The sequence below is a fragment of the Ascidiella aspersa genome, chromosome 2 (genome assembly GCF_963924565.1).
Source record: "Ascidiella aspersa chromosome 2, kaAscAspe10.2, whole genome shotgun sequence".
In the NCBI taxonomy this organism is placed as follows: domain Eukaryota; kingdom Metazoa; phylum Chordata; class Ascidiacea; order Phlebobranchia; family Ascidiidae; genus Ascidiella; species Ascidiella aspersa.
The window spans coordinates 25,809,069-25,861,266 of NC_139448.1; the positions used below are offsets into that span (position 1 = coordinate 25,809,069).

Below are 52,198 nucleotides of genomic sequence, written 5' to 3' on the forward strand. Positions count from 1 at the left end.
AGAGCCTAAAGATCATTACACAGACTATAGTTATACAAAATTACGAATGTCGAATGTAACATTACGTTTTCAGTGCCGCCTATATAGAAATGTAATTCTGCACGAAATAAATATACCATAAGCACGCTAATTTATACTTTTTCTATTGGTATAAAAGTGAATAATTTATTGTTTAAAATGTAGTAATTTTTTACTATAATAAAACATGACAAAACGCGCCTTCTGATATTTGCTTGCCTATTTTAAGCAACAACTAATCGCGAAAGTGAATCAACTGCGCCGCAGGGCTCTCGGTTTACCAACGTTAAGTGTACCTAAGGACCATAGGCGCATAATCAAATTTTTTGTATAGCAGCGCATTGGTGAATAACTCGTAATGCATCTTCAAGTAATTTCTCTTGTGTTTGTGTTGTTGATTGAAGCTAGTCACTCTACAAGTCAAAGTAATTCTGTTGAGAAGTTAAATAGCTAATACAAAACAATTGTGTTGACGTCCGTTTGATATTTAAAGGAAAGTGTCTGCCACGAAGCAAAAGTAAAGCTGACGCTGTGGGAAGACCTTGTCGCAAGTTGTGCTACGGACAAGGAGACAAAAGGTGTAAAGGGTCAAAGATTTGCATTTGTGATCATGAATGTGGGCTTTCGTGCATTAATGAAGGTAATGCTTGTTTTGTAAAGATAAATAGTGAATACATCAAGCTTTCGAATGTTGCCATAGTTCTTAGTTTTAATACACCTTGATAAGTCTTGTTTTGTTCTAACTTTATAATTGTATCTTCGATGCTTTCTCAAAATATCAGTTAAGTTATATTAAAATAAAGTATGCGTCTACAGTAAATAGGTTACATAGCCTATAATTCTCAGCAAAGTACAACTTTTCTGTAGACGAGGTGCAAATTACCTTTATATTCTTACATAGAAAATTGTTGTTCGTTGCCCCCGGCAATTCCGCATATGAGTCAAATTCGAATTCACCGCGAAACAAATCAAGGTCTGTTATCTATTATCAAAAATCCTCCGTATCGCTACAACGATTTAGCAGTCTACGAATGTCTGCCGGGTTATCATCTTTACAACCCTGTGAAGCATATGTGTCATGGAAAGAGAAACTGGACTAACCTTCGACAATCCCGATGCGTCGGTAAGTATAAATATTGCAGTTTTGAACAAGTAATTAGGTTTGAAACAAAACACGAAATACAAGACTAATTCCTGCTATACAGAGTTGTTATAGTGGTAGTACATGTACTTGACATTACAGGTTCTTGCAAGTCTCGTAACATTTGGAAAGTAATTTCATTCGGCATAGCTTGTGGTGTGGAGTGTTTGGTAGATCAAGACTGCTCACAAAGCGAGCATTGCTTGTGCGATGGGCACTGTGGGAGATCCTGCACTAATCCAAGTAAATATATTTTTAGAACCTATACAATAGGTTAAAACAATTCGAAATTAGGAATAAAATTTTGTTTTTGGTGCCATTTAATTATTACTAATCATTATGATTGTTCTGAACTGCAAAACAATTCTATAAAAGTAATAATATTTCGACTGATCATTTTCACTTTCTTTCCGTCGCACTAATTTTTTTATGTTTTTGTTTACTTTTATTCTTGTAGACGTGGATTGCGGATCGGCGGACATCGTTGCAAATGCCACCATCCGATACACAGGTTCGGGATTGAAAAAAATGGCCCACTACTTCTGTGACAGAGGATTCTACTTGTACTATGGTTCGCCCTCGCGAAAGTGCGCCGGGTCAGGTATCTACGACGGAAATCTACCGGTTTGTCGAGGTTAGTGTAATTCGCTAATACGGATGCAAGGGCAAAAGAGCGGCTTTCGTGCACATGTAGTTTCGCTAGATCTATGACTTTCAAGTCAACAATCGTTTACAAAATGCATAAAAATTGTTTATTTATGAAATTAACTGAAACTGTAATGAGCTTTGCTAAGTTTTCATTCAGTTAAAAAGATTTTTATAATTGAGGTTCGAATTGCATCAAACGACACTTTTAACTGTATTATATCTTCAATAGAGCAGCATACGTCATACGCGTGCCGGCAGATATTGATATTATTTTATTTGCTATTTGATAATAATATACTGCTTGTTTTTTTTGGCAATTATTTCTTGTTACAACATTACGCTGTTTAAATTACTGTATTCCTTATAATACTTTAAAATTACTCATATTTTAAGTCAAACAATATTCGCCGTAGGCTACTTATTTGTGAATAATGTGTAGAATTCCTTTGTCTTGTTTATCATTTCGTCCCAATGCGCTATGTTGTGTTCTCTGTTAGTTACTTCCACAACTCATATTGATTGTATTGAAACATTAACCGGCAAAGAAATAACTATTAAAAAAGGTCATTTGGTAATTGTTACTAAAGTTTACTAAAGAGCCAGAGGAGCCAGAGGAGCCAGAGGAGCCAGAGGAGCCAGAGGAGCCAGAGGAGCCAGAGGAGCCAGAGGAGCCAGAGGAGCCAGAGGAGTAATTACAAGAGGATATGCTTTTGATTATTATTCAGCAAATTTGATTAAAAAACTTGGGACTAATGACCAGCTTAAAAGCTTTTTTCAACTTCTTGGCCTTGGTTTAAACTTGAATTTTTGCTATACACCAAATTTAAAAAATAATCCCCAGCAAAATATATTTAAATATTTGCACGTGGGCTATGGGTGGCTAATGATCACATGTTTTTTTTATTTCTTTGTACCTTATTAAAGTGTATTTATGCAGAACTATTAATAAGAAAGCATTGGTAAACATCTCGTTTAATTGCATTTTCTATAATATTCCTTGCAGATATTGAATGCAGTGACCCTCTGCCATCTATGGTAAGAATGGGTGGAGGAATCAAAGACTATTTTCCCGGTCCTTTTTACGTCGGACAAACCTTTACCTTCACCTGTCCTCCAACCCACAACCTGTTGGGTGATCCGAATAGAACTTGCGAAGAGGATGGAACCTGGAGCGGAAAACCCACTGTTTGCTCGTTAAAAGGTGTCGTTTAACAGCTTAACAAAAATAAAATATTAAATTACAATTCCTTACAAAAATAAAGATGTAACTTGAACAAAGCTAAATCTCAAACGTTTACCAAAAGCTAGCTACTTTTATGGGCTTTGTAATTTGTTCTACGTTTGATTACAAACTTCAGAGTTTCTTCGCCAATGTGAAATCAATCAAATTAATTAAAGAGAAAATTTAGGTTTAACCAACTTTTTCTCTAACATAAATACAAAATTTAAACACAATTTTTTTTTTTTCTAAAAATTTAAACACAATTTTTAAAAATATTGTCCTTTTGTTCTTTGAGTGTGTCTTTTAGCACAGGGCTTCGCAATATCGCCAAAATTTTCTCATCTAGCGTCATTTTTTTGGCTTGTCTTATACTTATATTAACACTTAGATTCAAGCAACGTGAACAACGCGGCTAAATGTCCACATCCGGGAGTCCCTATAAACGGCCGTATAAAGTCGCAGGCCAACTTCAGTGTAAAAAGCCTTGTTCAGTTTGAGTGCGATGACAGTTACTTGATGGTGGGAGATCAAACGCAGGAGTGCTTGTATTTTCTTCAGTGGAGTGGAGGCGCCGCTCCCAAGTGCATCAGTGAGTTCAGTTTAATGGACGAGAAGCTTTTTCTTTTAAAGTTACGCAAAACGTCCGATAGCGCTTGCTTTTAAATAATTTTGTTATTTATAGTTCTGGGTAGCAAAAATTACGAAGCATTCACGTGTTAACTCTTTGAATACGATTTGGTATATCCCTTATTCGTTATAAAACCTCAATTGAAAATAGATATGATTTTTCACTCTAAATAAAGTAACTACTAAAAACAAATATATAAATTATACCTAGCGGTGATATTTAGACAGTTTATAAAAATAGATATAAAACGTAAATTCCTTAAGTTTTCAGAAATATATTTTCACCATATGAATAGGCATCATTAGTTGTTGTACATATTGTTCTCCTCACCCCAGATCCAGATTACAGATCGCAGTCACGCAACGGAATTGAAAGGATCCAATCCGACGTTGAAACATTTTTTCGAAAATCTTACGACCAAAGTCCTGGTCGTTCATCGGGAGGCTCAGGCTCATCAGAGCTGTACTTTGTTATTGACGCTTCGTCGGGAGATGAAAACGATTACCTGATGGACAATCTTCCAATTATTGTAAAAAGCTTTCTACAAAAGGTGATATCAAACTCCGTTGAAATAGATTTAAATATATTTAACCTTTGGAGACTTTCAAGTTTCGCAGGACTCGACATTATTATATCCTTACTAATACTGTTAATTGTGCCTTCAAGTCACCAGACAGTTTGTTTATCATAAGGTGGTCCTTGCGGGCAACCTGGTGTCCTCACCGGGAACTTTAGGGACCCCGGAAACCCCGCTCTAAAAAGGAACATTACAATTACCGAACCAGATAAACACAATCGATATGAAAAATAGAGCAAACCTCCTGTTGAATAACTGTATATATGTCCTTCATTACATTTACTGTATCATCGGAATATCATGCATGGTTTTGTTTAACAGGTATTAAACGAGTCGATCAGTGAGCACCGTGTAGGAATTATTATGTTTGCTGCAAAAAGCGTAGTGCTGCAACAAATCAAAGAGAGAGTCTATTCAACAACACAAATTGTCAATACGATGTCTCAAATCTCTGAAGATAAAGGTACCAAAAAATGATTTAAGTGTTTCCCTTTCCGTATATAAGGCTCTACCTATACTAGGGTTGCCATACGTCCGGATTTTCCCGGACATGTCCGGAATTTTAGTGTTCAAACTGCGTCCGGGGGGAAATGCCAAAATATGCTTAAATGTCCGGAATTTTTTTAAATTGTTTGTTGCGTTACGGGTAATAATTTCATTGTTACGTCATAAAAGACAATACAGCGCTTTATTTCGGATACATGGATGTGTGGAGCTGGGCTAATAGCTGAAGGCCTTATATCTTGGTCGATATTGCAATATTTAGAACATGTCTGAATCGATAAGAGTGTATATTCGCTGAAGAAAATTATAAAGCAGTAAAATCAGTAGAAAAATAGCGCAACAAGAAGTATGTTGCAGACCAAATGAGAACTTGCATTCGTGTATTGCAATACAACATTTCTTTTCTGTTTGTGTATAGTTTCGTGTTTATCCTTCTTTCACAAAAAAAAAACAATGGCGGTAAAGTACTTTGGTAATATTCTAAAGTTGGTCAATGCAACTGAGGTAAATTTGTTATGGATTTGCGCATTATCAAATATAGTAACCCTAGCCTAGAGATCACCAGAGGTCAAATCAGAGAATGCCCAATACTAGCCTAGTGTGGTCATGTTCAAATGGCGGATCGCGATCCGGTTCCGGATCTTTTCAGCGTTTTGTGCGGATCTTCCAATGTAGTCTTGAAAAAATGAACTTTCTACAGTGTTTTCATGTGAATACCAATTGCCAGTGTCGATGAATTTTGCAAAAAATCAAGCATAGAGGGAGACTCCCAAATGCTAATCTTTGTGAGCGTTTGATGATATCAGTAAGCGACAGAAAGCCCCAATTCGATGCTATTGTAAGACCCAAAGTCTAAAACAGGGGTCGGCAACCTACGGCCCGCTGGCCGGATACCCCCGCCAATGTAATTCATTCGGCCCGCCGCCTCTTTGACAAACTGGATACGAGTCCATTTTAAACACTTTTTGACTATTTTAACTACGTAAGTGCGAAAAATTTACCGTTAACGGAAAACGTATTATATTTTTAACATTTTTATTTTCGGCAATGTAATAAAAACTTGCCAGAAATTTAAAAGAAATGCTGGTATACCTAAAAATCGCGCTCGCTTCGCTCGCCATGAGCGCCGTTTTGGCTCCAATTTTAAACCAAACAACGCTTTTTTCGCGCTGTGCGCCAACACTTGCTGCCTTCTTAAATGTAATTAAACAAGTTTTTTTTTAAGTGAAAAACACAATTTTTCTCAGTTAACATTTTGTGCGGCGCACAAAGACCTTTCTGAGTTTGGTGTTGGCCCGCGACTAGAAAAAGGTTGCCGACCCTGGTCTAAACCAACCTATCGATGTTCTCACTAAAATCTTGGTGCTGTATAGCACACTTCACTTTTGGGTTTTTACAAAGTTATCAATATTTTGTAGGGTACATTTACATAAATAAAGCACCATAATAATTAAAGCGTGTCCAATATGTTTACTATTCGTATTTGGTGGATCATCATGTTGTCAGGTTTGGCTGTGGTGGATCATGGCAGAAATCATTTGAACACCCCTGGCCTAGTGAATTCACGACACTATGTTCAAAAATCCACTTCGGTATACAATGGATAGGCAAAGCATTGCTAGTGTGACGTCATATTGCCAGACAATGTGTTCATACCTCATTTTAAAAACCGCTAGTGGGGACTAAAGAGTGTCCGGATTTCAGGCCTCGAAAATATGGTAAACCTAACCTATACGAAGCATAGTAAAAGCCAACAAACCGATATTTATTAACCACTAGAAGTTATATCGCGCTTTATCATAGGTCTAAAAAATACAACAGCGCCAAAAGCCACAAAACAATTGTAAAATATAAAACGAACATTCCAGAAAGGCAATAGACTTCTTTCGTGGAGTGTTAGTTGTTAAAACAAAAACAAACGCTTATTGTTTTAATTTCCCGGTCATCCTTGCCACACGTAATACAACAAATTTGTTTAATATTGTAACTATGGTTTCTGCAGAGAATATTCGAGATCGAGTGGGAAGAGTAAGTTTAATTCGTCAAGGAGTAGCAAAATTGTCAGAAACTATTGAAAAGTCGTTCAACCAGACCGATAGTCGAATGAAACCGAGGCTTGTTTTTTTTCTATTAAACGGTTTGTATATTCTCTATATGGATTGTGGTTGTACATTGTTTGTTATATATTACTCTCGTAGATTTTACCAGTCTTGTATATTTTTTATATTATACCAGAGCAAACCAGAGTTGACGAAACTACATTGGGCTATATGACAAAAATGCATTCTATTTTCCGTGCAAACATTCCTACGGTAAATATTACATATTCGTCAAGTATTTTAAGAAAACTTGTAAAACAATTTTCTGTTCGTGTTAGTTTTTTGTCCACTTTACATGCGAGGGGTGCAAGCTTCTTCTGAGGAGGCTTAAACGTGGTTTCCTTAAACTACTTTCCTCTGAAAGCCACTTGAGTATCTCCCAACCTCCGTTTGGACTGGATGATGAAGAGACTTCTCTAATTCCAAAACGCAAGGGTAATAACACTGATTACCGTGCATTCCCATTACAGTGTACGAAGTAGTTAAATGCAAGTCACAAAATACCACTATTAACATTTTACAACACAATATATGATCTATTTTTATCTTTTGTATTGCCAAACACTCTCTAACCTAATACAAATAAACGCAGTGTATAATATTCTTGATCAATACTTCATGTATAGATGTATCTTTACGTCAGCGCTCCCCTAAATACCCCTAAAAATAAACTCGCCCCTGGTCATCATATCATTGTTTGACTGATATGTAACTAATTGCTGACAATTGCAGAACCTTCGTTAAACATATCTAGTTGTGGAAAGGCTGGCAACCTGCAAAAACTTAAAAAAAGTTTGTCATCAGTTGCAAGAATTTATTCGGGTTCGGAAGCAGAAAAAGGAGCTTGGCCCTGGCACGTTTTGATTTCCAAAAACAACTCTTCTCCGAATGTAAGTTTTCTGTTTGTTTAGTTTGTTTAAAAGCTGCAAAGGCGTGATTTCACACCAGACTCCACAGTGCAAGAATTATTGCGCAGACGAGAAAGTTTGGTATAGCTACTCTAATCATTTAGAATTGTGCATTGAGAATATAGCTAATGCGACGAAAATATAATGTGTACAATTGAGTAACAAAATTGACTCACTTGTCTATCTAAAATCAACGAAGTATAGTCCTATATTTCGAATAACAATATATTATATTTCACCACACATTTGTTATAATTAAGAAAACTGCTGTTTAATCTGTCCTGCAATATAATCCTTGCAGCGTAGCCAAAATTGTTTAATATAATGAAAAAATTTGCTGTAGCTTTTTAAAATGTTTATGATTTTAAAATTTGTTTGAATTCTATTTGTCGCGACTGAATTTTACACAATCATTAACACCAAATTGCCCGAACAACCCATTTAATTGATTTTCAAACCAAGGTTTAACATAATTCAAGATGCAGAAGTTTTACAATATTATTACCACGTTCGTCACCTGAACTATAGGAATTGTGGTGAACAAAGTTACCATTCTTTTCGTCATTTTTGGAGAGGTTATACAACCACCACTTAGTATAGGAAGCATATTGTAGCCAGTCCATAAACAATTTGTTAACATCTTCCGTTATGGCTTGTTTATCACGACAGTCGTTCGTGAAGTGAGTATTTGCAATAAAAGTCTAAATATATATTACCATATCAATAAATTTATTTTCGTAACTTATTATAATATTATATAACGGAACACTTTCAGATGTTTGGCAAGTCTCTGTATTTAGGATCCATACTAAAAATGTATCGTCCCATTCAATAATTTTGGACTTCTAACAAATCTCTTTGAAGTTTATGCGTAAATTTATTCAACAAAATCCAATAAATATTAAATACATTAAATGAGCTGTTATAGGATTGTGCTTCCTTGTTCTTTGTCAAATAGTGGACAAAACATAAAGTAGCCTATATGTAACTTAAATTTCTTCTTTCGCTGTTTTTTGCTTGTGCTAATCATGTAAATATCTTTCTTTGTGTGGTGTGATACTCTTACGTGGTGAAAAATTTACAGTAACATAGAATTCAGGTGATATCGAATACTGTGTATATACACTAAAAGTTAAACTTAAAAAAATGTTAATTTTTTGTTTAAATATGGAGATTCTAAATGGATATATCGGAGGAGGTTCGTTAGTCAATCATCAGTGGGTTCTCACAGCAGCGCACAACTTTAACGACTTCGTCGGTAGAAATAAAATTCCCAGTCACTGGTTGGTAATGGGTGAGTAAGAAGAAAACACAATAAAACTAAATTCTTGATAAGGTGTGTGATCAACCTAACGTACACTATGTATATTTTGTCCACACTATTTTGTAATAGTTTATTGGACAAAAGAAAAAGTAGCCTTGACTAATATTATTAAAAAAAATCGCAAGATAAAAATAATTAAGGTTACTCTTTTTTCTGAAATTCATTTTACAAATGTAAGCAAAACAAATCGATACAATTAAATGTTTCTTGAAAAACATTGCAAGATCTAATTAAATTTTCGTGGATTCATTAGGTTTTATCAACTAAATTACTTTTATTTGTTTAAATTTCAAACAGCAAGCGCACAGCTCTTTCTCCGTTAGTTTTACAGTAAAGCGACAAAAACCTAACAATTCCACACCAGGGCGCTTTTTTTGCAGAAAATTGTCTCAAGTGCACTGCCGAAATAAATATATAACGAAAAGTGTAGTTTAAAACTACAAACAATATCACTCACTTTTGAAATATTGGCCAATGTTTTTTTTACCAACGTAGCGTGAAACTCCATTTATAATCCCTATTTACCATGAAGTGATTTTGTTTTTCAGGGACCAATAAAAGAAACTTGAAGAATGAAAACCCAAAGGCGTTTTTAGCCGAAAGGATTGTTCTTCATCCTGAATACAAGCGATATAACAGTTCTTACATAATCTTAGACTTTGATGTTGCTCTGGTAAGTTTGATTCACTTCCAAGCAAACTTTTCATGTTTTTATTACGCCTTACACCTTTTTTATACACATATAGATAAGAATTGGAAGGGAATATATCAGGCACGGAGAGGTTTTTCAACCACTGCAAAATGTAGGTTGGGTGGATTACGCAGCGTTCGTTAAACCGGTTTGTCTTCCATGTTCGCCTAATAACTGCTTAAGCAAGCTTGTGTTGTCACCTAACACCCGGGTGGACGATAGTTGTCGGATGGAAGGTAAACTTTGTTTAGTGGCTCTTACAGAAACAATAGCAGTGTAAATAGAATAGAAAAAAAACAATAAATACTTTAGATAAAAATGAAGTTGCTTGTACTAACGGATTGAGCAAGCATTGGCGTATGGTTGTTTCTCGACTCGTTCCTTTCTGAGCTTGTATAGCTCAGTTGGTAGAGCGACGGTCCCGGCTTGACCGGGGTCGTGAGTTCGAACCTCACTGCAGGCTAGTTTTCTAGCCTGTCCTGCTTGCATCATAGATCAACAGATTCGGTGAGTCTGTAATGGCTTTCGCTGTACTAATTATTCGTTAGCCGTAATCGTTGGTCAAAAAGCAGCTTCAGAAGGGCTAGATCTCAATTATTAACACACTGTGTGGGCATGTTTCATGCTTTAGATAAATGAAAAGTCTCCTTATTTCCCGGCAACCTTCGCCAGTTCATTTCTCAAACAAAATAGATTTTATCCCGAGTTTTAATACTCACCCGATTCCATTTGTTTTCAACGCTTGTAGCGTTCGTATTAGGATAATTCGGGGCTTTGAAGCGTCTGTGTTAGAACATGTGTTAGAAATTGGACGCTTTAAGGTTTAAGCGGACCGTATAAGAACAGGATACAGGCGAACAGCGAATGCGCAGACTAATCATGCATAACGAAACGTTGCCAAGCGATGCAGACTACAGAATTTTTTATCTTGTAAAGTTTTGGATATTAGAAATGCAGAAATGTTTATAGCTGTACCAAGTTAATGCGATGTTTATAATTTTACCCAGTAAATAGAAGGTTAAAAGCTTTTATTGTTGCTAAAGCCTACCTTATTAGCGAACATCATTTGGGTTAGGGTGAGGTTTTGGGTATAGGTTAAGCAATACTATTAATAATAATACTTGAACCACCCTTACCCCAGCCTCGAAAGTATAACAGAACACGCGGGTACAATGCCGAAAAACATCGGGTGACTAGGTGCAACAAAGGTAAAAAAGGGCGCTGGTCTAGAATCCTACCACATTTTAAATCAACGCACAATATTAGGGTATTTTTATTTTTAACCCTAACCAAAATAATGTGCGTTGTGGTAGGACTTTAGACCAGCACGAAAAAAGTGCATCTCTGATCTGCTTTCAAATTTTCAGACTTCCACGTTATGATTTTCTCATGCACTCTGTATTGTATATATTGCACTGTAAACATAATAGGGTCCACGAACGTTTTACATGTTGAGGGTGCAGTTTAGATTTTTTTTTTGGGTGCACTTGCCATACTTTCCACAGTGGCCCCCACCCAAACAGTCCAGCGCCAATACTTTTATTGTTGCTAAAGCTAATAATGCTGTTTCTGGCTATTGACTTTCATTCCGAAGTTTTATTAGTTAAAAGACAATATTATTTACATTTACAATGCTAGAAAATATTAGTTGTAGCTAATTTACTTCATTATAATAAACTTAGTTAGCAAATAGAGGAATGAGGTGGCACTGTATAAAGACAAATTGTATTTGATTCTCGACAAGCTTTCGCCCAACCGTGCTTCAGGTTAAATTAATTCTCGACAAGCTTTTGCACAACCGTGCTTTATCAGGTCAAAATGATATACAATTTGTCTTTATACAGTGCCACCTGATTCCTCTATTTAGAATTAGACAAATACTGCCATATACAAAGATTAGTTAGCAAAATATATGCCAAGGAATATTAAATTAGATAAGAAGACCTTTGTTTTGCAACTTATTTTCTAAAATTTGGTCACCATTATAATGTAAAGTAAGTCCTAGGTAGTATACATGTTTCAAACATTATAAATTGAAGCCAATATTTTGGTGTTCAATTTAACTCTAACAATTGGCTATTGTTATGGTGCATATTGCATCTAGTTTGCATTCTGTGGCAGATGCATACCAAATATTTTTAAAGCAATTTGTGTGCACACCTCAATAACTAAATTGCACACTTCAGAAAAGGTTGTGTTGCAGTAGGATTTCAAACTTCAGTTCTGCCAAAATATGTCTGCACATCTGGAAAGTTGGTGATGTATGTCAGATATCTGTGCATCGCACATTCTTTGAATCACATTTTAGTGTAAATTTCAAATTTGTGGCATAAAAATCTTAAATATATATAATATGTTACTTCCTTCTGTTCATGGTGGTCTAAAGGTTAATATTACAGAATTTAATTAAATATTATCATGCCTGGCCAAATTAATTTATATTTTTGTTTTTCATTATTAAAAATGTTTTTAGCATTTTATATAATTCCTAGATGTAATATTTCAGTCAACCCCCAAAATTAAGGACTTTGTAAGGCGAAAGTGCAAGTAAAAAGATGTCTCTGAAAGTGTTAAGTAACCTTTAAATCATTGGAAAAGCTCCCTGCATCAAGTCTACACCCATTTGACAAAGAAACAGCTTCAGTTTCCATCCCCACTAACAAACCTTTGTGCACGGAAGTTAGAGAAAAGGTAATTTCCATTTTGTGTGTTGTGCATTCCAAAACATTGTTTACCAGCACTTCCCAACCCGTGGCCAATGGTTTCCAGGTACCAAACTTGAAAATGTTTTTTCAATAATCTTTAATAACGACTTGGCTAATTTAGTCCACAGTTATTAAAATATGTAACCAATATACAAGGCATATTTAATAAAAACATGCAAGTAGTTCAGGAGAAATATATGTATATCTAACATTTTTAGTATTGTCTAGTGTCGACAAGGGAGTCCAATCATCTAACAAGGAGAAACAACTAGCGATGAACTCGTGGTGCCTATGTGCAAAAAATCATACAGTGATGAAGAAAAGGACAAACATTTAAATGTGTAATTATTCTAGACCGGTGGTTACTGTATAGTTACCCCGCATCATTTTACACAATCGTTCGTGATCGCGCTTAAAACTGCACATGGTCAAATAAAAGATTTGGAAAATCATATCCAAAATGGCCCATTTATTGAGTTATAGTTCCTAACAGGCCGTTTAAAATACCCGGAATGCTGTAGTTTATTGAAAGATTTTATGGGCTACGTATGCTACATTTATTACGCACCACATTGTGCAATTTTGGAAAAACATATAAACAGTTTCCTGCTTTAGTACACTCTGATTATGTTTTTGTGCCTTGTTTTTAGCTATTAGTGCTTTAAATGTGAGTTTAATAAAATAAAAAACAACGGTTATGTGTTCCAGTGTTGGTTGACTACAAAAACTAAGTCCACTTACAAATAACAGTATTTTTGTTAGCTGATTTTTACGCATTTTGCGTTTCGTCCTTAGTATTAAAAAAGAGGCCGAACAGTGTATTAAAATAAATAATTTTATTAATTACTACATTCAAATTATGTCCGTGTTGGGTCGTTCCTTGTTCTACAATTGACGATTAAAAATCAAGCAATATATCCACAGCACAACGCAGTAAATCAAAACGTGAATTGAGCACACATTTTTGTAATGGTTTATCGTGATATTTATTGATTCGATCTATATTTGCCCCTATGATTTCGTTGTATCTGGTAGGACTCCAATGGTCCAGCCACAAGATCGAAATATATATTTCGGAATAAAACAAAAATTGCACTAGGACCTTATAATCGTAATAACGTATAAACGGGATATGTCCTAAATACGTCGGAATAAGACTTAACTTGCAAGAACCAAGCCTACACAAAATTTCACCTAAACCCGCCCGTAGGTACATCACAAACCCTTCTAATAATTTCAACTCTGAAAACAATTTTCTAACCCTAAACAGGGCCTAAAATTAATGCCAAACAGCGGAGCCTTAACGGCGCCGTTCCATCTAGGGTGCCCAAGCGTCGATACCAAAACAGTCGATGGCCCCTGATCGTCCCATACCCTCTCCCTACAGTTTCTGACGTTATTTTGGCCATCAAACGCCTGTTTTATTGAATTTATTTAAATCTTATTCTGTCGTGGGAATTAGGCCTACCGCGTATTTGGCTTTATTTTGTCGTTGGTCTTCTAACTATGGTATTATAAATTTTGTATTTTTGCTTTGTAGTTATTATTGTATGTTCCCATCTGATTCCCATAAAACTGTCTTAAATGGTGCCAAGGTGTAATGACTGCTAGCGATGGATACAATCGTGTTTATACTTTTAATAGCTTACGTTACAACATGTTGGTCACCTCGGACAAACTTCCGACGCGAACCTTGGTTTGAACTCTTTTCGTTTGGCAGTAATTTGACTGCGTGTTAAAGGTCGCAAAGCTAATTTTTCGCACAGGATTGTGCATTATAAATGCTTATGATGCGCGCTTAGTACAGAATAATTTTTCAAGTTGGAAAATTAAAACTTACACATTTGTAAAAGACGTATAAACTGAGATGTTTGGTAAAACAACTGATCATGTAACTCTTTTCGTTTGGCAGTAATTTGATTGCGCGTTAAAGTTCGCAAAGCTGACTTTTCGCACAGGGTCGTGCGTCATAAATGATTATGAAGCGCGCTTAGTACAGAAGCATTTTTCAAGTTGGAAAATTAAAACTTACACATTTGTAAAATACATATAAACTGAGATGTTTCGTAAAACAACTGTTCGTTTAACTCTTTTCGTTTGGCAGTAATTTGACTGCGCGTTAAAGTTCGCAAAGCTGTCTTTTCGCACAGGGTCGTGCGTCATAAATGATTATGAAGCGCGCTTAGTACAGAAGCATTTTTCAAGTTGGAAAATTGAAAATTACACATTTGTAAAAGACGTATAAACTGAGATGTTTTGTAAAACAACTGTTCGTTTAACTCTTTTCGTTTGGCAGTAATTTGATTGTGCGTTGAAGGTCGCAAAGCTGACTTTTCGCACATAGTAGTGCGTTATAAATGCTTATGAAGCGCGCTTAGTACAGCAGCATTTTTCAAGTTGGAAAATTAAAAATTACACATTTGTAAAAGACGTATAAACTGAGATGTTTTGTAAAACAACTGTTCGTTTAACTCTTTTCGTTTGGCAGTAATTTGATTGTGCGTTGAAGGTCGCAAAGCTGACTTTTCGCACATAGTAGTGCGTTATAAATGCTTATGAAGCGCGCTTAGTACAGCAGCATTTTTCAAGTTGGAAAATTAAAAATTACACATTTGTAAAAGACGTATAAACTGAGATGTTTCGTAAAACAACTGTTCGTTTAACTCTTTTCGTTTGGCAGTAATTTGACTGCGTGTTAAAGGTCGCAAAGCTAACTTTTCGCACAGGATTATGCATTATAAATGCTTATGATGCGCGCTTAGTACAGAATAACTTTTCAACTTGGAAAATTAAAACTTACACATTTTTAAAAGACGTATAAACTGAGATGTTTCGTAAAACAACTGATCATGTAACTCTTTGCGTTTAGCAGTAATTGTACTGTGCGTTAAAGTAATTGTACTGTGCGTTAAACCATAATTGTTTAGTTTGGTTTCGTCACACTTAGTTAAAACAATTCCTCAATACAGCAGTGCTAACAGTATTAAAACCTTAAGAGATGGATTTTTTTCAGAAATATGGCCACTTTAAAATCAGGTTGACGTCGAAAGTTTGTCCGAGGTGACCAACATGTTGTAACGTAAGCTATTAAGAGTATAAACACGATTGTATCCATCGCTAACAGTCATTACACCTTGGCACTATTTAAGACAGTTTTATGGGAATCAGATGGGAACATACAATAATAACTACAAAGCAAAACCAACGACATAATAAAGCCAAATACGCAGTAGGCCTAATACCCACGACAGAATAAGATCTAAACCGCCTGAATAAGACACATACCCGCCGGAAAGTCCTAAATTCATCGAAACAGGGCGTTTAATGGCCAAAATAACGTCTGAAACTGGAAGGAGAGTGTATGGAACGATCAGGGCCATCGGCTGTTTTGGTGTCGACGCTTGGGAACTCTAGATGGAACGGGGTCGTTAAGGTGCTGTTTTGGTATCGATTTTAGGCCCATGTTTAGGGTTAGAAAATTGTTTTTAGAGTTGAAATTATTAGAAGGGTTTGTGATGTACCTACGGGCGGGGTTAGGTGAAATTTTGTAAAGGCTTGGTTCTTTCATGCAAGTTAAGTCTTATTCCGGAAATATTCTGCTTATACGTAGGACATATTCCGCTTATACGTTATTATTACGAGTATTAGGTCCTAGTCCGATTTTTGTTTTATTCCGAAATATATATTTCGATCTTGTGGCTGGACCATTGGAGTCCTACCAGATACAACGAAGTCATAGGGGCAAATATAGGTCGAATCGATAAATATCACGATAAACCATTACAAAAATGTGTGCTCAATTCACGTTTTGATTTACTGCGTTGTGCGGTGGATATATTGCTTGATTTTTAATCGTCAATTGTAGAACAAGGAACGACCCAAAACGGACATAATTTGAATGTAGTAATTAATAAAATTATTTATTTTAATACACTGTTCGGCCTCTTTTTAATACTAAGGACGAAACGCAAAATGCGTAGAAATCAGGTAAAAAATATACTGTTATTTGTGAGTGGACTTAGTTTTTGTAGTCAACCCACACTGGAACATATAACCGTTATTTTTTTATTTTATTAAACTCACATTTAAAGCACTAATAGCTACAAACGAGGCACAAAAACATAATCAGAGTGTACTAAAGCAGGAAACTATTTATATGTTTTTCCAAAATTGCACAATGTGGTGCGTAATAAATGTAGCATACGTAGTCCATAAAATCGTTCAATAAACTATCGCATTCCGGGTATTTTAAACGGCCTGTTAGGAACTATAACTAAATCAATGGGCCATTTATGATTTTCCAAATCTGTTTATTTTACCTTGTGGGGTTTTAAGCGGCAAACACGAACGATTGTGTGAAATGATGGGGGGTAAATATACAGCAACCATCGGTATAGAATAATTACACATTTAATTGTTTGTCCTTTTCTTCCTCACTGTATGATTTTTTGCACATAGGCGCCACGAGTTCATCGCTAGTTGTTTCTTTTTGTTAGATGATTGGACTCCCTTGTCGACACTAGACAATACTAAATATGTTAGATATACATATATTTCTCCTGAACTACTTGCATGTTTTTATAAAATAGGCCTTGTATATTGGTTACATATTTCAATAACTGTGGACTAAATTAGCCAAGCCGTTATAAAAGATTATAGTAAAAACATTTTCGAGTTTGGTACCTGGAAACCATCGGTCACAGGTTGGGAAATGCTGGTAAACATTAATGCTTTGGAATGTACAACACACAAAATGGAAATTACCTTTTCTCTAACTTCCGCGCACAAAGGTTTAACCTTACGAAGTCCTTAATTTTGGGGGTTGACTGAAATATTACATCTAGGAATTATATGAAATGCTATTTCGGGAAATAAAAATATTTTTAATAATGAAAAACAAAAATATAAATTAATTTGGCCAGGCATGATAATATTTAATTAAATTCTGTAATATTTAACTTAAAGCAGCTTATAGATAATAAAATACTTAAATTCAAAATTTTATTAAAAATCATGACTTGTATATGACCTTAATGGAAAAAGTTAAGAATGCAAAAATGTTAAAAAGTAAGGTCAATTTAGGTAGTGACACATGAAATTTAAATTTATCGGGCACTATTTTCTACCACTTCGCAACCTTATGCAGCCGCTATTTTTTATCAACTTGAGATCACTACAACACTTTTACAACTAATAATATTCATGAGTTTTTATTAGTTTGGTTGTATGCCTTTAGACCACCATGAACAGAAGGAAGTAAACATATTTTCGGACCTTAAGATTTTTATGCCACAAATTTGAAATTTACACTAAAATGTGATTCAAAGAATGTGCGATGCACAGATATCTGACATACATCACAAACTTTCCAGATGTGCAGACATATTTTGGCATAACTAAAGTTTGAAATCCTACTGCAACACAACCTTTTCTGAAGTGTGCTATTTAGAGTTTGAGGTGTGCACACAAATTGCTTTAAAAATATTTGGTATGCATCTGCCACAGAATGCAAACTAGATGCAATATGCACCATAAAAATAGCCAATTGTTAAAGTTAAATTTAACACCAAAATATGGACTTTAGTGTCGATTTATAATATTTCAAACATGTATACTACCTAGGACTTACTTTACATTATAATGGTGACCAAATTTTAGAAAATAAGTTAGAAAACAAAGGTCATCTTATCTAATTTAATATTTCTTGGCATATATTTTGCTAACTAAGTTTATTATAATGAGGTAAATTAGCTACAACTAATATTTTCTAGCATTGTAAATGTAAATAATATTGTCTTTTAACTAATAAAACTTTGGAATGAAAGTCAATAGCCAGAAACAGCAGCTTTAGCAACAATAAAAGTATTGGCGCTGGTCTATAATCCTACCACAGCGTTGAAACAATTATTACAGCAAGCTACAATATTTGGGTTAGGGTGTCGGTTACTGTTCGGGTGGGGGCCACTGTGGAAAGTATGGCAAGTGCACCCAGAAAAAAAATCTGAACTGCACCCTAAACATGTCAAACGTTCGTGCACCCTATTTATATGTTTACAGTGCAATATATGCAATACGGAGTGCATGAGAAAATCATAACGTGGAAGTCTGAAAATTCGAAAGCAGACCAGAAATGCACTTTTTTCGTGCTGGTCTAAAGTCCTACCACAACGCACATTATTTTGGTTAGGGTTAAAAATGAATATAATAATACTTCACCAAGCCACACCCAAACACTAACTCTCGTCGCCCCTAATAATGTGGTAGGATTCTAGACCAGCGCCCTTTTTTAACTTTGTTGCACCTAGTCACCCGATTTTTTTCTGCACCCGCGTGTTCTGTTATACTTTCCAGGCTGGGGTAAGGGTGGTTCAAGTATTATTATTAATGGTATTGCTTAACCTATACCCAAACCCGCACCCTAACCCAAATAATGTTCGCTAAGGTAGGCTTCAGCACCAAAAAAAAGCTTTTAACCTGCTATTTACTGGCTATAATGATAAACATCGCATTAACTTGGTACAGTAATAAACAATAAACATTTCTGCATTTCTAATATCCAAAACTGTACAAGATAAAAAATTCTGTAGTCTGCATCGCTTGGCAACGTTTCGTTATGCATGATTAGTCTGCGCATTCGCTGTTCGCCTGTATCCTGTTCTTATACGGTCCGCTTAAAGCAGGGATGTCCAACCTTTTAGCAGAATGGGCCGCATTGCCACTTTAAAAATTTCGATGGGCCGCAAAATCTCTCAAATTAAAGGGGTGACGTCATAAGTTGCGTCATATCGTGACGTCATAAAACAACCTAACTTATAAACACCCGTTCTTCGAGAGTGAACTTATGCGCAAATATGCAAAAACTTAAGTTTTCACGTGTTTGGGCTGACATATTTCCTTAAAACGGTCCGGAAAAACACACATTCAGAAAAACAAACATCTTATTTAGCAATGATGGGTGCACAAAGTGCTCGATGGATGTTGAAATGCGACATTAGACTCGATTATAAAAAACACAAGATTATGCCTACATCAAATACTGCGCGATCTTCACGTTTGGATGATATTCGAAACAACTGTTTTTAATAAAGGTTACTGAAAGTGAGAATTAGTGGTGGGCCGCACGTAAATATCAGGCGGGCCGCAATGCGGCCCGCGGGCCGCAGGTTGGACATCCCTGGCTTAAAGCGTCTAATTTTTAACACATGTTCTAACACAGACGCTTCAAAGCCCCGAATTATCCTAATACGAACGCTACAAGCGTTGAAAACAAATCGAATCGAGTGTAATACTAATGATTTGGATTCCTAAATGTCGAACAACTAAACCTGTGTTTGTTTGAGGTGCCTACATGTCCAGCATTCGAAATCGCAGTTTGGACATTGTCACTGGGTTCGGAGTGACGAGCGCTGATACTTGGTTTAGTTCTGACGTTCTTCGTCAAGGAGCAATCCGGGTGAAATCGAAGGAGGAGTAAGCAATTTAAGGGATGCGTTTATTGTAACTAATTTCAAAAATTTGGAAATCAATCAAAACCATTGGACGATAATTAATCAACTTTCCAAAATGCGCTTGACGCAAAAGTTTATTTGAGTTATACCATTCATAATTAGTTGAAGTGTGATTCCAATCAATATAGCCTACTTCTTGGCATGTTTCTCGACAATTTCAACTTTATAACGATAATCCGGTAGGACACTATCAAACAACAATTCAAACTGTATTAAGAAAAAAAAAATATTTTAAGTGTTTGTCATCATTATAATACAATTTTTTTATTTAACGGTAGCACCTAATTTCCATATTTTGATTCGACTATTAAAACGATACTTTATAACTATTCAGTTATATTTTCCGTCGTTTACACCAAAACTAAATTGTTGTTTTCCTCTTCGTTTATACGGCAATTACGTAACGTTTGGTCGCAGGTGTAAACTGGCAGTTTCGTCAATGAGCAAGGAGCGCAATCAAACTTTTAAGTTCACAGAACGTATGTTGTGTGCACTTGGAGAGTCAAAGCACAACCCTGTCGACGCTTGCAAAGGGGATAGTGGAGGTCCATTAGTAAGAGAGGTAAAGTTCGGTAAATAACATGCTATTTGTTTTCTTCTTAAAATCCGGATAACCTATTTCCATAAGGTTACGAACTCATAAATCGAAGTTGAGTATTTCTAACGCACCTGGTAAAATGATTTATGATACTGCTTTCCTAACTTTTATGACGTACTTTTAATGTAATTTTTGACACACAATCAGATACTATTATATTATAAAAGAACAAAATAATGTATATACATGTAATTTACTATCAATGTAAATATTAGCTTGTATATTAGATAATATCACTCATGTCTCACATAATTATGTTTTTTTGAATATTTATTAAGTCACCGAATTGTTACTACGTCCCGATCTTAGAGAAAACTGGAGGTGGAGGTCTATCATTTTAAAACTCGCAGCCCACTTGAGATACACCCTATACAAGTGCTTCTTAAACTTTCTTAGTTTTGTTCACCCCTAGCATATATCTCCAGATTTCATTCACCCTTGTTCATGATATGATTAAACTATCTCGTCTATATATAACAGCACAAAATGACTTAGGTTGTTTTGATTTTTGTGAAGATCAACTCAAGCTAAGTTTTACCATTGAAAATCTACAATTCTTCGAGTCCAGAGATATAAAGCTACAAAAGCACAAAACACAGTCACCAATTTTTTTGTAATATACACTCAGTGCAAACCAACTTCACTAATACAAAAAGCCAAAAAAAAGCATTTCTGACGGTTCACCATTCACCAGTTTAAGAAACACTGCCCTATACCCCTGCTGGTTTGAAAGCATCGATTAACGCATTCGTTAAAAGAAGAAACATGCATTATTTTAATATATTTTTTGTTACAAACGTATCTTTTTTAATAACTATAAGGGCCAGTAGTGAATATTTAATCCTGGTCATGCAGTTCGCCACTTGATCCACTCGTGCAGGCTGCTTTTCATCGTTGGTTTTATGTCGTATATATTTTGTAAATGAAAGGTACTACAAAAAATACCAATGGTTTAAGTGCAATATGGCGGTGGGATCTGCTATTTGTTCTTAATAACATATAGCCGTTGTTTGAAAATATTGCAGATTGTTAATCGATTCACACATGAAAGCTGCTGGGTACAATATGGCATCGTCAGTTGGGGAGCACCTTGTGGAACTACAGATTATCCTGGTTTTTACACCAATATATTTACTGTTTTACCTTGGATTAAGAAAACCATGTTCAAGTCAAACGGAAATACTGTTGCAAGTACTAACGACGGTAATGTTCGTTAAAAAAATAAAATCAAGCATGAATTTATTTTGAAAGTTCGATATGTGGTTTACTTTATTGGTGTAAAACAATGAGAAAATATATCTTCTATCTCAGAAGCGTATTCTGTGAGGTATTCACATACCTTTGTCGTATGCTCAAAACAACTGTTGCGTAGAAAACAGTTTTTTAACTCAAATCAGTTGGTCAAGCATCACTAAACCATAAAACCTAGCTAGGTGACACAACGGGTGAGAAATGATTGTTAGGTTTAATTTACAACAAGAGTTTCCAATCATCTGTTAAGTCTGATGGAGAATTAATGACTTTCATTGTAGGATCGTTGACTTCTACTTAATTGCTTATGCAGTAAATCTTTTTCCAGAAATTTGTTTTTCAAATCCAGAAGCAATAGAACCGGGCCGCAGATGCCGCAAGCCTTGTCAAACTAATGCTGATTGCAAAGGTCACCTGAAACGGTGTTTGTGCGATGGCTTATGCGGAAAATCCTGCTACAATCCAGGTAGGAAACGACACCTTTTCGTTCCTTACTAGTTTATTCATATTTAATTTATACATCCATAACGAAGTGAACTATTTCACAGCATTGGAATATTATTTAATTGTAATTAAATATTTGTTATCGGTTTTGCACTGTAGTTGCGATCTGTTCTGACCTACCTCCGTTTCCAAACGGCCATATTAAGGGCGATCGCACTTACAACAAATCGGTAACGTACACTTGTTCTAATGGATACTTCCTCGTTGGAAATAGCACCAGGCAATGCAGATCAGATAAGCGATGGAGCGGAAAGCCACCTAAGTGTGAAAGTAAATTTGGTTTGTACTTATCACCAATGCTTGTAATTCTACTGTTCATAATCACGCATTCTGTATTGTATTATCTACGTTTCGTAACCCCAACGTATCTTGATTTATTTTAGCACTTAAATTGTTCAAACTTGACGTAGGCGAACAGAATAAAAAGGTATAGATTACTTTCCAATAGAAAACATTTACTGAAAAAATAACTTCAAGTGTGTTTTAATTTTCTGATAGAAAAATAACCAGCCAATGTGTGGCTCTGAATTTACAAAAAGAAGAAAATATTACACAAATTTTACCATAATTTTAGACTTGATACCCATAGTGTGTTTATTATATCCAACGTTAGGATTTTTTTGCAGAGTCTCGATGCAATAACATTCAAAGTTTACCGAACGGATTAGTTGAAACAGATAGAGATGTTGGCGGTATTACAATCTTCTTATGCAATTCAGGATACCAATTGGTTGGTTTACGGTATATTACCTGCCAAACAAACGCCAGTTGGAGCAATCAACCACCCACATGCCACCGTAAGCCTATAGATTTTGCGTAAATGTAATAGTGGAAAAATTACATATAGACTGATCTTTTTGATTTAAAGCAAATGTTATTTCATCAAAAGGGCACAATAACGAAGCTTATCACAGCAACTCTATAAATGTTTTTTTTTTAATTTAGATTAAAATGCCATAAAATGCTCAACTTGTGATTTTAGCGATTTCATGTTTTAACCTGCCACCAATCAAGCACGGTTACATAAAGGGAAACAATACTTTTAACGAAACGGTTACTTATCATTGCAACGATGGATATGAAATTATGGGACGCTTTCACAATAGAACTTGCAACTCGGACGGTACATGGAGCGACGAGGCTCCGCGTTGTCAAAGTAAGAGAAAACGGTGTTACTTTCATTTACTAAAAGATACTTAAAGTAAAGACCGACGTTTTTTGCCAAAATTATAACCAATTTTTTGTCAATCGTTTTTCGATCATTGTTTTCATACAATAGTGAGTTTTTCCGACTTGAAAACAAGTCTGACTTACAACCAATGTGTGCAGAACGTCTTTGCAGTGAGCTGCAATCAATTCAAAACGGCAAAATAGAGTACTCGACTAGTATTGGCAGCATAGCAATCTACGTTTGTAACATTGGTTATACACTCAACGGAGCACGATATCAAACCTGCGGCCTGAATGCATTGTGGAGTGGTTCTGTTCCGACTTGCAATCGTGAGTATGGTTAAAAAATTATTCTTAGTAGCCTTAAAATATCGTTCTTGGGCTGTGCTCCGCAATCTTTGTTACTTGAGGCACCCCAACAAAACTGAAACAATCCGGCGCAAACCTACGAAATATATTTCGATTGGCTTTGGACACCACATCAGCAAATGGAGCGATTTATGACTAAATATGCCGCAGGCGCTAAAAAGTTTTCTTGTTACATTCCTTTTTCTTCTGATTTTGCGGTTTTACGGTTATTCTAAAGCCTTTTAAGTGCTGAAAATTGCACCCCTTGCAATAGCGGATCAAAGAACATTGAAGACTGGTATTAACATATTCAAACAATTAAACCTGACACATGTGCTTTTTACATTTTTGCCTAATTTATTTTTCTCGGAACTGCAGCCAAGATTAATTTATACAACCACAAAATTCCACTTCCTTTGAAAATGATATTTCATTGGTTTGATTTTTTTATCGGATAGATACTATTTTCCTTTCAATAAGGTATAAAGTTTGAAAACCATTGTTGAATATTTTTACTCCTGATATAGTTGAGTTAGTTCAAAAATTATTTTGAAATTCACATCCTGGCGATTAAACGTGACATGGGTTTCAAAAAAAGTTATCAATAAGATGGAAAAGTTTATATAACAGGAAAAGTTCATACACCTATACTGGATTATTTCACAAAAAATGCAAATTTTTCGTGTTAATTCTACTGATTTTACCCTGAAAAACTTAAGTAAAAACCCTCAGGAACTGCGCGGTACACCTGCTGACATGGTGTCGACATACCGGTTGCGCAGCGCTGTTCGATACCCGATATCATATCACTAAAACGTTATTTCTAAAGTGAAACATATTCTATAGTTGTTTGGTGTTTTTGTCAACTCTACACGTTGTTTGGTGTCGGTTCAAATATGCAGTAATGCCTAATATTACGTGACTATAAGGATTTGCCTTCACAAACAAACTGCAAAATATGAATTAAAAGTAACGGTGTTTCAATATATGTTTTTAATCATGCAATATATGTTTTTAATCATGCATGTTTATAGCAATCACATGTGTGATTCCTTCGATTCGAAATGGAAAATTTACCGGGAAGCGAACGTATGGTCAAACTATTAAATATACTTGCAATGTTGGGTACACCCTTCAAGGTCGCAAAACAAGAACATGTAGATCAGATCGACGTTGGAGCGGGGTTTCTCCGATTTGCCAAGGCTAGTAAATGTATCTTTTGTATTTTTCATATAACTGAAGTACTTCAACCGTTTAATCGATGTAAACTTGGATTTGTAGTTGTGACATGTCAGTTTCCTTCTCCCATATTAAACGGACAAGTATATGGAGCGACAAACTACCGCGATACAGTACGCTATGTGTGCAATTCGGACTTTACTTTAAACGGAACAAGTAGTAGAACTTGCAGATCGGATGGAACCTGGAGTGGAGAGCAACCTTTTTGTCAAGGTGCGGGTTTTTATTACAGATGGCCAATGTTACAATTAAATTATGCTGAGGTGTTCCACTTTGTCGACTCTTCAGAACCGTCAAGCAAAGCAAGCTTTGTTCTTTCCGGTTTTATGGAAAACACTATTTATGTATAAGTTGCTAGACGAAATATTCGCATATATAAGTGCAAAATATTATTTGACCAATAAAATTGTTACTAATTTTATTCAGGTTAGTACTTACCGACGTTGTACATAAGCTTTTGCACCGAACGTTTAGAAATTATAGGGGGTAAATTTACCATAAAACTTTTCATCTTTAGCCTATCATTGAAATAATTTAAAACGGAAAACTTTTCATATTTTAGAATCTATAACTTTCTAAACGAGTGGTTCCTAATAGTTGTATATTGCGGTACATTAGGAAATATAAATCGGGGCACATTTTCTAAAACAACTAAACCGTGATCCTAACCCTTACAAGACGGATAGGCGTTAGGTAAATACTTTAATATTATAATTTTTTAATAGATAGTGGGCATTCATGTCTCGCATACGTCGATATGTTTATTTCTGATACGAATAGTTTATTTTTCCGACTTACAAAACGTTTCTGTACATTACATTTGCCTGGCATAATAGAGAAAAATATTTAAAGAAAGCGATCACATACAGATACTGTTATAAAAATAAATAGAGATGATTCAACGCATAACTTAAATATTAGCCATCCTCCTAACGACGCACCTGAAGTAGGCCTACTCTGAAAACTAAAATAAAAGTTAAAAAAAAGGATAAAAATGTCGCTTATAAAGGGTTAATAAATTCTATGAATTTATTTGGCTATGCCTTAGGGTGGATTGACTTTGAGATATTAGTCCTGTAATTAGGAATGATTTCGGCTTTTTAGTGCTGACAACGATGGTTATAACTAGGGCCATTTTTATTTGAACCTAAAAAAACAATTTTTTAACTTTATTTTTATCAAATTTTAACTTTATTTTAACCTAACGGAATTGCTCGTTTGTAGAGGCCACAGTTCTTCCTTGAATTGATGCCAGTTACCCAAACATAATATTTTGTCGATTTCAGACCCAAACGTGATATTTTGTCGCAAAGTCAAGGTGTTTTATGGATTATAAAAAGTGCATCGGGTTTTTTTGGCGATAGTTTTAGCATGCTTAGGAATTTTTGTATTACAGAAGTAGGCTATTTCTAAAATCCAAATTGTTGATCTTCGAAAAGACCACGTTTATGAAGATAAAGTGTTTTATAAAAAAATTTTAAATACGTAACAATAAAGAAGAAAATGGACAATTTGCGATAAAAGTTACTGCTAATCCAAGTGGGCATTGTGCCATATTTCCTGCTTTTATGGGTTAATATGGTTTAATTGTGTCCCAGTTCCTGATTTACAATGCTTCCACGACGATTTTTACAAAAACTACTCTCAAGAAACACAAAAACTTTGTCAAAGGCTATAATTTGACAAATTTTGACTTTATTAATAAATTTTAACTTTATTGTAAATTTTAACTTTATTTTAACCTATAAATTCTTAAAAACAGCCCCCTAGGTGCTAAAAACGACTTTATTATTTGATTCCTGGACAGACGAGCTCCTTAAAAAATTTTAACTTTATTGACTTTTGCGGGCCCTAGTTATAACTTAGAAATGCAAGATTTTTAATATAGCTTAATGTGCTTAGGCTTTAGGCTAAAATCTATAATACAGTTAATGCATTGTGCAAGGTTTGACATTGCACACATCAAAAATCTCAAAACATCTCGTGACCACTGATTTAGTGTCATATTTTAATTGAAAATGCACAACACAGAAACGGACTACAGTTTGTGCGGGCAATCCGTTTCCGATGAAAAGAAATATTTGGGTAGAATAATTAGCGGAAAACCATCAAAAGAACGCTCCTGGCCGTGGCATACTCTAATCTCTCTTGGGCGCGGCAACCAATATAGAGTGAGTAATGCCTTACAACTCTAATTCAGTTTTGTTTATAAATATAACATATAGTAAACGAACGATTCTTCAGCAGATAAAATACAACGCTAAGAACAAAACTTGGAATATACAGTGGAAATAGTTTGTCCTTTCCTATATTTTACAGACATATAACGGTTGGCTATTGGGTGCTGGATCTCTTATAAACAACAACTTTGTACTTACGACAGCTCATTTGGTTGAATTCAGCAAAAACGTAGAGGATCTACTTCTAACCTTTGGTAAGTAGTGTTATATTATACAATGCAAAATAGAAATATGTGCTGTGACAAACAGTCTATATTTGTAATGTGCCGATTTGTATTGTACGTCTATTTAGACCTAATTGTATGCGATAGGTTTAATTTAAACAACACGTGAATATGACTGTCAAACAATTTTTTAATCGACTATTACCAGCGATATTAACATATATTTTGTTACACCATTATTTTACCAAACTATTTGTGAACATTAGGAATGTTACGCCGCCCATTAAACAATTCGGACACTTTAGCCTCTTCGGTCAGGTTATTCGGAGGATCTAGAGTATTTATTCACCCATCATATGTTAGAAACAAATTTGACAACGATGTAGCTCTGGTAAGTTAATTTGTGTAGTTTGCTTAACTATAGCAATCTTGGTGTTGTCGATTGTTGAATCAGTGCGAAATCTTTGTTAATATGTCATACTAATCAAGTTATTGTACTTAAAAAATACAGTATTTTAGGCCTACATGTCTTAAAGTTATCTAATACCCGTTAGTCCATCGCTCAAATTTTGCTGGCTACATGCCCTCTTTTTTTTTGTTGAAAAGACGTAATAAAAATCACGACTATTTTTCTCATTTCTTTTTAAGGACAATGACTCAAGTGTGTTCTATAGGTAAGAATTGGTGAGGAATTTAGTTTCGTCAACGGAAGTTGGAAAGTTGTTTCTCCAGGTGGTCGGGTAGAGTATACAGCTTACATACGACCAGTATGTCTGCCTTGCATGGAAAACACTTGTGTTGGGAAACATCTGCGCAAGATATCAACTGGTGTAAGTTTGTTGAATGGTAGAGAATCAAATGAAGAAAAATGTAAGATTGAAGGTAAATATTAGTGTTATAAACAGTTACAATCTACTAAGACGAACAAATAAACAACCCGTAACTACTTAATGCAGCATTTTATGTCAGGCTTCTAGGGACATTCTGGGCTTGGAAGCAAAATTTTATCAAAAACCTTTTAATAGACCCAGTTAGGCTTAGTTCAAGATATTCAGTTGCTCTGAAGAAATGCTATGTTTACCTATTAACATAGCATTTCGATGCTATGTTTACCTATTATAAAAACACACAATGAAATCATGCAAAGTGCCCCCAAAATGGAAAAAGATTCTCTCAAAACGCAAACATGCTATACCAAATGTATAAATGAGATTCGGATTTGCGTTTTGTATCCAGTTTGTAAAAGAGGTGGTTGACCGGATGATTTACATTGGAATGTCAGATCCGTGCCGCGGGCCGAAGGTTTTGATTTTCAGTTTAAAACAATCCACACTGTTACGTGTAGAATACATTATTTTCATAACCTGGTCAACAAAGTCAGTACGAAGTTTTTAGCCTAATAGTCAAAATGTACAAAATGTTTAAAAAACATTTTTAGATCACTAAAAAATGAACACGTTTCTCAGAAAGAAGCATATTAAAATATTCTAAGACACTACTCATGATAAGCACAAATCTTAGGAATATGGACATTTCCAGGTTTTAAACATGAGTGAAGTCATGACCTACTGTAGTTTTAGCCCAAGACACTAGTCCCCAATGACTTACATCCAAGTCAATGCATTTATCCGAAAGACAGAATTCCCTACAACACTGCAAATACAAGTATGGTTGTTCTGGAAAACCAACATAATAACAGGAAATGCAACGATAAAATAGTTCTTAGATTTTTGCTTCCATTTGTTTTATTTTGGAATAGTTGCATGACGTAGTCAATTAACTTGTTTAGAAGTTCATAGTTTTTTAACGCCTAAATTGTAATGTTTCAGGGGATTGGTTATTAAAAGACGAACAATCTAACAACACTTCACCACTTTTTACAATCATTGGCTTTGGACATACCAGCATTAAGAAAATACCCAACCGGTTGCAAGAAGGATTGGTGGAGATTAGGAAAGAAAAATAGTAAATTGTTATAAGACAATAATTCTGTGTAGGCCTATTGGTTTCTAGACAAAAACAAGAATATAGAATATATAAGAAGAAATTCCCAAATGATAGGATGAAATATTTTTTTTACTTACTATTTTAAACATGTTTATGCCCACTTGAGCTTCCCTCTTAATATTGTAGATTCGTTAGGTCTTCACTGACAAAGTACACACAGGCCGCAAGAAGATAATAATTATCGTTTTGGGTATTACTAGTACTGAATATAATACGGTGTCTTATAGGCTACCTCAGTGGTCGGCAACCGCCGGTCCGCAGCAGGGTTTCCAGATTAAAATTTTGATTTAAACCCAAACCGTAGGCTACGTATAAGCCGTAAAAAGTCAAAAACAATTAAATGTATATTTACCTTCAAAACACATTGTCTTTCGTTTAAATATAATCCATGGTTAATTGTTATAATAAAAAATCACTATTAACCAGGCACTCGAGAAGTACAAAACAAACCAATGCGATGTGGCTATATTACATAGCACGTTCACAACATCCTAAAATGCATTTTTTTGTAAAATCTTACTACACGTATTTACAATATATCAAAAAGGCCAATAATAATGTTTTTTCTGGGAAAGTTTTCGACAACGTGTGCATTTTATTAGTTCATTGAAAAAGTTGCATTAAATTTCCTTTATTGAGCATTTGTTAAATTTCAGTTTTAAACCGGTCCGCAGTGCAAAAAAGGTTGCCGACCCCTGTTATACCCCACGGACCACGGCACATCTGGCATAGTCTCACGGTACACCAGTGTGCAGCGGCCCACTGGTTGTGCGGCATTGGTTTAAGAGAGTCGAGTAAGAGATATTGCCGAGTTAGTAAAAAAGAAATAATTACCTACCGATACATGATCAAGTCAGCGTTTTTATAAAACCAAGGTGATAACCGTTTGTTGTTGTACTGTGTAGCGTGTAGCCCTGTTGTATAGATGATAAACTGAACCAGTTTAGTATCAATAACAAGATTGTTACGAAAACATACAATCAGTTTTCTAAAATTCCAAAAAAACATAAATATTTACTTTGGTCCATTAGTCGGACTCTTGTGGGCTGCGAAAATAATGAGAATATTCGAACTCATCTTGATCGTGTCTACTAATGTCATAACAGGAACCTGAACAGTACACACATACTATTTTTTTATTTAATCCAGTTGCCGTGATGCTGCCAAACATGCAAGCTGGGTACTGGGTACTACTCTCTATTATTCAAAATCGATGTTGTGTGCCATTGGTAGGAATGTCAAACATCGTGTGAATGCCTGTAAAGGCGATAGCGGAGGAATGATGGCACGACAGGTAGCATTACAGCAGTCTCCAATACACAGTGTGCCAACTTTAAGAACAAATATAACTTTTTTGTTTTAAATATAGTTCAACCATTTTATTATTATTGAATTTGCTTAATTTTGTAGTGGCTATTGCCTACGTATATATTTTGAAAATTGGTTCAAATTCATCATCGTAATTTTACAATCAACTTAATTTCTTCCAGATCGTCGACACCGATACAAAACAGTCTTGTTGGGTACAAGTGGGCATTATAAGCTGGGGCATGCAGTGCAACAGCACCATGGTAGTAAACGGTATAAAACTTCCCATGCCAGGATTCTACACAAAAGTGTCCGTCGTCATGAGTTGGATAAAAAGCACGTTGAAGTCGAATGTCCCTTAAATCAGGGCTCGGCAACCTTTTTTGCACTGCGGGCCGGTTTTAAAACGGAAATTTTGTCGCGGACCGGTCTTAAAAATCAACAAATGTTCGGTAAAGGAAGTTATTACTACTTTTTTCAATCACTTATTAAAATGCATACGTTATTTTCGAAAACTTTCATTCCTGGACACCACAATAATAAATCATTTTACGCTTGAACATCAAAGAAACATGATATTTTAGCCCATTTTTCGATATATTGTACATACGAGGTGTTAGATTTTACAATAAGAACTGCATTTTTGGATGTTGCAAACGTGCTATGTAACTTATGTGGTCACAGCACACTATTGTTTTGAACCTCACGATAGCTTTATACTAATTGTGATGTTTTATCATACAAAATCAACCATGAAATATATCTTTAAATCAGTGATTCCCAAACTGTGTGCCTCGAGAGATTGCCAAGCGTGCCGCAAAACTTTTTGTAATTTCAGAAAAAAAGTATTTGTATTAACAATAGGCGTACACCCAAGCATTTTAGACTTAAATACGCACTATTCATTACATATTATTAATTTTGAGACATTTGCATACCTATAGTTTGTCGTGTGTTAACGGAGATTGTAAAATGACTCTATTGTTATTCTGTTAAAAGTTGCCGCGAAATAGTTAAGATTTTTTTCGCGTGCAGTGAGCCAAAAAAGTTTGGGAACCACTTAACTGCTTTAAACCAAAGTCAATATGTTTCCAATAAAAAATACATTGAATTTTTTTCGACTTTTTACGACTTTTTACGTACCGTACAGTTTGGGTTTACATACAAAATACCTAATCTAGAAACCCTGCTACCAACACGTAATAACTCAATATTGGACACTGGGAAGAATTTACAGCAAAATATACGAGAAGCTAACATAAAGTCATGCACAGCGTTAAAGTGAGAGATTCAGCCTAAATTAAATCAGGATTTCCGAACAAAATGTAATTCAACAAAGCAGCACGAGACAAAGAAAACAGCTTCAATTGTGACATTACAGAATTTCGACAAACAGAGAAACAAATTGCGCTAATCAAAACGGACCTTTAGGTGGTTAAAAGTGGACACTCAAAAACAAATGTATTGGAGTTTCAGAAGTTCCGCAAAAACAAGTACGGCACAAAATGTATTAGTTATATTCAGTTGACTGTGACCTAATCTCAACATACAAAGAACAGCAGTTATTTTAGGATTTTTTCCGTATACGTATTGGCCAAATTATAGAAAAAATGACTTTAATATATATATATTTTTTAATATTGAAACCGGTGATGCAGCCCGTCATTTCACCGGGAGACTATTCCACAGTCGAATTGACTTGCAAACAAACGAGTCATTTGGATTTTCGAGCGGATAACGGGCATTGTTAATGGGTAGCGAAACTAGTGGCTATAGGAATGTCTTTAATAAATTTAGGTATGTATGATTGTAAGTAAGATGGTCCAATGTGATAAATTAACTTAAAGAATAGTGACAAAGCATGAACATTTCGTCTTAAATGAAGACGAGTTAGACCAAGGTCAAGTATAGGATCTTACTGTGTGATGTGGTTCTCTTACACCCTAGAATTAGCTTAGCTGAATCGTATTAAACACTTTCAAGTAAGTCACTGTCGGTATTACTACAATTGTTATCAATTATTTCGGCGTGTTCCAGTATTGGAAGAATATGGGCTTTGTAGAAAACAAGGAGTATGTGGCGCGAAACAGTTGTTAAAATTTTACGCAGAATTTTTAAGGCGGGTACGTGCTTTATGACAAGTATATAAGATATGTTTATGCCAGGATAACGAAGGAGTAAATATAATACCTCATAGGTATTTGTGACTGTCATCTTCAGGTTATATTGAACCTTTGAAAGTGATTTTTGGATGGCCAGGTCGGTTTTTAGATATTGTGAGCACAGATGTTTTTATTGAATTAAAATTTACTGCGCAGATGGATGCCAATTTTTTTTTAAGAACTTTTAGAACGTTTGTTAAAGTTTTGTGTGGTACACGGACATTTAAAAGAATAGTATAAAGCTGTGTCATCTGCAAAAAGTGATACATCTGAAGTTAGATTAGCCGTAATATCATAAACTAGAAATAACAAAGGACCGAATCTGTAGTAATCCTAATCGGAATAAGGAAATCCGTAGCATATCTTTATACAAATAATATTTTCATCAGTCATTTAATGCAAGTGTTGCTGATGTTGAATTTGTTAAGTCAGTTGTGCGAACCGAGGCAGTAGTTTTGTTTCGAGTGCTCCTATCATAAGCAGATAAACATCCTTGATAAAAACTTTTTTGATTCAATTTCAACAAGAGCAAAAAATCTTTGCTCGCAAAGGTTTGTCGTGGGCATGTGATAAGGATGGAAATCGCCTTTTCACTCAGATTTCGGTATTTAGGATTGTTTCAAAAAATAATTTCAGTCAATCTGTTAGAAATTAGTGCAGTTTCAAGCATAAAGGTCTACGACAATTAAAGTATCCAAGGGCAGAAAAGTCTGACTTTCAGACCTTGAGGTCGTTCGCAATGCACTAATTAGACCTTTAGGTAAACTCCCGGCATAGATAAATTGAAAAAAATGAAAGTGTTTACAAAAGATAGGAAAATATGAGATAGAATTAATAATACTTGACCTACCTTAACTTAAACGCTATAACATTTAATAATTATTAGAACGCTGGGGGAAAAGCCCAAACTCTGGGGCAGAAGATGTCACACATTAATGTATTGGGACCTAAAGCGTTTATGTAACTATTAAATCAACGCACAATATTTGAGTTAGGGGGCTGGTTATCGTTTGGGTTCGGGTGGGTCAAGTATTATTAAATTTCATCTTTTTATTCAGATTTTGTTAAGTTAAATTAGTGAATTTTTTTAAGACAAAGTCTAAAAGTCAGACTTTTTTGATCCTTTGGACAGACCTTTGGCTTAGCACTAATGTCACTGATCGAGTGAAAATTAAGTATAGTTTTTAAATGTTTTGAACTCTGCATTTCCAAATATGATGATAGTTTAATAAGTTTACTGGTTAAGTATCTCAAGATACTCTTCGAATTCGAAATGTGGCTCGCGGAACCAAAATATGTGGCCCACGGTGTGCTTTGGTTTTTGACCCGCAGCACAAATATTCAGTTGCAGGCTTTTGAAATTGCATCAGGGCATCATGACAACCATATTTTGCTCTAATCCTGGGGTGGACAATTATTTGTAGCCGCGGGCCGCATGAGAAACTTAAAATGTTATGGCGGACTTGGTCAAAATTGGATCTAATATACACGCAATATGACGTCAGAAAGCTAACGAATTTGTTATATCACGTTTGGAGTAATGCGAAGATCTGCAATTTAAGTCGAATTTAAAGAAGGGCACAACGCGAAGCGCGAAAAAATTCCGACTATGTTTGTTTTAAAATGCTAAGTTTAATTTAGATTTAGAGGTGGACGTGAAGCATTAAGAACAGACAAAAATAGTACATTGGTTGATATATTGGCGTTTTTCAGGTTATGGGGCACTTAGACCCAAAAGGTAAGATTAAAACACGAAAAACATTCCTACAAAAAACCTTTTTTATTTGCTTTTTAAAGCTTGTGTTACTTGCGATACAACGGCCATATTGCAAAAACCATACAAATCGTGAAAAACACACAACATCGCATTAACTAAATTAGGTTAGAGTTTAGAAAACGTTTGGTATCTCGCTCATCTTTTAAAGACGGAATACTTTCAATGCGCTAAAAATATTTAGTTTAAGTTTGTTCAAATTTTGTTGGGAGAGTGTCACAGCAGAGGACGCAATTTGTCTGTAAGTTGCCAAAGATAGAAGAGATTCGCGCAAAACTGCTTGGCGGGACGGGATCAGGCCCGTGGGCCGTATGTTGCCCAAGTCTGCTCTGGTGTGTCACAAACTTTTAATTGAGATATCCTTAAGTTACTATTTTGTGCTGACAAACACTAATCGTGTACAGCGAAAACTGCAGATGCTTACTTTAACATCGTTTACGTCGTTTATATCGAATGCCACAAAGTCACGTCGAAAACAACAGGTTACTACAGGTCAACTGGTTGCACGATAATATAATATAATAGGAATATTAACTCACAATGGTCAAGGGAAGGCGGCAAAGTAACGCAACTGCTATCAGACAGCTAGTCATCGGCCTATTGCCCCGCGTTTTCTGGTACACCCTGTAAACATTCTGGTGCACACTGGGATGCACGAAACACCCGGTTGACAAGCACGGGTCTAGATGACGCAAAACATTAAAACGTCGAAAGGGGTAATCTCTTGTCAGTGTTTTACTTGTATGACAAACAAAACTATAGGAGGTGAAAGTGATAACACATTTTTTGAGAGCGTAGAAATAGAGGAGAAATGCTTATTAAATAGATTTGCTCTCTCGTAATCATCGGCTATATGTTCGCCAATATAAAAAAATTTGATGACAAATTATTGCTGCTGTAATTATGACAATAAATCAAACGTTGCGTGGCGGACCAAAAAGCTTCACTCGAGATTGGTTCATTACACACTTGGTTAGCAAGATGTGATTTATAATAGCAGTGCTGTTTGAAATTATCTTTATGTGAACTGTTTACAAAATTCCGCGCCAAGTTATTTTACACAAAAGACCCAGAATATACCCTTGTAACTCGCCAACTCCCATAAGGGGGCGGTATCGCCCACGTTGGAAACCTCTGGTCAAAAATGAATGTATTAGTGGTTCAATCTCCGAACTTGAAGAAAATACGTGGTTATTATTTAAAAACATTGTCAAGGGATTTCTTGGAAATACACGTGCAGAGAATTATATCGAAATTGTTCAGAAGCTATTGTAAAGCTACAAATAACTTGGGTGCAACATGAGAATCAAGGCGCGTTTTTTGCATAGCCATCTTTCCTGGTCCTATAAAACGCAATATCTGTTTTAAGGATCAGATAGAGTTGTACAAATGTTTATTTAAAAACATTGAGTTACTTTCGGTTGCTCCCATTCTTAAAACTTTTTATACAATAAACGCATATGTCTTGAATGTTGAACTTTTTTGTTGATTCTGAAACAATGTAGTAGGTGCCTAGTTCAAACAACGTAACGTGATAGAGAAAACTGATGTCATTTTTAGATTCGGCTCCAAAAGTTAGTCAAACACAATTGCTAGATCAAAAACTGTGTCCCCCTGTGTAATTTTTTAATAAACTTGTTCTTTTACATTTTTCATAATTTCAACAATTTTTCAAATAACATAGGTAAAACTATACGACTAAGGTAGACTATACTTAAATTGTTACGGTATGTCTTTATTGGTCTTTAGTTATTTACCTTGCTTTGTTATATATTTAATCAACCATAATATACTTAATAATCCATAATCATCATCAATATAATCCATAATCATCATCAACACTAAAATACAGGACATTATGCACCTTAAAAATATTTTTGCCAATTTAGGCCTAATCCGCATAACCTTTTGCTTCGTGTTAGTCTTGTTATAGTAGCATTGTTTTGGTTCCCTTTAATTTTTAAATTTGTTTCATCGTGTTTTTTATTTTAAATGTTGGATGAATTAAGAAGGTAAAATGTTTGGTTAATTAAACTAGCTTTTATTTTCTTTCTTTAGGCCAGTGGTTCTTAAACTGGGGGGCGCGCCGCCTTTGGGGGGCGTATGAGGTTCACAACGGGCGCGAGAAATTGACAAACTCTGTAGGAATTATGACTAAACATTAAAGCGAAGTGATATTTCTCTGCTACTACTACTCAAATTAAACATTTGGTAAACCAAAAAACAGTTACATCCTTCGCATTTATGCAACTTACCTGGAAATAAATTGCTGTTTTGCTTTATGTATTTGATTCTATAACAAGGTGGGGCGCGAGTTTTGTTAAAACTGTAAAAGGGGTGCGTGTCTCAAAAAGTTTAAGAACCACTGCTTTAGGCCTTATTCGACATCAATTGAATTTATTTGAAGTCGATTTAAGTTACCTGTTTTATGGCGTGATTTTCAAACTTTATATTTTAAAGTTGTTATTCTGCGTCCCACTCAAATATTTTAAATTCATCCCCGGGTTTGTTGTAACATGGGGTCATTTAAAGAATCTGTCGAGTTTGTCTTAACCATAACCAAACCGAAACCATGTTTTGTAAGATTGTAAGGAGTCGAACCGTAACTTAACCAAATATGTTGAAAAAACCCAAACCTTAACCCAGCCTAAAATTGTCAGAAAAACGGGTTACTCAAGCATGGCGTCACAAATTGTATTTTACAGGGTAAAGCTATGCCATGTTCGAAACTTTTTTAAATAAATGAATATTCATTAAAACTAAACAAATCGTTCATTTTTTATCAGAAATAATTAAATTAGCTGATTATTCTATAATACGTCACGAAACTTAGATTAAATACGAGTTATGATTCATTAATTATTCTCTTACGTTTATTGACTCTTATTTTTAGGTTTAACGCAACTTACATGGTACCCGAACCGAAACTTTATAAATCGGTTTAAAAGTAAATTTAGTCTGACCGAGATGAATCGGATTCCAAAAGAATCTTCAAACCGAACCGAACCTGAATTGAAAAGGAAAACGGGTTGACTCTCTTTTTTTGTGTGTTTTTACCTTTTGCTTTGTCATGTTTATTGTTAAACTTCTATTGTTACAGTAGCTGAATTTGCAAGCTAAATTTGCCATACGCTTATTCTGGTGGTACTTCGTATTTTCGTGTAGTTGACACCTTAAACGGAGTACTGTATATTAAGATTATAAAGCTTCAACCTTTTGCGCAGCTTAGCACCCTAAAATGCTTTGTATAGCAGTATAACAAAACCTTTCCAAGTGATTCGAAAAGGGCAAAATGCCTGTCGGTTTATATTAGAGATCAATGTGCATGAGTTACCAACAAAAGTTCCAGCGATTACTTCACATATTCTTTAAAAAATTATTGAAAACATTAAACAGAGTATTCCAGTTAAATTCATCAGAAAGATTTTGCTATGAAAAATGATCTACCCATGGGTGATTTTTGTAGCCTATCTGAAGTAAGTATAGTTATACAAATGCCGAATATAACATTACGTTTTCAGGGCCGCCTCCATAGAAGCGTAATTCTGCACGAAATAAAAATCCCAGAAACACGCTAATTTATACTTTTTCTGTTAGTGTAAAGTTAAATAATTTATTGTTAAAAATGCAGTAATGTTTTACTTTAACAAAACATGACAAAACAAGGCCGCTGATATTTGCTTGCCTATTTTAACCAGCAACTAATTCCGAAAAAATAATCAAATGCGCCGCGGGGCTATTTGTTCAGTAAGGTTAAGTGTACTTAAGGACCATAGTCGCATAATCAAAATTTTTGTCTAGTAGCTCGTTGGTGAGGAACTCGTAATGCATCTTCAAGTAATTTCTCTTGTGTTTGTGTTGTTGATTGAAGCTAGTCACTCTACAAGTCAAAGTAATTCTGGTAAGAAGTTAAATAGCTAATACAAAACAATTGTGTTGACGTTGGTTTGATATTTAAAGGTAAGTGTCTGCCACGAAGCAAAAGTAAAGCTGACGCTGCGGGAAGACCTTGTCGCAAGTTGTGCTACGGACAAGGAGACAAAAGGTGTAAAGGGTCAAAGATTTGCATTTGTGATCATGAATGTGGGCTTTCGTGCATTAATGAAGGTAATGCTTGTTTTGTAAAGATAAATAGCGAATACATCAAGCTTTCGGATGTTGCCACAGAGTTCTTAATTTTGAGTATGCGTCTACAGTAAATAGGTTACATAGCCTATAATTCTCAGCAAAGTACAACTTTTCTGTAGACGAGGGTCAAATTACCTTTATATTCTTACATAGAAAATTTTTGTTCGTTACCCCCGGCAATTCCGCATATGAGTCAAATTCGAATTCACCGCGAAACAAATCAAGGTCTGTTATCTATTATCAAAAATCCCCCGTATCGCTACAACGATTTAGCAGTCTACGAATGTCTGCCGGGTTTCCATCTTTACAACCCCGTGAAGCACATGTGTCATGGAAAGAGAAACTGGACTAACCTTCGACAATCCCGATGCGTCCGTGAGTATAAATATTGTAGTTTTGAACCGTGTAGTTAGGTTTGAAACAAAACACGAAATACAAGACCAATTCCTGCTATACAGAGTTGTTGTAGTGGTAGTACATGTACTTGACATTACAGGTTCTTGCAAGTCTCGTAACATTTGGAAAGTAATTTCACTCGGCATAGCTTGTGGTGTGGAGTGTTTGGTAGATCAAGACTGCTCACAAAGCGAGCAATGCTTGTGCGATGGGCACTGTGGGAGATCCTGCACTAATCCAAGTAAACATATTTTTAGAACCTATACAATAGGTTAAAACAATTCGAAATTGAGAAATAAAATATGTTTTTGGTGCCATTTAATTGTTACTAATCATTATGGCTGTACTAAACTGAAAAAAAATCTAAAAAAAGTAATAATATTTCGACTGATCATTTTTTCTATCTTTCCTGTTTTTGTTTACTTTTATTCTTGTAGACGTGGATTGCGGATCGGCGGGCATCGTTGCAAATGCCACCATCCGATACACAGGTTCGGGATTGAAAAAAATGGCCCACTACTTCTGTGACAGAGGATTCTACTTGTACTATGGTTCGCCCTCGCGAAAGTGCGCCGGGTCAGGTATCTACGACGGAAATCTACCGGTTTGTCGAGGTTAGTGTAATTCGCTAATACGGATGCAAGGGCAAAAGAGCGGCTTTCGTGCACATGTAGTTTCGCTAGATCTATGACTTTCAAGTCAACAATCGTTTACAAAATGCATAAAAATGTTAAAATTACTCAAACTGTAATGAGCGTTGCTAAGTTGTCATTCATTTAAAAAGATTATTAAAATTTAGTTTTGAATTGCATCGAACAACATTTTAACTGTATTATGTCTTCAATAGAGCAACGTGAGTTATACACGTGTCGGCAGATATTGAAATTATTCTATTTGCTATTTTGATAATATACTGCTTGTTATTTTTTTGCAATTATTTTCTTGATACTACAGTGCTGTTTAAATTACTGTATTCCTTGTAATACGTCAAAATTACTCATATTTTAAGTCAAACAATATTCGCCGTAGGCTACTTAGTTATGACTAATGTGTATAGAATTCTTTATCATTTCGTCCCAATGTGCTTTTAGGATAAACAACATTCGCCGTAGGCTTACTTAGTTATGACTAATGTGTAGAATTCCTTTGTCTTGTTTATCATTTCGTCCCAATGCGCTATATATGCTCTCTGTTATTTACTTCCGCCACACATAAAGGTTGTATTGAAACATTAACCGGCAAAGTAATAATAATCAAAAACAGGTTATATTTGGTAAGTGTTACCACAGGAGCCGGTAGAGTAATTACAAGAGGTGCTGCTTTTGATTATTATTCAGCAAAGTTGATTCCATAACTTTGGTCTCATGACCAGCTTAAAAGCTTGCCCTTTTAATGAGGTTATACTCAAAACAATTTGTTTTCCGTTTATTGTACAAGCGTTCAGTGTCATTCACCTTGACGAAGGCGGCTTGAATAGCTTGCCGAAACGTTGGTCGAAAATTCAAATTACCAGAGGAGCTGTTTTTTCATTTGTATTACTATGCCTGGTAGCAACAGTTTATATGTTGGGAGCCACTAGTTTAAATCCCAACAAAACGATAAGTGCTGCAACAAAAAATATTACAGAAACGTTTCAACTTCTTGGCCTTGGTTTAAACTTGAATTATTTGCTATACACTAAATTTGAAAACTAAATTTTTTTTCGTTCTACCTTAAAAAAGTGGATTTAAGCAGAACTCTTTAGTAAGAAAGCGTTGGTAAACATCTCGTTTAAATCGCATTTGCCATAATCTTTCTTGCAGAAATTGAATGCAGTGACCCTCTGCCATCTATGGTAAGCATGGGTGGAGGAATCAAAGACTATTTTCCCGGTCCTTTTTACGTCGGACAAATCTTTACCTTCACCTGTCCTCCAACCCACAACCTGTTGGGTGATCCGAATAGAACTTGCGAAGAGGATGGAACCTGGAGCGGAAAACCCACTGTTTGCTCGTTAAAAGGTGTCGTTTAACAGCTAAACAAAAATAAAATATTAAATTACAATTCCTTACAAAAATAAAGATGTAACTTGAACAAAGCTAAATCTCAAACGTTTACCAAAAGCTAGCTAGTAGTATGGGCTTTGTAATTTGTTCTACGTTTGATTACAAACTTCAGAGTTTCTTCGCCAATGTGAAATCAATCAAATAAATTAAGGTTCTGAGAAAATTTAGGTTTAATTAACTTTTTCTCTAATATAAATACTCTCTCTTAAATTTAAACACAATTTTTAAAAATATTGTACTTTTGTTTTTAATTGTGTCGTTTAGCACAAGGCTTCGCAATATCGCCAAAACTTCTCATCTAGCGTCATTTTTTGGCTTGTCTTATACTTATTTTAATACTTAGATTCTGGCAACATGAACAACGCGGCAAATTGTCCACATCCGGGAGTCTCTATAAACGGCCGTATAAAGTCGCAGGCAAACTTCAGTGTAAAAAGCCTTGTTCAGTTTGAGTGCGATGACAGTTACTTGATGGTGGGAGATCAAACGCAGGAGTGCTTGTATTTTCTTCAGTGGAGTGGAGGCGCCGCTCCGAAGTGCATCAGTGAGTTCAGTTTAATGGACGAGAAGCTTTTTCTTTTAAAGTTACGCAAAACGTCCGATAGCGCTTGTCTTAAATAATTTTGTTATTTCTAGTTCTGGGTAGCAAAAAATTTCGACAAAAAAATTTTCGTAAATTTTTTAGTTGGTAGGCTATATTCCTTAGTTGTTTTGCAACGTGAATGGAAAATATATAGGATAATAAATTACAGTAACTATACTAAAATACCATATGTAAATTATATAGCGGTGATATTTAGACGGTTTATAAAAACAGGTATTAAACAAAAGAAATGCTTTATGTTTATAAAAATATATATTCAAAGTTTACATAAATAAATATTTCCGTATGAATACAGGTATTATCAGTTGTACCAAATGTGGGAAATGCGATCTTAGTGGCATTTTTTACAAACACCAAACGATGGTGCCACACACTTTACTCTTTTAACAACACCTATACGTAGTGTGCAGCTAGGCTAAAATTTAACATGCAGCAATTATGGCATTTATGTTGCCACCTGCCAAAAGTGGAACAAGCGGTATGTCGGTCAAACTAAAAACAAGTTTTTCTCACGTTGAAAGGTCCATCGCTCAACTCGGTTTAATTGTTAATAGCCAACAACGACAGAGCTACGCCTTTGTGGCGCTGTGAGATCAACGTATTGCCGTACCGCATTTAGACTATTGCTTTAATGTTGTTTTCGTACAAATTACACCAGCCAAGCTTCTGGATATCTTTAAAGATAAAATGCCCAACCGCGAGGAGTTCGTTACCGTTCCGCTTACTACGTAAAATACCATTTTTAAGGACAGTCCGTGATATAATGTCAGTTTTAATCCGGTCCGCAATGCAATAAGCATAGCTGATTCCAGCGCAACCACACTGGATGATAAAATTCCAATCAGTTGCGTGCTTATCTCTTTTTTCTCTTCTCGTTTTTTTCAAGCTAATTATCGTTTGTTGCCATTCTATGTTGTGAGTTGATGGACTCTACACTCTACAGGTGTTTGAGAATTTCCCAGGCGGTTTTACATAATATTTACATTTTAGCCACCTTTTTGTCATTTTATACATGTTTGTTTGTTTTGTTTTTTCTGTACAGTAACTGATGTGTACGGCAAATAAAAAGTAAAAATTTACGAAATTATTTAATGCCTTATACCTGTTTATTTAAACATTCTAAATATCATCAGATCCGTAAGAAAGAATATTTCTTCTACATTTTCTTGACTGCGTGAGATTCCATAGGTTCGAAACTCTTTCAGCGTATACCTACAGCAGATTATATATCTCGTAATCGATTAAAATACCACAACCACAACATTTACTAGTTTTTTTATTGTTCTTCTTGCCCCAGATCCAGATTACAGATCACAGTCACGCAACGGAATTGAAAGGATCCAATCCGACGTGGAAACATTTTTTCGAAAATCTTACGACCAAAGTCCTGATCGTTCATCGGGAGGCTCAGGCTCAACAGAGCTGTACTTTGTTATTGACGCTTCGTCGGGAGATGAAAACGATTACCTGATGGACAATCTTCCAATTATTGTAAAAAGCTTTCTACAAAAGGTGATATCAAACCGCGTTGAAATAGATTTAAATATATTTGTCTTTTGGAGACTTTTCAGTTCCGCAGGACTAGACATTATTATATCCTTACAGTTTGTTTATCATAAGGTGGTCCTTACGGTCAACCTGGTGCCCTCACCTGCTGGAACTCTATTGGGGAACCCTGCTCTTAAAAACTAAAAATGAAAAATACAAATGTCTATTACAATTACCAAACCAGATAAACACACTCGATATGGAAAATAGAGCAAACCTCCTGTTGAATAACTGTATATATGTCCTTCATTACATTTACTGTATCATCGGAATATCATGCATGGTTTGTTTAACAGGTATTAAACGAGTCGATCAGTGAGCACCGTGTAGGAATTATTATGTTTGCTGCAAAAAGCGTAGTGCTGCAAGAAATCAAAGAGAAAGTCTATTCAACAACACAAATTGTCAATACGATGTCTCGAATTTCTAAAGATAAAGGTACCAAAAAATGAATATAAGAGTTTCCCTTCCGTATCTAAGCTTATACCTATAAGGATCTAGTAAAAGCCAACCAACCGATATTTATTAACGACTCGAAGTTGTATCGTGCTTTATCAAAGGCCTAAAGCAGGGGTTCTCAAACGTGGCCCTCGGCGCCCCCCGAAGGTCACGGAGCGGTCATTGGGTGGCCACGGGCATAACACTCATGGATGTTAACCTTTTTTGTAACGCTTTCTAACACATTTTTCTGACACACTTTTAGACTCGTCAGTAGGGATGTTTAAAGTAGAGTATTCGATCCATTTATTTGTGCTGTTAGCCGAGCAACTAACGTGTAATGCAAGGTACAGAGGTTTTGAAATTTCTCTAAAGGGCGGTAAGTTGAAAATGATATATTCAATCGTATAACGCATTACGTACGCTACAGCTGCAGGGTCAATTTTTCTCAAGGTCAATTTTAGGTTAATTTTAGGCCAATTTTCAGCGAGGTTAAGTACACTACAGGTCATTCGTCAAGTAATAGAAATACATTAATAAAACGAAAATCGAGAAATCATTGACGAATGTTGTGAATATAAAAATACTTTGGCGGAGTCCAAGAACAAGCTTTGTAATGACTAACTAAGTTAATTTAAGTTCAATTTACTAATTGACTGATTTATTAATTTTTTAGAAAGTAAGCGCATTTATTTGTTAGTTAATGGCTATATTTTTTACATACATGAAGAAGTCAAACAAGTGAAAACACGTTAAATAGTATGCTAGGTTTTTTTTACAAGCAGGTGGGCATGGGGGTTGAGAGCCTTTCAAAGGGAGCCACGAGGGTTGAGAGCCTTTAAAAGGGGGCCACGAAGCATAAAAGGTTGAGAACCACTGGCCTAAAGAATACAATAGCGCCAAAAGACACAAAACAATGTAAAATAATAAACAAACATCCCAGAAAGGTAATAGACGCCTTTCGTTGAGTGTTAGTTGTTAAAACAAAAATAAACGCTTATTGTTGTAATTTCCTGGTCATCCTTGCCACACGTAATGCAACAAAATTTGTTTAATATTGTAACTATGGTTTCTGCAGAGAATATTCGTGATCGATTGGGAAGAGTAAGTTTAATTCGTCAAGGAGTAGCAAAATTGTCAGAAACTATTGAAAAGTCGTTCAACCAGATCGATAGTCGGATGAAACCAAGGCTTGTTTTTTTTCTATTAAACGGTTTGTTATGATCTTTATATGGACTGTGGTTGTACATTGTTTGTTATATATTACTATCGTAGATTTTACCAGTCTTGTATATGTTTTATATTATACCAGAGCAAACCAGAGTTGACGAAACAACATTGGGCTATATGACAAAAATGCATTCTATTTTCCGTGCAAACATTCCTACGGTAAATATTACATCTTCGTCAAGTATTTTAAGAAAACTTGTAAGACAATAATTCTGTTCCTCTTAGTTTTTTGTTCACTTTACATGCGACGGATGCAAGCTCCTTTTGAGAAGGCTTAAACGTGGCTTCCTTAAACTACTTTCCTCTGTAAGCCACTTGAGTATCTCTCAACCTCCGTTTGGATTGGATGATGAAGAGTCTTCGCTAATTCCAAAACGCAAAGGTAATAAACCTTCAATGCGCACCGTGCATTTCCATCACAGTGTACAAAATACTTAAATGCAAGTCGCGAAATACGTACAACTATTAACATTTTACAACACAATATATAATGTATTTGCTTCAATGCGCACCGTGCATTTCCATCACAGTGTACAAAATACTTAAATGCAAGTCGCGAAATACGTACAACTATTAACATTTTACAACACAATATATAATGTATTTGACCTAGCTAATCTAATACAATTAAGCGCAGTGTATGATATTCTTCATTAGGCCTATGACATCATGTATAGATGTAACGTTACGTCTCCCCTAAATACCCCCAAAAATAAACTCGCCCCTGGTCATCATATTATGTTTGGCTGATATGAAACTAATTGTTTTGCAGAACCTTCGCTAAACATATCTAGTTGTGGAAAGGCTGGCAACCTGCAAAAACTTAAAAAAAGTTTGTCATCAGTTGCAAAAATTTATTCGGGTTCGGAAGCTAAAAAAGGAGCTTGGCCCTGGCACGTTTTGATTTCCAAAAACAACTCTTCTCCGAATGTAAGTTTTGTTTTTGTTTAATTTGTTTAAAATCTGCAACGGCGTGATTTTACAGCAGACGCCACGGTGCAAGAATTATTGCGCAGAAGAGAAAGTTTGATATAGCTACTCTAATCATTTAAAATTGTGCATTGAGAATATAGCTAATGCGACGAAAATATAATGTGCACAAATGTGTAACAAAATTAACTCACTTGTCTATCTCAAATCAACGAAGTGTAGTAATTAAGAAAACTGCTGTTTAATCTGTCCTGCAAATGTTTATGGTTTTTAAAATTTGTTTAAATTCTATTGGTCGCGACTGAATTTTACACAATCATTAACACCAAATTGCACGAACAACCCATTTAATTGATTTTGAAACCAAGGTTTATTATAATTCGAGATGCAGAAGTTTTACAATATTATTACCACGTTCGCCACCTGAACTATAAGGATTGTGGAGAACAAAGTTACCAATCTTTTCGTCATTTTCGGAGAGGTGGTATCATCACCACTTAGTGTAAGAAGCATATGGTTTAAGTCAGTCCATGAGCAATTTGATAACATCTTCCGTTATGGACTGTTTATCACGATTTAGGATCCATACTAAAAATGTATCTTCCCATTCAAGAAGTTTATGCGTAAATTTATTCTACAAAATCCAAAAAATAAAAAAATACATTGAATGAGCTATTCTAGGATTCTGCTGCCTTGTTCTATGTAGTGGACATAAATTTCTTCTTTCGCTATTGTTTTGCTTGTGCTAATCATGTAATTATCTTGCTGTGTGTGGTGTCATATTCTTACGTGGTGAAACATTTACACACTAAAAGTTAAATTAAAAAATGTTTTTTTTAATATGGAGATTCTAAACGGATATATCGGAGGAGGTTCGCTAGTCAATCATCAGTGGGTTATCACAGCAGCGCCCATCTTTAACGACTTCGTCGGTAGAAATAAAATTCCCAGTCACTGGTTGGTAATGGGTGAGTAAGAAGAAAACATAATAAAACTAAATTCCAGGGTTGATTAGGTGTGTGATCAACTTAACGTACACTATATATATTTTGTCCAAACTATTTTCTAATAGTTTGTTGGACAAAAGAAAAGTAGCCTTGAACAATATTATTAAAAAAATCGCAAGATAAAATTAAGTTTACTAAAGTTTTTTTTCTAAAATTCATTTTACAAATGTTCGCAAAAGAAATCGATACAATCAAATATTTCGTGAAAAACAATGCAAGATCTAATTCATTTTTCTTGGATTTATTAGGTTTTATTAACTAAATTACTTTCATTTGTTTAAATTTCAAACAGCAAGCGCACAGCTCTTTATCGTTAGTTTTACAGTAGAGCGACAAAAAACTAACAAATTCCACACCAGGGCGCTTTTTTGCAGAAAATTGTCTCAAGTGCACTGCCGAAATAAATATATAACGAAAATTTAGTTTAAAACTACAAACAATATCATTCACTTTTGAAATATTAACCAATGTTTTTTTCAAACTGCGAAAAAAGCTTTTACCTACGTAGCGTGAAACTCCATTTATAATCCCTATTTACCATAAAGTGATTTTGTTTTTCAGGGACCAATAAAAGAAACTTGGAGAATGAAAAGCCAAAGGCGTTTTTAGCCGAAAGGATTGTTCTTCATCCTGAATACAAGCAATTTAACAGTTCTTACATAATCTTAGACTTCGATGTTGCTCTGGTAAGTTAGCTGACTTCCAAGCTATTATTAAACGTTTCATGTTTTTACTACGATTACATCGTTTTTACGCACATGCAGATAAGAATTGGAAGGGAATATATCAGGCACGGAGAGGTGTTTCAACCACTGCAAAATGTAGGTTGGGTGGATTACGGAGAGTTCGTTAAACCAGTTTGTCTTCCATGTTCGCCTAATAACTGCTTAAGCAAGCTTGTGTTATCACCTAACACCCGGGAGCACGATAGATGCCGGATGGAAGGTAAACTTTGTTTAGTGGCTCTTACAGAAACAATATCAGTGTAAATGGAATAAAAAAACAATAAATACTGTAGATGAAAATGAAGTTGTTTGTACTAACGGATTGAGCAAGCATTGGCGTATGGTTGTTTCTCGACTCGTTCCTTTCTGAGCCCGTATATTTCAATTGGTAGAGCGAGGGTCCCGGCTTGACCGGAGGTCGTGAGTTCGAACCTCACTGCAGGCTAGTTATTTTCTAGCTTGTCCTGCTTGCATCATAGATCAACAGATTCGGTGAGTCTGTAATGACTTTCGCTGTATAAATTATACGTAAGCCGTAATCGTTGGTCAAAAAGCAGCTTCAGAAGGGCTAGATCTCAGTTATTAACACATTGTGTCTGAATGTTTCATACTTTAGATAAATGAAAAGTCTCCTTATTTCCCGGCAACCTTCACCAGCTCATTGCTCAAACAAAATAGATTTTATCCCGAATCGTAGTTTTAATACTAATGATTGGGATTCCTAAATTTCGAGCTACTAAACCTGTGTTTGTTTGAGGTGCCTACATGTCCAGCATTCGAAATCGCAGTTTGGACATCGTCACTGGGTTCGGAGTGACGAGCGATGATAATTGGTTTAATTCTGACGTTCTTCGTCAAGGAGCAATCCGGGTGAAATCAAAGGAGAAGTAAGCAATTTAAGGGATGCGTTTATTGTAACTAATTTCAAACAATTGGAAAATCAATCAAAACCATTGGACGATAATAATTAATCAACTTCCTGAAGTTCGCTTAACGCAAAATTTTATTTGAGTTATATATTATTTTATATATAACTACACCATGGATAATTATTTGAAGTGTGATTCCATTTAATATAGCCTACTTCTTAACATTGCTCTACAATTTTAACTTTGTAACGATAATACGATAGACTTAACACTATTAAACAACAATTCAAACTGTATTAAGAAAGAAAATATTGTAAGTGTTTGTCATCATTGTAATACAATTTAGTATATAACGGTAGCACCTGATTTCCATATTTTGAGTTCGACTATTAAAACGATACTTTATAACTATTCAGTTATATTTTCCGTCGTTTACACCAAAACTAAATTATTGTTTTCCTCTTCGTTTATACCGCAATTACGTAACGTTTGGTCGCAGGTGTAAACTGGCAGTCTCGTCAATGAGCAATGAGCGCAAACAAACTTTTAAGTTCACAGAACGTATGTTGTGTGCACTTGGAGGGTCAAGGCACAACCCTGTCGACGCTTGCAAAGGGGATAGTGGAGGTCCATTAGTAAGAGAGGTGAAGATTTTTATTTCTTCTTAAAATCCGGACAACCTATCTCCATAAGGTTACGAACTTATAAATCGAAGTTGAGTATTTTTAACGCACCTGGTGAAATGATTTATGATACTGCTTTCCTAACTTTTACGACGTACTTTTAATGTAATTTTTGACACACAATCAGATACTATTATATTATAAAAGAACAAAATAGTGTATATACATGTAATTTACTATCAATGTAAATATTAGCTTGTATATAAGAAAATATCACTCATGTCTCACATAATTATGTTTTTTTGAATATTAAAAAAGCATTTCTGACGGTTCACCATTCACCAGATTAAGAAACACTGCCCTATACCCCTGCTGGTTTGAAAGCATCGATTAACGCATTCGTTAAAAGAAGAAGCATGCATTATTTTAATATATTTTTTGTTACAAACGTCTCTTTTTTAATAACTATAAGGGCCAGTAGTGAATATTTAATCCTGGTCATGCAGTTCGCCACTTGATCCACTCTTGCAGGCTGCTTTTCATTGTTGGTTTTATGTAGTATATATTTTGTAAATGAAAGGTACTACAAACAACAAAAAGGGTTTAAGTGCAATATGGCGGTGGGATCTGCTATTTGTTCGTAATAACATAGCCGTCATTTTAAAATATTGCAGATTGTTAATCGATTCACACATGAAAGCTGCTGGGTACAATACGGCATCGTCAGTTGGGGAGCACCTTGTGGAACTACAGATTATCCTGGTTTTTACACCAATATATTTACTGTTTTACCTTGGATTAAGAAAACCATGTTCAAGTCGACCGGAAATACTGTTGCAAGTACTAACGACGGTAATGTTCGTTAAAAAAATAAAATAAAGCTTGAATTTATTTTGAAAGTTCGATAGGTGGTTTACTTTATTGGTATAAAACAATGAGAAAATATATCTTCTATCTCAGAAGCGTATTCTGTGAGGTATTCACATACCTTTGTCGTATGCTCAAAACAACTGTTGCGTAGAAAACAGTTTTTTAACTCATATCAGTTGGTTAAGCATCACAAAAACATAAAGCCAAGCTAGGTGACACAGCGGGTTAGAAATGATTGTTAGGTTTAATTTACAACAAGAGTTTCCAATCATCTGTTAAGTCTGATGGAGAATTAATGACTTTCATTGTAGGATCGTTGACTTCTACTTAATTTCTTATGCAGTGAATCTTTTTCCAGAAATTTGTTTTTCAAATCCAGAAGCAATAGAACCGGGCCGCAAATGCCGCAAGCCTTGTCAAACTAATGCTGATTGCAAAGGTCAGCTGAAACGGTGTTTGTGCGATGGCTTATGCGGAAAATCCTGCTACAATCCAGGTAGGAAACGACACCGTTTCGTTCCTTACTAGTTTATTCATATTTAATTTATACATCCATAAAGAAGTGAACTATTTCACAGCATTGGAATATTATTTAATTGTAATTAAATATTTGTTATCGGTTTTGCACTGTAGTTGCGATCTGTTCTGACTTACCTCCGTTTCCAAACGGCCATATTAAGGGCGATCGCACTTACAACAAATCGGTAACGTACACTTGTTCTAATGGATACTTCCTCGTTGGAAATAGCACCAGACAATGCAGATCAGATAAGCAATGGAGTGGAAAGCCACCTAAGTGTGAAAGTAAATTTGGTTTGTACTTATCACCAATGCTTGTAATTCTACTGTTCATAATCACGCATTCTGTATTGTATTATCTACGTTTCGTAACCCCAACGTATCTTGATTTTTTTTTAGCACTTAAATTGTTCAAACTTGACGTAGGCGAACAGAATAAAAAGGTATAGATTACTTTCCAATAGAAAACATTTACTGAAAAAATAACTTCAAGTATGTTTTAATTTTCTGATAGAAAAATAACCAGCCAATGTGTGGCTCTGAATTTACAAAAAGAAGTAAATATTACACAAATTTTACCATAATTTTAGACTTGATACCCATAGTGTGTTTATTATATCCAACGTTAGGATTTTTTTGCAGAGTCTCGATGCAATAACATTCAAAGTTTACCGAACGGATTAGTTGAAACAGATAGAGATGTTGGCGGTATTACAATCTTCTTATGCAATTCAGGATACCAATTGGTTGGTTTACGGTATATTACCTGCCAAACAAACGCCAGTTGGAGCAATCAACCACCCACATGCCACCGTAAGCCTATAGATTTTGCGTAAATGTAATAGTGGAAAAATTACATATAGACTGATCTTTTTGATTTAAAGCAATTGTTATTTCATCAAAAGGGCACAATAACGAAGCTTATCACAGCAACTCTATAAATGTTTTTTTTTAATTTAGATTAAAATGCAATAAAATGCTCAACTTGTGATTTTAGCGATTTCATGTTTTAACCTGCCACCAATCAAGCACGGTTACATAAAGGGAAACAATACTTTTAACGAAACGGTTACTTATCATTGCAACGATGGATATGAAATTATGGGACGCTTTCACAATAGAACTTGCAACTCGGACGGTACATGGAGCGACGAGGCTCCGCGTTGTCAAAGTAAGAGAAAACGGTGTTACTTTCATTTACTAAAAGATACTAAAGTAAAGACCGACGTTTTTTGCCAAAATTAAAACCGATTTTTTGTCAATCGTTTTTCGATCATTGTTTTCATACAATAGTGAGTTTTTCCGACTTGAAAACAAGTCTGACTTACAACCAATGTGTGCAGAACGTCTTTGCAGTGAGCTGCAATCAATTCAAAACGGCAAAATAGAGTACTCGACTAGTATTGGCAGCATAGCAATCTACGTTTGTAACATTGGTTATACACTCAACGGAGCACGATATCAAACCTGCGGCCTGAATGCATTGTGGAGTGGTTCTGTTCCGACTTGCAATCGTGAGTATGGTTAA

General features: G+C 35.2%; 2 protein-coding genes across 2 annotated transcripts; both read left to right on the forward strand.

Annotated features, from left to right (window-relative positions):
- The first annotated feature begins 376 nt into the window (after positions 1-376).
- On the forward strand, positions 377-32,003 carry LOC146164516 (uncharacterized). Its single transcript, XM_083380744.1, has 35 exons — positions 377-443; positions 512-658; positions 920-1,141; positions 1,262-1,402; positions 1,617-1,793; positions 2,247-2,299; positions 2,405-2,495; positions 2,811-3,008; positions 3,418-3,618; positions 3,993-4,207; positions 4,556-4,697; positions 6,741-6,875; positions 6,974-7,050; positions 7,116-7,272; positions 7,570-7,727; positions 8,919-9,039; positions 9,618-9,742; positions 9,816-9,996; positions 19,806-19,936; positions 20,209-20,535; positions 21,597-21,774; positions 22,151-22,288; positions 22,426-22,596; positions 22,953-23,123; positions 23,309-23,482; positions 23,656-23,826; positions 24,879-25,046; positions 25,126-25,296; positions 27,115-27,254; positions 27,403-27,517; positions 27,754-27,878; positions 28,162-28,369; positions 29,317-29,452; positions 30,644-30,788; positions 30,985-32,003. Exons 1-35 carry the CDS (start codon positions 377-379, stop codon positions 31,162-31,164), a joined length of 5,457 nt encoding a protein of 1,818 aa, XP_083236870.1. The 3' UTR covers positions 31,165-32,003.
- A 7,051-nt stretch (positions 32,004-39,054) lies between these two features.
- On the forward strand, positions 39,055-50,147 carry LOC146164517 (uncharacterized). Its single transcript, XM_083380745.1, has 11 exons — positions 39,055-39,241; positions 39,700-39,876; positions 41,065-41,262; positions 41,651-41,851; positions 43,209-43,423; positions 45,353-45,509; positions 47,626-47,750; positions 47,829-48,009; positions 48,547-48,676; positions 49,158-49,293; positions 49,956-50,147. Exons 1-11 carry the CDS (start codon positions 39,055-39,057, stop codon positions 50,145-50,147), a joined length of 1,899 nt encoding a protein of 632 aa, XP_083236871.1.
- The last annotated feature ends 2,051 nt before the right edge of the window (positions 50,148-52,198 follow it).

Excerpts from the sequence above, each read along its gene's own strand:
- LOC146164516 (XM_083380744.1), top strand. The coding sequence starts at position 377 with ATGCATCTTCAAGTAATTTCTCTTGTGTTTGTGTTGTTGATTGAAGCT. Across the intron at positions 7,273-7,569 it reads TCTAATTCCAAAACGCAAGG|AACCTTCGTTAAACATATCT; the intron begins GTAATAACACTG and ends TGACAATTGCAG. Across the intron at positions 25,047-25,125 it reads GGTTTCTCCGATTTGCCAAG|TTGTGACATGTCAGTTTCCT; the intron begins GCTAGTAAATGT and ends TTGGATTTGTAG.
- LOC146164517 (XM_083380745.1), top strand. The coding sequence starts at position 39,055 with ATGAGTCAAATTCGAATTCACCGCGAAACAAATCAAGGTCTGTTATCT. Across the intron at positions 47,751-47,828 it reads TAGACTTCGATGTTGCTCTG|ATAAGAATTGGAAGGGAATA; the intron begins GTAAGTTAGCTG and ends ACGCACATGCAG. Across the intron at positions 49,294-49,955 it reads GGGATAGTGGAGGTCCATTA|ATTGTTAATCGATTCACACA; the intron begins GTAAGAGAGGTG and ends AAAATATTGCAG.